This window comes from Coenobita brevimanus, chromosome 89, assembly GCF_032717465.1.
Source record: "Coenobita brevimanus isolate Jiangsu-jjx chromosome 89, ASM3271746v2, whole genome shotgun sequence".
Taxonomy (NCBI): domain Eukaryota; kingdom Metazoa; phylum Arthropoda; class Malacostraca; order Decapoda; family Coenobitidae; genus Coenobita; species Coenobita brevimanus.
This window is the reverse complement of record NC_137042.1, coordinates 3,845,016-3,917,104: the sequence shown is the minus strand read 5'-3', so window position 1 is coordinate 3,917,104 and position 72,089 is coordinate 3,845,016. Positions and strand designations below refer to the sequence as shown.

Sequence of the window (72,089 nt, the reverse complement as noted above, 5' to 3'; positions counted from 1 at the left end):
TTATTCCGTAACCATACCAACGCCACCTTTACCTAAGGGAATAGATTTTGTCAAAAGTTGAATTCAAAATATCAAACATCTAATCTTGTCCTTTCCCAGTCAGAAGCGTAGGAACAAGAGGATAAACTGTTTTCTCCTTGGTAAGTAAGGGCAGTGACTAATTGCCATCACTGGAGAGGTATTATTTGTGCGGTAAAACCGTATATCTCTTCCCCAGATTAGGTTCCTATTAAACTTCAGCCTGCCAGTGTCCAGCTATTACAGATCCATTTTTTATTTTTTCCATGACTGAAGGACATTGTAGTCGGATGTATGGTTTTATTTTTTATTTGCTTCTCCTACCTCTGTGTATCATTATATATATATATATAGAGAGAGAGAGAGAGAGAGAGAGAGAGAGAGAGAGTATACGTGTGCTTTACTAAGAAGCAGAAAGACCTAACCAGTTCACTTTGTAATCAAGTTTGTTTTTTTGTATTTTTCTGGTTATTTTCAGGGTGGTAAATGACCTTTCCCTTCTGAAAAATTTCCATCCTGATATTATCATCAAGTTCGCTATGCCAAACCTACGGTTGTTTCCTGCGTATTGGAGGAATCATACTCAAACATACTCAGTGGTTGATTTCGTTTCCCATTTCCCAACAGTTTAGGTTAGGTTAGGTTTTTAGATACAGTTAAGCTAGGTTAGGTTAGGTTTAGTTAAACTGTTAGGTTATGACAGTCCCTCCCGCCATTACGCTGACTAATCAGTTGTCACAACAGAATATAGCTTAAAAGAATGGGGAAACAGAATTAACGAGAATCTTTTATTTCCCACTCAAAAAATAATTTTTAAAAAATGCAAGAAAAATATAACAGACTGTCAGGAAGAAGAACCGATCTGGTAAGGTGTTTCTTCTCTATAAAGTAACGTGCATGTTTATGGGAAAAAAATGTATTTCACCTTAAAAATTTTCTTACTGGCCATGTACGGTTGGAGAATCTTACCCACTACATCAAGCTTCAATTTGGTTATGTGGCTACATTTAAGAGATCTAAATGGTTTCCTGGATTACAAGAATTAATTGGCCTAGACACTCAGTGTAGATGACCTGGATCACTACATCAAATAAGTGGATGTTGCGCAAGCTGTATTCAAGTTTATAACTGTGTCTCTCTTGTGTATTGTAGTTACTGGCGGAAAACTGACTCCCAGACAACAACATTAACCCATTGGATTTGATAGTATATATATATATATATATATATATATATATATATATATATATATATATATATATATATATATATATATATATATATATATATATATACTCCAGTCATGTTACTATTTTCTTTTGTTTTGGGAGACATTTCGCCCTGAGGATTTATTTGTAGCCTTCATTTGTGTCTTCTGTTCATAATACTTCCTAAACAACAATAATAATGTTAGGAGATAAAGAGAATAATAATTTGAAATAAGTTATCAGAATGAGCAGGTTTACTTTACGCTGAGTTCGTAAGAAATTGTTTTTCATCAAACTTATACTCTGTTCAGTTATGTAACAGATTCTGTCGGTTGAATAGACAAATGATACTTAATAACATTCACAAGTCCTACAATGATGCGGAACCATAGGGGGTTTAGCGGAAGTGAAGCACCATATGGGCTTCGTGAGAGTTTAATATCTTGCATATGAAAAACTTAGGCAAATAGTGCTGTGCCATAGGTGAGCCTGCCAGAGAAGGAAATTGCGTGTGAAAATACTTAGAGTGAGACTGACTAATCAGGCCTGTCGTAGAGGTACTCCAGCATCTAATGAAAAAAATAACAGCCACTCCACTCAGCCTTGCCCCCATGAGGTGTAGGGGCTCTAGTCTAGGCTGCTTTAAATCAGTTCATGTAAGGGTAGATGATCACCTTACATACCTTAGCGATATTGCTTGATCCAAATCCCTCTAGTTAGGTCTTGTGGATCATACCAAGGCCAGGCCATGACTTCGACAGGAACATTCTAACCACTACACCACTTATTGATTTGTGATTTTTCTCAGGATGTAGTAGTACCATAGGTCTTTAGCACTTTGAACTCCATGGCGTATTTCTTCTGCATATATTCTCGCCACTACCAGATTTATTAATTAATTAATTAATTTTTCTTGAGGGAGGGTGGCTTACGAAGAACCTCTCACAGTGAAGAGGTAAATAATTACACAATGACTTATTTCTTGATGTATATTTTGTATCATCTGATCATTTTATGTGGCTTAGGAGAGACTTTTCCAGATAGAGAGGTTAGATATATTCCTCTTTGATTCCTTCATTACTGGAGATCCTTCCTGTGTAAACTAAAATTGAGAATTCAGGAGGCTATTTCTCGCTTAACTTTGATTATAAATAAATACAGAAACAAATATTAATATGTCAAGATGGTTCCATTGTTCAGTCATAATGGCTCAATACGGGGTGGTGTAAAAGTTGGTTGACATTATTATGTGTTATTATGCTTGTAAAAGTCTTATGTTATGTAAAACTCGTATGTAAAAGTCTTATGTTATTTATATATCATTTATTCCAGAACATTTACCATTTATTCCAACACAAAAGATACACTAAAAGTGTGTCTTTTGTGTTGGAATAAATGGTAAATGTCAATGTATTTTTGCACCATCCTGTATTTACTAATAACCTTACGTGTAACTAATGAAAGAGACCAATTTCCACCATTTTATCAAAGTAACTGTAGCTCTGTCGCCACTAAGAATTAAAATTTGCTTGATTAAGCGATTTTCATCCAAAAATTAACCCAAAAATAACCTCATTAAATTTGTCACATATTCTGGAACTCCATTTATGTTTTTCCCTAGCAAGAGTAAATGTGGCGGGTGTATATAGGCTACAGGGTGGTTCATCAATAACGCTAAACTAGACACTCACCTGGGGGTATCTTGTGTGTTGCGAGAAGGGTTAAGTCTGTTGTCGGCGTGGGTGTGGAAGTGGGAAGAGGAAATAAGTGAATGATGCAGGTTAGACATTGATAACGTTAGGAGAGCCGTCCCTGGAGCACATTAATTATCGTCAGGTGGAATGACAGGGGGCCTTTACATATAGACCACCTTGTGTGTAGTACAGGTATGAGCATAAATTCGACGCCAATATTGTGTCAGCTCTATGTCCTGCCCTCTATATTTTTAATTGCTCCTCAACAGAGTAGCCCTCCTTCTCATTCTCCTTTGCTGTGTGCTTCATATTCCTATCACATAAGAAAACTAATTTAGCACCTTCAATACCTTCCATTACCTCAGCTGGAAAAGAAGGGTGAAAATCTTTTGTGTGTGACTGATCAAGCCGCCACTAGAGACTTCGGCGGGTAAAGACTGGCAGTCTCTCCTACCCAGCCAGCCTCCACCGGGTCCGTATTTTCGTGGGTTAAGGAAACTCCCCAATACCTCATCCTTACATACTTATTTTTGGATACGGGTGGCTAATATCGTCTTGTACGTATTTCTGCAAAGTATGGCGATATTAGAATAATATAGGTAACAGAAGTGGACAGCAAGGTGTAATAAGTAAAATAAATCTCCCTGGAAGATGTCTTTACATGAAAAGAATAGGAGCCCCACTGTTTGCCGTCCTCGAGGAACTCAGCGGAAAAAACTCACTTCCGTTGCGTTTAGTGGGAACAGCGTTGCCGTCGAGAATTTTTGGGAAATATGATGCTGGATGCCAAAAATTCTGTCGAAACCTGCAGGTTCCCCAAAGTGGCTATTCCTTTGAAACCATTATAACACAGACTGCAACATGGGGTGGGGATGGAGAACTTCAAGTTCTTCGGTTTTCACAGCTCCCCCTTGATCCCACTAAATAGTCACTGACTGACTAGTTACATACAGTGAGATGACAATGGAACTGTCCAGAAAATAATATCACTACGTATTGAGGGGGAAAAAAAATGTGATAGTGTGTATTTTTTAATTCGAAAAATATTCGACTCTGTTTATACACTTTGTCATCATTTGATGGACTGGGCCTCAAACAACTGTATTATATACAAAATAGTGGTTGCATGAAATTTGATGAGCCTTAATTATGAGGTAGGCATGAATCTCCTTGGTTGCAAGACATACTCTTTGCGGCATCTAGCAACTTCTCATCTACCCCATAAACTCTTAATACTTTCCACAATCCTTGTCTATCCACCCTGTCATATGCTTTCTCCAAATCCATGAAAGCCGCATAAAACTTCTTTCCCTTCTCTAGAAACGTTTCCACTAAAGATTTAAGAATGAATACCTGATCTACTTAACCTCTTCCCTTCCCAAAACCTCAGCGTTCCTCTCCAACTAATTCCTCTGTTATTTCCCTATCTCTGTCAGTAAGTATCCTACCATATACTTTTCCTATTACACTAAGAAGACAAATGTCGCTATGATTATCACACACTCCATGCTTAGTGTAATTAGAAAAGCAAAATCACCTTATACAGTTTTAACTCTCACCGTTTTCACACGCGTTTGATGTGTATGATCTACCTACCCCCCTTACGGTTTTCATACGCATTTAGACTCGTATGAACCACTGGATGAAAAACGCAGGAAAGAAAAGGCATATAATGTGTCATTTTGCCTTTTTATTTTCTTTCCTTTTCTTTTTCGAACATTCTGCTTTAAACTATAACTATTCAGCTTCAACATAACACCACAACCGGCATTTTACCAGGAAAAGTGTATTTACACAGAACGATCAAAGATAAAGAATATGCGGCCGAGAATCATACAAAAATTGTGCATCATTTTCCTTTCGCTGTACCGCTCAGTATAATGGAGAAATAATATAAACCACTTATCACTGCAAAGGCAATTCATCATCGTTTTGCATGGTTCGGTTTAGATTGATACAGCTTTATTATTTTTTTAGGGGGGAATATTTATCTAGGGGGACTCTATACAATACATTTATTGCTTTTTGTCTAACTTCACCTCGTCATTTTGACTTTATTTTCTGTCTTCTTTTTTTTAATATACTACAATAAACTACAACTACTCAGCTTCAAAATAACACCACAAACAGCATCCTATCATAAAAAAATTTATTTACACTGACCGATCAAAGAAAAAGATCGCGAAGCTTTTATGCGGCCGAGAATCATTAAAAAAAAAAAAATGCTTCTGTTTCCTTTCGCATTAACGCGCAATAAAATGCAGAAATAACCGTGATCTATATGTCATTGTAAAGATAATTTATGATAGTTTTGCAGGGTTTAAACCAGATATATATATATATATATATATATATATATATATATATATATATATATATATATATATATATATTTGATGAATATTTTTACATAGTAAGATGTAAAATTTTTGGTTTTAGCCAAACTTCAACTCGTCATTTTCACTTTATTTTCTTTGTTTTCCTTTTTTGAACATACTACGATAAAGTACAACTATTCAGCTTTAAAATGACACGAAAGCAAACATTCTATCAAGAAAAGTGTATTTACACAAAACGATCAAAGAAAGATGATGTGGGTCAGAGCGAGAGGGGCTGACACAGACATACATACACCTGTAATCTTGAAGCAGAGGACAGGGGTTACCCTTCCCTCACCCAGTTCGAAGTGGAAGCTCACACTTTCAACGTAAGTGGTAATCTTGAAAGGGTGAGAGCGCACCCCTACGTGTGGGTAGGCGCAGCAAACAGTTGGTAACACTGATTAATTTTAGAATTAACAATCTTAAGGAAAAACGAAAGAAACATAACAGTTCCTAAGACTGACATACAATATAATCTCTTATGTTAGCAATTCTTACCTCTTTTATTGTTAACGACTAGCATTTGCTCATGAATACTCTGTATAAGAGTATGCATACAGGATTTGGAGAAAGTGTATCGTAGGAAAAATTCGATGTCAAAATAGTTAGAAAGGTGTTCATGCGGGCAGTAATGACCTTACGAATATGCCTTGGCTGATCATACCGATTTTGACAATTTATGCCCCAAATGCTTGTTTTTGCCACTTTTAAACCCCAAAATGTAATTTGAAAAACAGTCACAAGCACCAAAAATAAATGCGAAATTCGTTCAGATCACAACAAAATACACAAGAAAACTATTTTGCCAAGCCAAAACAAAATATTCACAAATAAAATGGAAGTTGATACAATATTTCTTTGTTTTCGTCTCGTCGTAAATATAACCATCTCCGGAGAAGCGGTGCAGTCTTTTAAAAAGATTACTATATTAAACGCTTATTCTTTTTCTTTACACGATGGTTTTATCATTAAATTCACATCACACACACCACAGGGTTCTTCAAATTCTACAGTTTTCTTTGCACAAGGCTACTATACTGTAATATGTCGAAGGGGCCCACGAAAGGGTGCTATGAGACTCTCCGCGGATTCCAGTACCACGCTGTCCTAATCCTCTCCTGTTCACCGGGGAACGCTCTCCTCGTGCGCTAAGAATGCCATAAGACGTGGACAGGGCAAGGTGAATGCCTGCCCTCACTTTAAGACTAAGGCCCATAACCTGCCCTGCCCAGAAACATGAGAGGGTTAAGACTGGAGAGTGGGGATTGGCTGGTAGAGTGTTAAACAGGCGTTTCAGAGGGCATAAGATAAATCGCCGGCCGGTACGGGCTATACTTTAAGGATATAGATATAGTTAAAATAATTGAATGATTCTTCCAAAATACCAGCTAACATCTCCTAAAAATACCCCCACTAATAGGGCTACTGCTACACCAGTCCTTAATGAGTCAGTCAGAGTATGTGGAAATACTCATACAATCATTATGGGCGGTGAGTATTAGAGCTCACGTGGTGGCACGTAATGTTTTAAGCAAGTCAAGACTAAAATCAAAGTTATTGTATTACTGCACAAATAATACCATGTGTTATGAAGGGGGATTTGCCAGTTAAGTAGTCTTGTACCTTCGAGACGTTTCTGGTACCGTAAGTTTCGGTACGAGTCGTCAGAGTTGCCAGTTTGCCTGGTGTTTGTAAGCATAGTTATTTCGTAAGTTATGTATTAATTTTTATGCTCCTTTTCTCTACAATGTTTTATTAAAGTGATTGCTTGTTAAATCATGTAATTTAAGTTCGTATGGTTTATGATTTAGAGTGTATGTAATGTAAGACAACTCTAGAATGTTTTGATGTCTCGTAGTTGGTAACTGTTGTTGCTAGGGGCTGATGCAAGACAGTATGTCCTAGAATGCTGGAGAAGTGGACGTTTCTAGAACAATGCAAGCTTATATAAGGATGGGGAAGAGCTTAGTTAGTCAGTCAGGTTGGAGTTTAGTCGGGTTTCAGGTCAGTTTGTGTGAAGTGCAGTCGGTTTTGGTGAAGGTTGTATATTTTTGGTGCTTATGAAAACAGTGGAAAACAGTGACGGGTTATTGAAGTTTGTATATCACTGGAACTTGAGAAGACAGTGAAGTGTATTAAGTGTAATTACTGTCAGTGAAGATTATTTTCAGTACTTGAGTAATAAGTGAAGTGTTAGCAAGCATTAAGTGTACTAACTGTGAAGTTTTGTTAAACATTAAGTGTAACTACAATCAGTAAAGTGTGTATAGCTCCAGTGCTTGTGAGAACAGTGAAGTTGAAAAGCATTAAGTGGAATTATTTGGAAAATAAAGACGGTGAACTTTTAGGAGCCAGTGTTTATTTTCGCCTCAGCTGATCTTGTGTACTGCACACCTAAAGGCTGACCATAAGAAGAACAACTCACTGGGCAACGTCCTTCCTATACTGCTGTTGGAGCCTGTGGCAGTGTGGGGACGGGGACGTAACACTGGTGTCAGGAGTATGGATTTATTATTTCAGGGCTGCAGTGAGTCTAATCTTCGACATGGAACAAGAAGGTGTCCAGACAAGAGGCCAAGCAGGGGTGGAAGACAATGTGACATTGGTTGCAATCATGAAGCTATTAGAAGCACTAAGTGTCCAACTACTGGCAATGATGGAAGGAGAGAAAGAACTCAAGGAACTAATAGAGGCAGGAACTCTACTTGTGAAGGCACAAAGGGAATAATTAGAGGCACAATGTGAAGAACAAAAAGAATGATATGAGCAACTTCAAGAGGCATCAGAGGAACAACAGAAGAAAGTACAACCGAGGATGCAAGGGCAGCTAGATCTCTCTTGTATTTTGTTTTTCTCTTGGAGGGAACAGTTTTGCGGGCTCATTGCCTTTGGTTCCTTCTTCCTCATATAAAAAAAAAAAAAGGGGCAAATCAAGGAAGAACAGCAACAGCTTAAGGAGGAAGTAGATGCCGAGCTAGAGCAGCAGAAGTATGAGGTAAGCAAGAATGTGACAGAGTGTAAACAGCATGTAGATGAACAATTGAAGACAGTTAATGAGGAAATAGTGCCGGTGTGCAAACAGCATGTGGAAAACCAGCTGAAAATTAGCGAGGGAATAGCAACAGAGTGGAGACAGCATGTGGACAACCAGCTGAAGATTAGTGAGGGAATAGTGGCGGAGTGCAGACAGCATGTAGACGACCAGTTGAAGTCAATTAGTGAGGAAATAGTGATGGAGTGCAGACAGCATGTACTGTAGATAACCAGTTGAAGCATGTAGTCAATCATGAGAAGATAATTAGTGAGAAAATTGAGGCTGTAGAGAAATATTGCACTGCTGAACCTCAGGTTAGTGCACAGGGAGCATATGAAGGGAATGGACAGTGTATGGTGAATCTTGACGGATCCCGGGCATCTGAGGATGGCATTACAGGGCTGAATAATCAGAACGCAGGAGTTGTAAGTCCTGGACTTAATTATGATGCCTCAGTTATTAGGCCCCAAACCAGTGAATTGCATGGCTATAATGGGGATCTAGTTAAGAAGAAACCTCAAGAAAGTGATGGTAGTGTATCTTGGGAAGCTTACCGTGCACAGTTTGAGTTACTTGCGGATCAGAATGGTTGGGATAAGAAGACTGCAGAAGACCCACCACTGAAGAAATTAATGGTGAGCGAGAAGACAGAAGGACAGACGACATGCAGTGTAGTAGGAATGGGAATCACAGGAAGAAATGCTGCTGTACTCTAGTGACGGGGCCAGTGTCAGACGGAGAAGACCTGGGTAGGATGCAGATGGAGAGTGCAGATTTGCAACCGGTGTTGAAGTGGCTGCAGCAGAGTGCAGTGCGACCATCATGGGGAGGAGTTTCCATGTTGGGCCCTGCGACTGGGAGCTGCTGGAATCAGTGGAACCTTCTTTGTTGCAACAGACTACTGGAGCATCAGTGGGAGACGCCCAGTGGCCTCAAAGAATGTTGGCAACTGGTGGTTCTGAAGATGAGGTCTGAGATCTTGAATGAGTCCCAAAACCAGATCACTAGTGGGCATCTGGGAGTGAAGACAATTCTAAGCCGGCTGTGACACAAGTTCCACTGGATTGGCATGAGTCAGGATGTTGAACAGTGGTGTCGGACCTGTGATGTGTGCTGTGTCAGGAAAAGGACCAAGACCTTCCTGGAGGAGTGGACTATGTGGAGGAACAAAGACATCGTCGGAAGCGGCATAGAAGAAAACCCGATAAGTTGAAAGATTATTTTGTGTATAGTTAGATGTTTCATTAGAATTAGAATTTATGTTTATATTTGTGTATGTTGTGCAGTTTTGTCGGGACGACAAAGAACTAAGGAGGGGGTTGTGTTATGAAGGGGGATTTGCCAGTTAGGTAGTCTTGTACCTTCAAGACGTTTCTGGTACCGTAAGTTTCGATACGAGTCGTCAGAGTTGCCAGTTTGCCTGGTGTTTGTAAGCATAGTTATTTCGTAAGTTATGTATTAATTTTTATGCTCCTTTTCAATATAATGTTTTATTTAAGTGATTGCTTGTTAAATTATGTAATTTAAGTTCGTATGGTTAATGATTTAGAGTGTTATGTAATGTAAGACAACTCTAGAATGTTTTGATGTCTCGTAGTTGGTAACTGTTGTTGCTAGGGGCTGATGCAAGACAGTATGTCCTAGAATGCTGGAGAAGTGGACGTTTCTAGAACAATGCAAGCTTATATAAGGATGAGAAAGAGCTTAGTTAGTCAGTCAGGTTGGAGTTTAGTCGGGTTTCAGGTCAGTTTGTGTGAGGTGCAGTCGGTTTTGGTGAAGGTTGTATATTTTTGGTACTTGTGAAAACAGTGGAAAACAGTGACGGGTTATTGAAGTTTGTATATCATTGGAACTTGAGAAGACAGTGAAGTGTATTAAGTGTGATTACTGTCAGTGAAGATTATTTTCAGTACTTGTGTAATAAGTGAAGTGTTAGCAAGCATTAAGTGTACTAACTGTGAAGTTTTGTTAAACATTAAGTGTAACTACAATCAGTACAGTGTGTATAGATCCAGTGCTTGTGAGAACAGTGAAGCTGAAAAGCATTATGTGAAATTATTTGGAAAATAAAGACAGTGAACTTTAAGGAGCCAGTGTTTATTTTCGCCTCAGCTGATCTTGTGTACTGCACACCTAAAGGCTAACCATAAGAAGAACAACTCACTGGGCAACGTCCTTCCTATACTGTACTACTGTTGTTGGAGCCTGTGGCAGTGTGGGGACGCGGACGTAACACGTAAGTGAGAGGACATATGAAACCAGTATGTTAGTGTCCAAGTGACGGTATGAAAAGGCACAAATTAAAATGAAAGACTGGTATATTAGCTCCCAAAAAGTGGCATGTAAAGGTAAAAAGAAAATCAGAACTAAGGGATCGTCCTAGCCCCACCCAAGCCAAAGGAGTGTGGAGGCAGGCGGGCCTCTGGAATAAACAGACAGGTAAAGGACTCGACTCCACGCCTCAGATTGTACACCTGGAAATACCTTCTTACCTTTTTTGGTAATTTTAGTCTTTCAACAGACAGAGAGAGAGAAGCCTGTCTCCATTCTCTTTCTTTCTTTCTTTCTTTCTTTCTCTCTCTCTCTAATTACTCGTACGTTCCAACTCTTGGCCTGACAGTCTGTTCTCTGAGCACGAGGAGTCCTAGTTCGTGCCTCACACATTCACATGTCACCACCTTGACGCTAATGCCCACTGTCCATACTGAACACATGCTAGACCTGTCTCATTCAGGACTAGTGTGACAGTATGAGCGGGGGTGCCTTTAAGACAAATCGTTTCTAAGACTGATATTCCCTTTAAGACAAATCTTGTCCAAGGCTGATATTCCCTTCAAGACAGATCTTGTCCAAGGCTGAAATTCCCTTTAAGACAGATCTTGTCCAAGGCTGAAATTCCCTTTAAGACAGATCTTGTCCAAGGCTGATATTCCCTTTAAGACAGATCTTGTCCAAGGCTGATATTCCCTTTAAGACAGATCTTGTCCAAGGCTGATATTCCCTTTAAGATGATCTGTCCAAGGCTGATATTCCCTTTAAGACAAATCGTTTCTAAGACTGATATTCCCTTTAAGACAAATCTTGTCCAAGGCTGATATTCCCTTCAAGACAGATCTTGTCCAAGGCTGAAATTCCCTTTAAGACAGATCTTGTCCAAGGCTGATATTCCCTTTAAGACAGATCTTGTCCAAGGCTGATATTCCCTTTAAGACAGATCTTGTCCAAGGCTGATATTCCCTTTAAGACAGATCTTGTCCAAGGCTGATATTCCCTTTAAGACAGATCTTGTCCAAGGCTGATAGTCCCTTTAAGACAGATCTTGTCCAAGGCTGATAGTCCCTTTAAGACAGATCTTGTCCAAGGCTGATAGTCCCTTTAAGACAGATCTTGTCCAAGGCTGATAGTCCCTTTAAGCGTCCGACTCTGAGCATTTTTTTTCTTTTTTTAAGTATCCGACTTTGCGTATCTTTTTTTTTATGCGTCCGACTCTGGTCGTCTTTGTGTGTGTGTGTGTGTGTGTGTGTGTGTGTGTGTGTGTGTGTGTGACTCTGGCTGTTTTTATTTGTATGCGCCCGACTCTGGGCATCTTTTTTTTTTGGGGGGGGGATTTGTTTAACTGTTTTTATGCTTCCGACCCTGGTCGTCTTTTTTTTGTGTGTGTGTGCATCTGACTCTTGCCATTTTTATTTGTATGCGCCTCACTCTGTGCTTCATTTTTCTGGGCATTTTTTTTCTTCGCTTTTTTTTACGCTTCGGACTCCGGGCACTTTTTGTTCTCTTTCTTTTTATGCGTCCAACTTTGGGCATCTTTTTATTTCTTTTCTTAATGCATCCGACTCCTGGCAGCTTTTTTTTTTTTTTTTAATGTGTCCGACCGACTCTGGGCACCATTTTCGTTTTTTTTTTTTTTTTTTTTTTTTGGCGTCCATTTATGGGCATAGTCTTTCGTAGTCCGTTCCCTGAGGCCCAACAGTCCTCCTACATACAATACACCTCCACATGTCACCACTTCGGCACTAACACCCACCACCCATATCATATACATGCTAGGACTGTCTCATAGATGACTGGTGTATTTTCCAGTTTCTGTTTTTTATTTCCTGATTGTCCTTTTATTTATTTATTTATTTTTTTTAATCGGCGTGGGACTGGCTTTTCCAAATTTTGGAACAAATCTGAGTCTATTTCAACCCATTTATTACAAAAATATTTTTCATGTGAATAAAATCGCCTATTAACATGAAGTAACGGAAGTAAATAAATACATAAACAAATAAACAAAAGACGTCAACGGGAGTCAGTGGTTTTGTTCTCGTTATCACAGGAAAGGCTTTATGCTCCACTGCCCCATCCACTCCCACACCGGCAGACTGGGCCGTTCCTGACAAAATAGCATCAGGTGGGTCCTAGTAAAGAGCTATTTCCTGACCATCCTATATAATAGTCTTAATTAAATCCTTTACTAAAACTTTACTTATTAGTCTCTACTAATTCGTCTGGCAGTGGCAACAACAACAACAACAACAACAACAACAATAATAATAATAATAATAATAATAATAATAATAAAAACAACAGTAATAATTATAATACTATAGCTACTGCTGTACTACTTCAACTAATACCACTACTGCAACAACAACAACAGCAACATCCACTACTACTACTACTAACAACAACAACAAAACAACATGAACAACAACAAAAACAAGAACAAAAATAATAATAATAATAATAATAATAATAATAATAATAATAGTAATAATAATAATAATAATAATGACAATGCTACTACTACTACTACTACTACTGCTACTACTACTACTACTACTACTTTTTTTTTTTTTCAATAATCAAATCACCTCCATCCATTGGGGAATTATACTGTGAAGATCAAAACCAACCTTCCTAATACAGTTCACCATCTGGAGTAGTAATGTGAAGGTTAACACTAACCCTCATATTACAATCCGTTGGCCCCAAGCATGCCAACGGTTGTGGTTACCAGCCATCTACTATTACTATTATTATTTTATTTCATATTTAATGATATTACAGTGTAAATAAAGACATTAAACTATTGGAGTTGCTGGTCTATGCAACTCTCGACCACTGTAGCTTCGTAATCCTACCCGCCAGAGAGACAGGCCTGAGGGCTGATGATCTTGTGCCCCTGAGACATAGCAGAGCAGACCTCACGAGGGAGAATGACAGTCGACATCTCATCCAGGCCATAACAGAACTCTGCGGTTGACGTTTCTTCTCAGAAAGAACCTCTGCCAGTCTCGAGTAGAATCTCACTGCCTCTGGACCCATCCCACCTGATGTTGTGAACACAAGGAGAGTGAATCGACCGTGGTCCACATGTTGGATCCTTTCTTGATAATTTCTATTTTTTTCTTGTTCATTCCTTTTGTGTAAAGCTTCGAGAGACAGTTCGCGATGACATGCTGCCATGGGATCGAATATCCTGATGTCGAAGAACGCCCTCTGCTCACGTGTCCAGAAACCTCAAGCACTGACATCCACTCTTGCATCATTTGATGTGTTTGCTGTTCTGTGGATGAAGTGCTCGCCGTCCAGGGATAGCAAAGCTGGCTCACTCGTGACATCATGGCATATTTCCTGCAGCATCTTGGCAGTGAGATTGCGTACTTCATCGTGTCGGACGCAAACAAAGCCTCCCTTCTTACATACCATTGCATGGTTTGCATCAAAGGCAGTGCCACAGGGACAGTGTTGAGGTAGGTTCTCTATTGGCCACTCATATCTCAAGGCTATGGCGTCAATAAATTCTTGTTTGTTGAAGTGGAAGCCTCTTGCCTTGAGAGGCAGGGTTGTGAGCCAGTTCGATGCCTCAACCTCCTGTGCAATTTCAACTCTTCTGCACTGGTCTGGTGTTAGATGTTCGATTTTGTGCTACAGCTGGTCTTTTTGTCTTGTTTCACGCTCCTTGCTTATCTGTGTCTTTATGTCTTTCTGCCTTTGGTGGTCGATTTCACTCGTCTCAACCTGGGCGCAAATCTTCTGTGACAAGGATTCGGTGAGCCTGAGTGAATTTCTGTGTTCGTATCTTGCCACGGCTACTGGATTTATAATGCCAAGTCCTCCCATCCTGGGTGGTAGCGCAAGAAGGTACCTCTCTTCTGGTGTGGGGATGTTGCCATTGGTTAGAGATGGGAGGAATGAATCTCTGATTGCATCCTCCAGTGGTTGTAGCAGCAACTCGATATCTGGTATGTTCCTCATCACGAAGATCCACTTGTGCTTTACATCATAGGTAAATGCACTGTATGCTGCATGGGGTTCTGTTTTTGCGTGACTGGATAGTGTATGAATTTCTTCTACCCATGTCTTTACCTTATCACTCACATATTTGTCTTTGAATTCCTTAGTACCAATCACAGCCCCTAGATCTTGGTCACTATCACGTTTGTCCCTCTAAATGCTTCCTGTGCATCTTGATAGTAAGCTGTTTTTACGATCAAGACAGACTTACTTGCATTAGAGTAGTAACCTATTTCAGGGCCATGAGATGTTATGAGGTCCCACCATTTCCTCATATCCTCAACCTTAGATCATCTTCATAGGCTACCTGTTTTACATTGGTGGCCTCGTATTTGATCTGTTGTTGCAGCACTTTCATCGCCAAGGCGTACATAGCCATGGCAACGGGGTCCCCCTGGGTAGTTTCTTCTGTGGAGTGAATTACAGCGACATCATGAGCCGCTGTCTTACCCACAATGTAGAGGTCTGCTGGTTCTTTGTAGGTGTTTTCCATACATTGGGCAATTTTTTTTTTTTATGCGAGGAAGAAGGAACCAAAGGCCATGAGCCCGCAGTAACAGTTCCCTCCAAGAGAAGAACAAAATACAATAGAGAGCCAAATTCAAGATCCGATCATTTTGAGATGCCTGGACACACTGCGTTTGAAAGACTGGAGATCATAGGCAGCAGGGAATACAGACAGAGGGAGACAGTTCCACAGCTGACCTGTTGCATAAATGAAAGACTGAGAGTAACGGTTAACTCTTGCATTAGAGAGTTGGACAGAAAAGGGATGAGAGTTTGCTGCCAGACGGGTGCTACGCGCCCGTCGTAGAGGTGGAGGAATGCAAGCAGACAGTTCAGAGGAGCAGTGACCATTAAAGTAGCGATGGAAAAGAGATCAAGATGCAACAGTGCGGCGAAGAGACAGAGGTTAAAGGGAGTTAGTAAGAGGAGGAGAGTTAATGAGACGAAAAGCCTTTGACTCCACCCTATTGAGAAGAGCTGTATGTGGGGAGCCTCCCCACACATGAGAGTTGTACTCCACACAGGGGCGGATAAAACCCCTGTATAGAGTCAACAATTGTGCAGGGGTAAAGAAAGAGCGGAGTCGGCTTAGCACACCCAATCTCTTGGAAGCAAATTTTACAAGAAATGTAATATGATCTTTCCAAGATAAGTCCCGAGTAAATGAAACCCCAAGCATGTTCAAGGATGATGCAGGATTAAGCTGAATATTATTAAACATTAGTGGGTATACCTGTGAAAGATTTTGTCGGGTTGATAGGTGTAGGAACTGAGTCTTAGATGCATTAAAAACAACCATATTATTTTTACCCCAGTCAGAGATACGAGCCAAGTCAGACATTAGGTGTGCCATAGCCTCATCCCTTGTTTGTTGAAGTAACTGTTGAGATGGGCGTTGCGGGAACCGAATGGAAAGGAGAAGGGTGGAGCCATCAGCGTATGAGTGGATACGGTTAGATGTACAGCTTAGAAGATCATTGATGAATAAAAGGAAGAGAGTTGGTGATAGGACAGAGCCCTGAGGAACACCACTGTTGATAGATCTAGGAGAGGAACGATGGCCATCTACAACAGCGGCTATAGAACGACCAGAAAGGAAGCTAGCGATGAAGGCACAGATAGAAGGATAGAAGCAGTAGGAGGGCAGTTTGGAAATTAAAGATTTATGCCAGACTCGATCGAAAGCCTTTGAGATGTCAAGTGCAATGGCAAAGCTTTCGCCAAAGTCCCGAAAGGAGGATGACCAGGAGTCTGAAAGGTAGGTGAGAAGATCGCCAGTGGAGCATCCCTGACGGAATCCGTACTGACAATCGGAAAGAAGGTTGTGATAGGAAAGATGCCTTAAAATTTTTCTATTGAGAATTGACTCGAAAACTTTTGAAATACAGGACGTTAAAGCAATTGGACGATAGTTGGAGGGTTGGGAGTGGTCACCCTTCTTTGGGACTGGCTGAATGAGAGCAAACTTCCAGCAAGGAGGAAAGGTACAAGTTGACAGACAAAGGCGAAAGAGTTTGCCTAGGCAGGGTGTAAGCACAGAAGCACAGTTCTTGAGAACAACAGGAGGGACCCCATCAGGCCCATATGCCTTGTTAGTACTGAGGCCAGTGATGGCAGAAAATACATCAACTGAAGATATTTTAATGTCAGCCATGAGGAAGTCAGAGGGGGGAAGTGATGGAGGAACAGCACCGGAATCGTCTAAGGTGGAATTGGAGGAGAAAGTCTGTGCAAAGAGATCTGCTTTATCAGTAGAAGAAATAGCTACAGAACCATCAGAGTAGAAATGAGGAGGGAAGGATGATGAGGTAAAGTTGTTAGAAAGATTTTTGGCAAGGTGCCAGAAGGAGCGGTAAGAATTCGAGTTGGAGAGTTGAGAGCATTTAGTATGGATGAAATTATTTTTAGTAGAGCGAAGAACAGACTTAGCACGATTCCGGGCAGAAACGTAAAGATGATGTGATTCAGGGATGGGTTGGCTCCGGTACCTTTTGTAGGCCCTCTCCTTGTTGCGGACAGCATTAGAACAAGCGTGATTAAACCAAGGCTTTCTTGCGTTAGTCAAAGGATATGAGAAAGGAATGTATGCTTCCATGCCCGAGAGAATAACCTCCGTAATGCGCAAGGCACACTCAGATGGCTCCCGGCCATGGAAGCAATAATCATTCCAGGGAAAATCAAAGAAGTATTGCCTGAGGGCCTCCCAGTCTGCGGCTCCAAAATGCCACAGACGACGTTTCCCTGGAGGGTCCACAGGCCGTACCGGAGTGATAGGACAGGTTAAGGTAATAAGGTTGTGATCGGAGGAGCCCAACAGAGAGAAAAGATTAACAGAGTAAGCAGAAGGATTAGTTGTGAGGAAGAGGTCAAATATGTTGGAGCTCTCTCCAAGGTGGTCAGAGATATGGGTAGGGTGCTGTACAAGCTGCTCTAGGTCATTAAGGATAGAAAAGATGTAGGCTTGTTCACCAGGTGGATCCGTGAAAGGAGAGGAGAGCCAAAGGTGGTGGTGAACATTGAAATCTCCTAGAATGGAGATTTCAGAGAAAGGAGAAATGGATAGAATGTGTTCCATCGTAGAAGTAAGATAGTCGAAGAATTTTTGATAGTCAGTAGAATTAGGGGATAAGTAAACAGCACAGATATATTTAGTCAGAGAATGACAGGAAAGCCGAAGCCAGAGTGTAGAGAATTCAGAAGAATCGAGTTCAGGAACACGAGAGCAAGATAAGTCGTTGCGTATATATACACAACAACCACCTTTGGCTTTGAAATGAGTATAGAGAAAGTAGGAGGATACAGAAAAGGGTTTGCTGTCAGTTGCCTCAGACAGCTGAGTCTCAGTTAGAAAAAGAAGGTGAGGTTTAGAGGAGGAGAGGTGGTGCTCAACAGAGCGAAAGTTAGAGGAAAGGCCGCGAATGTTGCAGAAATGAAGAAGAAGTGGGTCAGACAGTGGTTCCAGGCACCTCGAGTCATCACCGGGAGAGGGGCGGATGGTGGGGGCATTTATGGTCCCCCCCCCCCGGGGACTCCGAGGCTTGGTAAAGAGACGCCATTTTGAGTTAAATTTTGAATAGGAAGTGTAGTGTGTACTGTGCATGTAGTTTGGTGTAGATAGTTAGAGAAATTTGTACTGGAGCGCATGCTGGCCTACTCTCTGTGTAACTGAGTCACTGAAAAAGTTCAGCAAAGGGGGATGGTCAGGAACTAGTCCTGAGGGCTGATGAAACGAGAGCTCCAGCACTCCTTGTCATCAGCTTTCCATCTACCTCGGGAGTACTGCCCTGCTCGACTGGTGCATTTAACCTTGATATTGTGCAGCATTGCCTCCCGGTTGATGGAATTAAATGCATTTGAGGCATCAACTAATAATACTGCCTGACAGTCCTCTTCCCCAGATATTGTCCTCATGGAGTGAACTGTTGCCTCACCTCCTGTCTGCTGGCCTGCACACACCTGGAGGTTGCCAACTGCCTGCTTCACATCATCTTTCACCACCTCCATGATGCATTTTCCAATAATCCGTCTTAAGACTTCACCCACGCCGATCGGCCTGCATCCAGGATTCTTATCACGGGGGATTAGTCTGCAAGCTGTCAGTGCTTCGATGTTACTGCACTGACTTGAAGCCAGGTTCCTCGCCAGTGAGGCAATGGTGTTACATAGGTCTGTTACTGCCTCCTCAAACTTGATGTTACTGAGAATTACTCGCCAAGATTTTGCATCCAAGCCTGACGGTCCTGCCCCTCTCTGTGTGTGCATTGCCTTCCGCCACACCATATCTCCAGTTATCCTGTCATATATGATGGGATTGGGAGGAGTGTAGTTGCTGTCAAGCTTTGACTGGGCACTTGCTTGTCGTGCAGTCGGGTGTTTTTCTTTTAGTTGTTGCATTGTTTCATGTCAGGTCAAGTACTCCGTTTGGTGATTCAGCTGACAGGGATCTTGTTGCCATCGAGACCTTCCCCTGTCTCATCTTGCTGCCAAAAATCCTTGCAACATCGTTGGCATTCTGATTTCTTCTGCCTCGGTTGTTTATTCTCATCTGCAGGCCCTTGCTTCCTACTGCTACTACTACCACTACTACTACTACTACTACTACTACTACTACTGCTACTACTGCTACTACGACTACTATAACTACTGCTTCTGCAACAACTAGTCTACTACTACTAACGTTTAACCTACACCTATGTGGGTATGCGTGACTTTCTTAGAGGAAAATTATTTTCTTGATAATAATGAAGAGAGGGGAAAGAGAATAATTATATGGCGTATCAGATAAATAATTCTCATAACAACGTCTATTTTCCTTCGTTATATTTCCTCAACCCCTTCATTCCAACGACGCATTACCTGTCCTCGCTAATTACAAACTATATCATTAAGCTCAGGGGAGAGGTCTTGATTGGAGCCTCCGTAACACCTCTTCCTTAGCGATTTATTAGTAATTATCTTGTAAAGCTCACATAAGTCCACTGAAATGTAGCTAAGATCGATTGGAGATGCAGACACGGAGTTTAGATTATCATGGGACCTGGTATGTCATGGGACCTGGTATATCATGTGACCTGGTATATCATGTGACCTGGTATATCATGGGACCTGGTATATCATGGGACCTGGTATATTATGGGATCTGGTATATCATGGGACCTGGTATATCATGGGACCTGGTATATCATGGGACCTGGTATATCATGGGACCTGGTATATTATGGGATCTGGTATATCATGGGACCTGGTATATCATGGGACCTGGTATATCAGGGACCTGGTATATCATGGCACCTGGTATATCATGGCACCTGGTATATCATGGCACCTGGTATATCATGGCACCTGGTATATCATGGCACCTGGCATATCATGGGAACTGGTATATCATGGGACCTGGTATATCGTGGGATCTGGTATATCATGTTGCCTGGTATAACATGGAACCTGGTATATCATGGGGCCTGGTATATCATGGGACCTGGTATATCATGGGACCTGGTATATCATGTTGCCTGGTATATCATGGGATCTGGTATACCCCTATAACTACTAAATAATATACATCTTCTGTCTCTTTAACTCCCCCATTGCTTTAATAATGATTTTGGAAGCTAGCAAGCAAAAAAACAACATGAGCACAGACAAACACAATAAGTATTTATTTTTGTTGCAGAGAAGAAAGAAACAAAGGCTTGAAATCACCTCCAAACTGTTCCCTCAAAACACGCACACGCACACACACACACACACACACACACACACACACACACACACACACACACACACACACACACACACACACCGCTTCCTGGTGCAGTGGTAACGTTCTCGCTTGCCATCTGGTAGACGGGAGTTCGCGCCTCGCTCAGGTTGTGAAAAGTTTCACTGACGAAGTGGGTGGTTACTGTCCCCCTTGAGCAAGGGGACGGGTGTGTGCGTGTGTGAAGGTCACAGCCTTGCCCTTAGATCGGACTATATGAGCTCTCAGCTCCCTTCCGGGAGGGCAAAAGCTGACGATCACGACCATCAAGTGATCCTGACCCACTCAGTGAATTACACACACACACACACACACACACACACACACACACGCGCGCGCGCGCAATAATCGTTCATTTTTAGATGCCTGGACACATTACTCTTAAAACAAAAACAAAAAGTAGGTCATAGACAAAGGGAAATACATGACCGTTCCAGAGCTGACCAGTGGCATTCATAAAGAAGTAAGAGTATCGGTTAACTCTTGCATTAGAGAGACGAACAGAAAAATGGTGAGAACACGTTGCCTTACGGATGCTACATACCCTGCTTACTGGAGGGGGGATACAAGCTAAGAGTTCAGAGAAACAGTGACCAATGAAGTAGCAACGATAAAGAGATAACGACACATCAGTACGGTGAAGAGAAAAAGGTTGAAGGGAGTCAGTAAGAGGAGGGAAGTTGATGAAACGAAAAGCCTTTGACTCCGCCCTGTTCAGAAGAGCTGTGAGTAAGGAGCCCCCCCCCCTACCACCACCATAAATGCGAGGCGTAATCCATACATAGCCGAATAAAACCCTTGTACAAAATCAACAGCTGCTCAGGGGTTAAAGACGGAACGTTGTCAGCTTAGCACACCTAATTGCTTGGAAGCAAATTTTGCAAGTTAGCTAATATGATCTTTCTGTGAAAGGCTACGAGAAAATGAAATGCCAAGGATAATGAGAGAAAATGAAGGATCGAGTTGTATATTATTGATTACTGAAGGATACTCCTGTATAAGATGTTGGCTGGTCGATAAGTGCGAGAACTAAGATTCTGATGCATTAAAACAGGTTATATTTACTCCAATCAAAATTATGAGCCAAGTCAGAAATTACGTTTGTCACAGCTTCATCCCTTGTCTGCTGAAGTAACTGTTGTGATGGACGCTGACAAAAGACGATGGAAGGTAAAAGGTGGAATCATCAACGTATTACTTAATGGAGATGTGCAACTCAGAAGATCACTGAGGAAAAAGAAGGAAGAGAGTTGATGACAGGACAGAGCCCTGAGGAACACCACTATTGATAGCTCTAGGAGAAGAACGTTGGCCGTCTATAACAGCAGCAAAAGAACGACCAGAAAGGAAGCTAGAGATGAAGGCACAGAGAGAAGGATAGAAACCGTAAGAGAGCGGTTTGGAAATTAAAGATTTATGCCACATTCGGTTGAAGCCTTTGAAATGTCAGGTGTAATAACAATGCTTTCGCCAAAGTCCAGAAAGAAGGATGGCTCACTGTTTTATGTATTTCATATATTATTATTTACAGAAAAAGGCTTAACAAAAATACAGATTTTTCGAAATTCTGTAGGTTGTCTCTCGTGGATGACTAAAAAGAGTGTCTATCTCATTCTTTAAGCTTTGAGATATTCCTGCTGTCGAGAAAAACTCTTTGAAGTTAGCAAGAGTAAAATAATAATGTCGGTTTGCTGGGCACTTGTTAATAAAATTTATGGGGAAACAGAGCAGCATCGAATCATTTAAAGAGGCGTTCCCGAAACGCCTCAAACTTGGGGCTAAGAGTTTCACGCAACGTATGTGGATCTTAAAACTGTATATATAGCTCCCGGGAGAAAATCAGACTGGGATATGCATAAGTAAATTGGTGAGGAGAAGATGGTAAGAGCACTGGAGATGGTAGGAGCCTTGGAGAGCGAAGGAGAGTGCCAGAGTGTGTTATTGGTGTAGGAGGAGAGCAAATATTTAGCTCATTAGGGCGGGGGTTGAGACGGGCTAGGGAAGGTTGCCGTCTCCTTCACGGCCCACTGCTCTCACACTAGTTCCCATTTCTTCCCCCCCCCCCTCTCTCTCTCTCTGAATCTCCGACTGTCTGTGCATTAGCCTGTCTATCTATCCGTCTTTGTGTCACTTTGTGTTTATGTCTGTCTCTGTGTCAATTCCTGTGTATCTTTATCTGTATGTGCCTGTCCTTTCCATCTACTGATCTGTCTTCTTTGTCTGTCTATGTATCATCAGTCTATCTGTCTACCTACCTTCCTACCTGCCTACCTACCCATCTATCTGTCTTTTTCTTTATATATTTGTCTATCTATCTATCTATCTATTTATCTATCTCCATGGAAGGTTAGTCTCTCTTTCACACTTCTCTGCATCTCATCTCACGCCCGCCCAACCCCAGTCCCACCCACCGATGCAGCCCTAACCAATCACATTTATCTGTTTGTATATGAATCAGAGAGAGAGAGAGAGGGTTTATAGTGGCATACCTGCACTTCGTATATAAACTAGGTACCGTTAATCTATCTACTAATCCATCTATAGCCAGAAGCCTTAATCCTGTACGGGGTGGCTACCAAAAAATCGCCTCCATGTCTCCCTGTCCTCTGTCATTTCGCTACCCTCCCCCAGCTCACATGCCCCTTTCTCAAATACCTCTCCACTCCATCCCTCCATCTCATCCTCTTAGACAAAGTTTGTTTCTTCCTTGTCCCTACCAACTGAGAATACACTTTGGGACCTTACTGCACATTCGATGGTTGCGTGTAATATTGTATGAAGAATCAATTGTTACTAAGTTTTATTGTTTACCGTAATGAATTTCGTGCAATAGGTAATAATCCAAATTCGTCATCATCATCATCATTAACATCATCATCATCATCATCATCATCATCATCATCAACATCATTATCATCATAATTTTCTTCTTCTCCCCCATTTCCTCCTCCTCCTCCTCTTCTTCTTCTTCTTCTTCTTCTTCTTCTTCTTCTTCTACTACTACTTCTTCTCCTCCTCCTCCTCCTCCTTCTCCTCCTCTTTCTTCTTCTTCTTCTTCTTCTTTTCTTCTTCTTTTTCTTCTTCTTTTTCTTCTTCTTCTTTTTCTTCTTCTTCTTCTTCTTCTTCTTCTCCTCCTCCTCCTCCTCCTCCTACTCCTCTTTCTTCTTCTTCTTCTTCTTCTTCTTCTTCTTCTTCTTCTTCACCTCCTCCTCCTCCTCCTCCTCCTCCTCTTCTTCTTCCTCTTCCCCCTCCTCCTCCTCCTCCTCAGAGTCTCATACACCAAACCTTGCTATGAGTGGGCTACGCGTCTGTGTACAAGCTGCATATTACATGAGAGAGAGAAGAGAGGGCAACAATGTACTAAGGATGTACTAAGAATGAAGGAATTACGGAAGGAGGGGGAGTTACTGGAAGAGGAGAAAGAGGAAAGCGAGAGGTGATGCCAACAGAGGAAGCTGTATAAGGAAACAAATTTAGGTCTCTCTCTCTCTCTCTCTCCCCTGCTCAATCTCTGTCTACCTCTCCCTCTCTCTTTATCCACCCCAACCTCGGTCTCATTCTCCCTCTCTCTTCCTGCGCCTCAGTCTCGGTCTTCCTGTCCCTCTCTGCTCCTCCACCTTATTCACACACACTCTCCTTGTCATTCTCTCACTCTCCATTCTCTCCATACCACCAAACCATCTCAAGGGACCTTCAACAACTTTGCCTCCTCAGTTATATATATATTTCAAGTGTATGTCAAGTCCTTCACTGCGATAATATTTCTCTTTTATTATTGATACACACATGGACGGAGAAGCACGTAGTTTGTGATTTCCTGTGTGTGTGTGTGTGTGTGTGTGTGTGTGTGTGTGTGTGTGTGTGTGCTTTCTTATGTGTCATACTGTGCATAAACCTGGCAGATTGTTTCTTGAGACACATACTTCTTGCTACATGTCAATCACCTTTACATGTCACCACTTCGGCACTGGTACCCACCGTCCATACTGAATACATGTTTGGATTGTCTCATTTAGGACTGGTGTGATGGTATTAGCAGAGGTGGTATATCACTGGGATATGGATGTTCAATAGTTTGGTTTTATGAAGTTCAGATAAACATACTGGTTCTTCGCTTAATCTGGGATCGAACTCACAGACATTCAAACAGCAGACCACTTTTTTTTTTTTTTTCCGAGGGGTAGTGGAAGCAGACTCCCTTCCAGATTGTAGAGTTTAAGGTCGGTATTCTGGTGCGGCTAGGAAGGTTGCTAACCCCTCTTCCTTACCGGTTTATTTCTGAATCTCCTCCGATACTATATTCTTGTGTGTTATTCATGCACTCTGTGCCTATGTTAAAAAGATATGAGGCAAAAAGCAGGACATTAATGGGTAGTTTGGAAAATAAATCATTAAGGAAGAGGTGATAGGGGGCCTCCTTACCCGACGAGAAAGCCAGCCAAAGCCGTAGTAGTGACAGGTCTCTCCCTCTCACCCCACCAGCAACCCCGCCGCCACACGTCTGTTTTCAACGCGAGACCCGTTTTCTTCCCTTCCCCCTCCTGCGTATAAACACCACACAGGGTTATATTTCTGGCGGTCTGAGGCCATCCGTACGTGACACCTTCCTATTCCTAACTTTATAAAGCCTGTCTCGTTGCAAGGGTGTTATTGGGCGACATAAACTGCACTCTTGAGTGGGGTACAAAGTATGGCGGTGATGTGGGAAGTGTAAAAAGACTTCTCGTGTGTCTAAGGTGGTGCTGGGGTGCACACACCAGCTGGCTCTTGTTTAAAAAGACGGGATATCGATACCAGCTGGGGTAGGGAGCAGTTGCATTTGAATTTCCTTAAAACAAACTTTCCTTAACTTCCACGAGACCCACTTACTTGTTCATAAGACCACCACTGCCAATACCATCACAGCAGTTCTGAAGGAGGGTGTTGGAGAGGGACGCCTTCACGTGGTGGCACCGATATAACTGGGTGGCTCCATTGCCCGGTTATACAAACGTCCCTCAGTTCCCTCCCTATCCCCCGAAAGGAGGATGATGGCCTGTAGGAGGACAACTTCAGCCTGCAGTCCACTGGGTTCTAGTTTTAGATGAACCTGGGGCCACAACGACAACGATAACAATAACTACTACTACTGCTACTACTACTACTACTACTACTACTACTCCTGAATGAGGCAGAACTAGCAAATATATAGTAAGGTCAGTGTGTATTAGTGCCGCAGCGGTGACATGTGAAGGCATGTGCAGGGTGAAGGACAACTGGGCCTCAGGTAACGGGCTGCCTAGTCATGTAAGAATAGGATACTAGAGTTGTTTGATCATGAAAGGGCTGACGATCAGAGAATAATTTCGTTTAATATGATGACGCTCTATAATTCTTCTACCGTAAATTGGCCCAGATTTTTTTCCTGTTGGAGCTTATTTCACGTAACTCTAATAGTATGGTGCTACGGCTCTGCGTCTTTTCCATAGCACTTCTTCGTTCCTAGCATCAGATTCTACCCTAACTCTATGGCAGAATAATAAAATACTGTGGCTTTACATCTCTTCCATAGCACTTCTTCGTGACTATCATCATATTCTAGTGTTAATCTATTGCTACAGCTCAGTGTTCAAGATGGAGAGAAGGCAATGTTAGACCTGGCTAGAGTAAAAAGGGTATAGGTTATAGAAATCTCGCTACTGTTAGGCGAATCAACCACAGTAAAGATAAATCAATGAAGAATTAATCTCGCTCCTTCAATTCAGTCTTTCTTAAGGTGAATAGAATCGATAGGATATATGAAGAAAAAATATAATACATCTTAGAAGTGGAGTAGTTCTTTCCTTACTGTATGCCCACCAGCTAAGGACTTTCTCTGGCCAGTATTCTCTTCGGGCAAGGAGACTCATTAGCACTTCTTCCTTAGCCATTTATTTTTGGATATGGGTGGTTAACAGCCTTTTGTGCGTTATTTATACAGAGTATGGCGATATTGGAAGAATTTATAAATTACAAAAGAGAGCTGTACGCTGGCATAAGCAAAATAAGTCGTTTAGGAAAAGGCGTTGGGGAATTTCCTTAACTGACGAGAATATGGGTCCAAGTCTGAGGACTCACTAGACTGGTTCCCAAAAAAATTCAGGGGAGAGAACCAAGAGAGGCGATAGTACTTTTGGTGTCGACTCTACAATCTTCGTTGACACTTCCCTTCGGGCTCCTACGCTCCTCATGGGGCAACATTAGATGATGAATGAATTTTTTATTATTATTATTATTATTATTATTATTATTATTATTATTATTATTATTGATGTTATTATTATTATTATTATTATTATTATTATTATTATTATTATCATTATTATTACTGATGTTGTTGTTATTATTATTATTATTATTATTATTAGTAGTAGTAGTAGTAGTAGTAGTGGTGGTGGTGGTAGGCTAGTAGTAGTGGTATCATTATCATTATCCGTCTTCCTCTCCTCCCTCGCCACCCCGTCGCCCTTTAAAGCACTTTATATGAGGCTAACCTTTCCCTCCCCTCTCTTATTTTGGGCCACTAATTCACCTTTGCTCTCTCTCTCTCTCTCTCTCTCTCTCTCTCTCTCTCCCTCTCATTCAGTTACCTTCATACACCTAATTCCCTAGTTTTCATCCTTCGCCTCTCACATATTCACCCCTTCCTCCTGTTACATATTACCCCATCAATTTTCCTTGCACCTCTATCCCATATATATATATATATATATATATATATATATATATATATATATATATATATATATATATATATGTTAAGGTCATGATAGCAAATAAAAAAAAACGCATTATAATTGGATGGAAAGCTGTCGGTAAACATAAAGACACTGTGAAATGAAGCTTGCCGATATGTATGAAACGAGAAGTGTATAACGAATGTACGTCGTATGACGTACGGTTGTGAAACCTAGAAAATAACAAAATCGATGGAAAATCAACTACTCTGTTCACAAAGAGCAATGTAAAGTTCAGTGTTGGGAATATCTTTAAGAGACATGAAGTCAACTTGAGTGAGAGAGCAGACTAAAGTCAAAGACATTACAAAAGTTATAAAGTAACAGAAATGGAGGCGGGCAGGTAATCTGTCTATAAACCTTGGCTGCTTCCCCCAAGGAAAGGGAGGTAGCCGAAACAGGACGACACACTCCCAATTTACTCATCCACACACATACATTAATTCGCATCTTAGCCCCAAGGGGAGAGGGGACAGATCCTCGCCACAACGCACAGCACGTGGATCAACTGCGCAGTGCAATTAGTGACATCTGCAGCAGGGCCCGACAGCAGAGCTGGTTTACCCGTGCCATATCATACTGGACCTGATCAGCTGATCAGACCAAATGCAAGACAGTATCCCCTCAGGGCTGCGTCATAATTTATTCATTCACAATTTCTCTCCTTTGCTCAACAGACATCCCTCTCGCATCCAACGTTCTCTTCACACTGTCCATCCATTCTATTCTGTGTCTTCGTCTCAGCCTTACACCTCTAACATCAGATCTAGTTATCTTTTTCACCAATCGCTCATTATTCATTCTCTCCATATGCCCAAACCATCGCAACACCCTGTACTCAAGTCGATCGGCCATCTCCCACACAACTCCAGTTCTCCTTCGCACTTCATCATTTCTCACTCGATCCATACGCGTCACTCCACACATACTCCTCAGACACATCTCCATTACATTCAAACTTTTCATCTCTGCTACACCCCATGTCCATGTTTCAGCCCCATATAATGCAGTTGGTACCACAACATCCTCATACAGCCTTCTCTTTACATCCATTCTAAGCAAACGACATCTAAACACTTTTTCATTCCTCCCAGCACCTTTGCTACTTCATTCATTCTAAACTTCACTTCTGCATCTATTCTTCCATCCACATCAACATGTGACCCTAAATACTTAAAACACTCTACCTCCTCAAGCAACTCACCATTCAAAACTATATTCATCCCCCTACCATCTACCAACCTCGTACACTTCATCACTTTACTCTTATTCTCATTTACTTTCAATTTCCTCATTCCACACACCTTTCTAAACTCCTGTACCAACTGTCTCAATCTCTCCTCTGAATCAGCCACCAGTGCAGTGTCATCCGCAAACAGCAGCTGCTTCAGATTCCACTCTCTACCCTCAACATTCACCAGACTCAAACCTCCACCTAACACTATTGCATTCACCTCCCTTACAACACCATCCATATAAATATTAAACAACCAAGGCGACATCACACATCCCTGCCGCAGCCCCACTCTCACGGGAAAGAAATCACTCACAGTCTTTCCCACTCTTAAACACGCTCGCTCTACTATTTACATAAAAACTTTTCTTTCCTTTTAGCAACCTACCATCAAGTCCATACAATCTTAAAACAGTCCACAAAGCCTCCTCATCAATTCTATCATACGCTTTCTTTAAATCCATGAAAGCCCAAAACACATCCTTACCTTTGGCTAAATACTTTTCACACACCTATCTCACAGTAAACACCTATTCCACGCATCTCCTTCCTCTCCTAAAGCCACACTGCTCATCACCAATCACTCCCTCTGTACCCTGTCTAACTCTTAACACTTTGCCATACACCTTACGTACAACACTCAACAGACTTATACCCCGAAAGGTAGTACATTCATACTTACCACCCTTACTTTTATACAACGGAACCACACAAGCACTTGCTCAGTCAATTGGCAATATACCTTTCATAAAACACACATTCAACAATCTTACTAACCAGTCAACAATAGTCGCTCCACCACCTTTCAAGCATTCCACACCACACCCATCCATACCTGCAGCTTTCCCTGTTTTCATCTCCTTTACTGCCTTCTGCACTTCCTCCATCGTGATCAAAGAATCCTTCAATTCTCCCAACACATTTATTCCTTGCACCCTTCCATCCGCCACAATCTCAGCCTCCCTTTCCTCCTTTACATTTAACAATCTTTCAAAATACTCAGCCCATCTCTTCCTTACTACATCCATCTCAATTAACATCCTTCCATCCTCTGTTTTTACTCGCTCTTCCTTCCCAGACTCTCGCTTTCGCACCCTTTTCACCTCCTTCTAAAACATTTTCTTATTGTGTTGAGAATTCTCTGTCAACCGCCTACCCCACCTCTCATCTGCTGCCACTTGAGCATCACCCACAGCCCTTCTCGCCTAGTTCCTCTTTTCCTTTTACCTCTCATATGACACCTCACCCTTCCTCTGCAGCCACACTTCATATGCACGTCTCTTCTCAGCCACAGCGATACTTACTTCCTCGCATCACCTTTCTTACACTACCACCCACTCGTATCACACCACACATCTCTTCCGCATGCCCCGCAACAGCACTCATAAACAACTGCCATTTCTTCTGCACAGTCATTCTCCTGATCTGTCACTGCATTCCACTAATCTTTCAATTTCTCCTGATACTATATAATTTTCTCTCTTTTATCCAACTCACTCACTTTCAAAACCTCCCTGCCACACCTAACTCTCTCAGCTCTCACCTATCTCTTACCAACTCTCAACTTTCCCACCACCCTTCCCTCTCAGAACTCTCACATCCAACAATCTTCCTATTACATTCCTGGACACAGCCAAATAGTCCATCAATGCTCTATTAACAACCCTTCCACCCACCTGTCTCACCCATGTACACTCATATATATCTTTCTTCTCCAACAACGTATTTCCAATCACTATCTCCCGCTCAACATACATCTCTGTCATTCGTTCCCCATTTTCATTTCTTCCAGGCACACCATGCATACCAACTACACCTTCAACTGCTACATTTCCCACTCTAGCATTAAGATCTTCCATCATTACCACATTCACATTTGCTCCTAAACACTACAGACACTCACCAGCATCGTTCAGAAAGACTCCCTCTCTTGTTCATCCCTTTCGCTACCAGGCCCATATGCTCTCACAAATACCCACAACTGACGTTCAAATTTTGCTTTCACCCACATCAGTCTCGATGACACCTCCTTCCATTCAATCACTGCTGTACTGTGCTTCCGGACTCACTAACAAGGCCACACGTTCTCTTGCCCTTCCTCTACCAACACCTTAGAATCTTCCATTCACACTTCCCAGCTTAGACTCACCTTTCCCTTTCGTCTTTGTTTCACTCAGAGCTAACACATCCAACTTTCTTTTCACAATCAGTCTTCCAATCTCCTCCCTTTTAGCCTCAATCGTACTGTACTATATCCACGCACATTCATAGACCAAATCTTCACGGTACAGGGACAACTCAATCCTCGATCCCTTTCTAATCCCTGTCTTATTGTAGGAACAAAAAAACGGAGAAGAGGGCCCTAGTCCCCTCACCTTGCTCCTTTTAGTCGCCTTTTATGACACGCAGGGAATACGGTGGCAGAATTCTTCCTAACAACCTGACCGCAGAGTAGTAGTACCACCCCATAGTGCGGCCAGATTGTGCTCCCCCCGCCCGCCACAGGAGAGGGGGAAATAAGTGATAAATAATTGCTTGTGAGGCCATAACAGATCATACGTCCGTTAAAGTGAACGACACAGCCAATATCATACATGTCAGTATACCTAGAAACTTTGGCTATACTATGGAAAACAAATTTTCAGATGTACATGAAGATTTTAAATTTAGTTTTGATCATTTAATCACGACTGAATAACGAATACTTGCACAGGCCCATATCAGAATTTGGATGGGAAAATAATAGATGCCATTTCATACAGCAGACTATTAAAAGGCATTTGTGTGTTTAGCAGACCAGTGTTGTGTGGAGAAACTTGAAATCAGTCCATATAGAAGAAAATCAATACGGATTAAAAGCTGTTGACTATTGACTGATTTTTTATTTTAAGGCCGTGGACGAACAACAAGTATAAACTGTATAGATTCTGCCTCGTACAATAGGTCAGTAATCATGCAATTAGATTTTATTTCTCATATTACATTCTCAAAACTGTCTTTTAACTTTTGGGTTTTCTCGTTTTCCCATCCTCCTTTTCATGCAGAGCTTTAGATTACAGTACATGGAACAACACATACCTTTTTTTTTCTTCCTTTTTCTCAAGTAAGAGCTGGCGAGTCTCTCTCTCTCTCTCTCTCTCTCTCTCTCTCTCTCCATTGTTTTATTCAATAACCACACTCTGATCCTCCGATACTTTCACTCTAACTCCCAGCTTCTAACTGAGACGAGTATTGGATAAAGTTGACTGAGGTTCAGTGAAGTATTCGCATCATATTTTGCTTCACTAGACTGCTGTGACAAGAATGATGGCAGTCATTACTTGAGTATCGTCTTTTATTGCTTAAACTTTCCAGTCTTCTTTCTTAATGCTTATCAGTTGCTACAAATTGTCCACGTTTAGGCAAATGTAAGTATAGAACAACTACTGTCAGCTCTGTGTTGGGTTAATGCTTCGTAGTTTCAGCAAATTGCCTGCCTGGTTGTTTTCTGTTTGCATAATACACACGTCTACCGAGGTGTTTGCGCCCTAATTGAAGCTCCCACTTCTGTCATCCGCTTTAGGATGTTGGTTCTTTCACCTTAACACCCCACGCAGTCAAATCTCGGAGCCCGGACTCAGTCCCTGGAGTCATTTTTCCATCCTTCCCTCTCGTCCCTTCTCCTCCTTTCCGGCTCCATGCTTCTCCATCCATCTCTTTCCCAATTTCTCTTCTTTTCCCGTGTTGAGCCCGCAACTTCTCCAGCCTGTCCCTCACCTCACAGAAATCTTGTTTATAATTCTGTTATTACCTCCGCCAAGGAGGTTATGTTTTACCCCACTTTGGTTTGTTTGTTTGTTTATCTGTTTTTCTGTCTGTCTGTTAGAAGGATTACTAAAAAAAAGTTATGAACGGATTTTGTGGAAGGGTGGGCCATGGGCCAAGAAAGAAATGGTTAAAAATTTGGCCTGATCGGGATCCGGATACGGAGGATCCAGCACATTATCTCCAAACATTCTTAATGAATTTCAATGAAATTTTGTGGAAAGGTGGGCCATGGACCAAGGAAGAATTGATTAAATTTTGGGTTGGATCCGGGTCCAGATCATACTCTCACGGATCCGGATCCGGGATGGCTCAAAAAGTTAGGAAAGAATATTGATGAAATTTTGTGGAAGGATGGGCCATAGGCCAAGGAAGATATTATTATATTTGGGAGCGGATCCGGCACAATATCTCCAGAAGTTCGCTATGAATTTCAATGAAATTTTGTGGAAACGTGGAAGATGGACCGAGAAAGACTTATTTAATTTTGGGGTGGTTCCGGATCCGGATCTTATATCCACGGATCCGGTTCCGGATCTTTTTTACTGGCAATGGGATTGGAGGAGGAATGAGCTCTCTGAGTGCTTTCTTGTTTTGACACGCAATTATTCATTTGAATCTTAGACCACATGAGCGTTAGTTTCCTGGAGTAACATAAAATATTACCACAGCGGGATTTTTCTTTTTTCTTCATTCTTTATTGCCTCGGTGCGCCCTCCTGCCGTGTTTACATTTACGTAGCGTTATTAATCTCACATCGGCAGCAAACAGGACGCTCTCCTGATTATGTTCACCTTATCACAATGGGTATTATGTAATTTATAGCTTCTCTGTAGCACATATTCATGACCTTGAAAAAGGTAGGAATTTAGCATTTATTGTCTATAAAAAACAGCACTTTCTTAAAATGAAATTCTATCTTAACTGCAGCCAAAGCTTTCCACGCTGCACTGGTTAACAAAGCATAGATCGAACCAGCAGTGAACAGGTTGAAGATCAGATGATAACTACGCCTAAGCAATTGTACGGGTCGTTTGATCACATAATTATATAAAATCCTTGCATTTATACGCCATGAACCGTGTGACCGGATATAACGATGCAGGGTTTCACTGTAGTTGCACCAAACAAATATACAGGTATGTAGCTCAGGCAAAACGGCAACTACAGTGTGTTTCAGAAGGAAAATGTATAACTTTGGGAAAAGATAGATGAACGAATTCCAAGCAACAAGTGCTCTATCAATATGTATCCAAATCTGAACCATTACACAGCTGCAATTACTGATGACCTTATGCTGATAATGGTTTCCCCTCCTTATTACCTCCTCCAAGGAGGTTATGTTTTACTCCGCGTTGGTTGATTTGTTTGTTTGTCTGTCTGTTAGCTGGATTAATCAAAAAGATATGAATGGATTTTGATGAAATTTGTGGAAGAGTGGGCCATGGGCTAAGGAAGAAATGGTTAATTTTGGTGCCGGATCTGGATCCGGATCTGGAATGTCCCGCTCAATATCTCCAAAAGTTCTCAATGAATTTCAATGAATTTTTTTATTGGAAAGGTGGGCCATGGACCAAGAAAGAATTTATTAAATTTGGGGGCATATCCGGATCTAGATCCGGATCCTATTTCCACGGATTCGAATCAGCATCCTTTTCAATGGCAATGGCATTGGCGGAGGTATGGGCTCTCAGTGCGCTTTCTAGTTCATCCAGAAGGTCATCATACGTTTACAGTTTTACATTGTTATCATTTTTAGTCATTTGTCTAAGTCACATAATGAGCATAGGGACGTGGGGCTACTCATTAAACCTTGAATGCCAGTAGTAGTAGGGGATTTTGGAATTCCCTCAGATTTAAACTTCTTTAGGACAGCTAGACCATCAGGCGTCCAATTGCAGATTATGAATGCCAGCCGGGGTGTTCAATTGCTCCTGTATTTATAGGAACGCAGACTCTTATTTTATTAGCTTTTTCCAAGTGAAGATAACACTAACGAAAAGAGTGGCACCTTATCCTAGAGTTGACCTGAATCTAACAAGGTAAGTAAAGGTGTTCACTGGGGAACTAGGAAGGTGGTGTGGGTGTTGTGTACATTCGGCACCTCACCTCCAATGACACACTTTACCTTATGTTTACATTCACACTCACTCTACCATTATTTTTCGTTTCTCCTTCTAACCAGGATATATTGTGCTCTGTGATGCCAGCCCCTGCAGGTAAGGTATTCAACCCTCCTTGAAAACAAAACAAAAACACAAAATATCGAATAAACGTTAATCCGAAAGGTGTTAAGGTTACTACCTCTGATTTTAAAAATTGGAAATGTAAAAAAAAACGAATAAAAGTGAAATGCCGGGAAAAAAAAAAGAGAAAATTAGTGGAATTTCGTGAATACAGGCAAAAAATACGCAGCGAGAGAGAGAGAGAGAGAGAGAGAGAGAGAGAGTGTATAGCAATAACAATTGGACAGCTGCAAAAGGTGGGGTGAATATAAAGGACCAAGAAGGCCAGTGATAGGAGACGTGGAGCAAAGGGAGGAGACGGTGGCTGAGTTGTTTTGTCCTCATTGGAAAGATAATAGCACACTGGAGATGTCAAGGTGGGCAAGACTTTCTCTGACGAGTGACGTAAGACATGGCAAGAAGTTTAGGTAAAGAAAAAAATTAAAGTCCCAGTTTTCTTTATATAATTGAGGGGAAAACTTGTTCCTATATAAAGCCAACAGAACTGCAAAATATTACATCCGTATCATGTCAGTAATAGGAGGCGCCTGGGCACTTTATTATGCAGCCCTTAGCTACCTCACTGTGACTGTGCACTACCCAGAACTCTCCATGAGAAGGTGGCTGTAAATGGAGTTCCGCACCTAACCCATCCTATCCACCCTTCCATTAAACTGGGCCAGATTTACTCAGCTTTGAAATCCTTCTTTGATTCGAATGCTGGCATTATTATTCTTGATTTGAGTATGTTTCTTATATACCCATCTCTGCTTCTGTCATCATAAACTTTTGCAGATGCTGCAGTCACCAGCTTTACTGTGTGTTCAGCTGAATGAGTATGGCAAGGATACTTTGGACACAGCTTTTCCACAAGTTCAGGACATTCAACCAAACCATGTAGTTCAACATCAGTCAAATTCTTGAGGAGTGGTGGTTCTGTAATATCCGCCACATCCCAGCTGATCATTTGAGTATAATGATCTGCCCACAAATTTATCTCTAGTACTTTGAATTGTCTTCTTTCTTGTCTCGGGTTGTTTCTTTCTGCTAGAATTTTCTTCACAGCATCTCATCTGATGACACTATCTTCATCAAATGTCATGCCCAAAAGCATGTTTTCCGGATGGGCATAGAAAGCATTTGTTTGTATAGCCTGGGTAGCAGCCTTATATGCTCCCAAGCATTCATCCTTCACATATTTAATCTTGGTAACAGCACTGAATAGATGTTTTGGGCCAATGGAACAGGAAGGATTTTTCTTACTCTCAAACCATGTCAGAATGTATACTGTACAGTCATCAAATGTGTGGCTAATGTTTTCAGTGGTTTGGAAGGAAGAGGTACTGAGCAATACAGTCTCGAAATTCTTGCACATGCTGTTAGCCTTCTTGAATGTGCTATTGGGCTTGGTTCAGCTGAAGAGAAATTTGCAGGAAAGTTTCCAGATGACACTGCATACCATAGTCAGAATATATTTTGGATCCTTATTAAAATCTAGCTCTGAATAGGTCTCATGAAACTTCTTCACATCATCTACTGGGATTGGTTCAAAATTTACCACTGGGAGGTTACTAACTGTTTCTCCTATCTTCATCCCAATCTTTCCCTTAAATGCTGTGGGCCTTGAGGTTTTACCTTCCAAATGTTTAAAGATATGCCGAAATGAAAGCTCATCGAAGTGTAACAACCGTATAAGCTACTGCCAAGGACGGTTAAGAAAGTCTTCAGTCAATTTTATTGCTCCGCCCGTTGTCCCTGTGTTAACAGGTGTACCATCACACCCTACTGCAACAAGCACCTCAGTCTTCAGCCCACAGTTCATCAACCACTCTGAAATAGCAGCTGGGGTTCCCCCATCAGGAGTGACATGGTCAAGGTATTCAGAGCCTGGCTTTTTAACTAATGAAATGTGTTCCTCAATTCTGCTTACTTGGTGAGTGGATAGACAACCATTTTCATCTTTTCTCTCTTCCTGTGTTAATGTTTTGTCTTTTTCTCAATCAAAATACAGTGCTGTTATTTCTTCCTTTTCTATATGCTGAAGTCTTTCTCTGCCTGATTTTCTGGCACATCTTACTTTTGACTTGTCTATAAGTAATTCTTGTTTTCGGGTGAAACAAGTCCAGCACCCACCAGAGTGCAAGTGGCAATTGAAGCGGCACCTCTATCACTCACACCAAATCGATCAGCTTCTCTTGCAACCAGTTCACAGTTGATTCGCATCCGTGATATCTTAAATTTTTCCTTTTTTTTTCTACACTCTGACAATATGTTTCATCTGTATCATCATTTTCCAAACTGTCATCAGTATCACTTATTTCCTCCATCCCACTTTGACCTTTCTGATAAATAGAATCGCAAGTTTTCACTTTGTAGTTCTCTGCATCCCTTTTTCTTTTTGCTCGTTGTAGCGGGATTTTTTCTTTTTCTTTTTTTTTTTTTTTGCACCCACTTTCCAACGTACATCTGTCTATTTTCTCTTTGATCTGAAAGGAACTCTTTTTTACTTACGGGCACCTATCTTTCCTTTGAACACTTACACTCTTCGAAGGATTTACATTTGCAACAGGAGATATTAAATAGCTCTATCTGCATATGAGTTTTATAGTTTTCAAGCTGTTTGTTGTAGCAGTCTCTCTCCTTGTTTTTCACTAGGGTCTTGTACTTAGAATGGTTGTCCAAAACCAACTATGTAATTCTTGTTAGGTGAACCCAAGGAACTGAAGCTTTTTCCCAAAGACACTGAAGTTCTGATCCAAGATCCTTCGCTATTTCCTTCATTGACACTTTTGATTTCTCTGTTTCAGGAAAAAGTAAGTGTCTCTCCACATTCCACTTCATTGGAAGCTGCTTGTCACCAATAGTCCTTAAAGTGCCAAAAATATCATGAGTTAAGACAGACCGAGTAGTGTGAGCCATATCTGTAGTTCTCCTAGATATTTAGCTATTAAGCATGAATACTTAAAAAAAATAAATTGATTAAAAAAAAATGACACGAAATACAAGGTCTGACCTATCAAACTCCTACGAGGGCACTGATGTGCCAGATTCAGCTAATGGAGAGATATTGACGTGGCGGGCGCCACCTCTATATGAATATAGATTACACCAAAATTTTGCATACATGGTACTTTCATTATGGATGAACTTTTTTTTGGTATTACAATTTAAAATTCACAAGCCGGATTTTTCGACCCAGTCTCATATATATATATATATATATATATATATATATATATATATATATATATATATTGTTACATAGCCTATGATTTCATCATCCTTTGTGTAATTCTAACGTACAGTATGCTGCATGCTTGATCACGAGCGTGTTCTACCTCACTCCCCCCCTCCCTTATAGTAGAATAAGTCGTTCTTTCTGTTGTTCAGTGCAGGATTGTCAACTCTTTGTCCCCTATGGCTTCATTTGCGCGTCCTTCTTACAAGTTGTATCAAGCTCTGCCGGCCCCTATATAATGAGCTCAGTCTCTACATTAATTGCCACTTAGATCTACTCCTCATTTTGTTCACATCTCTGTCCTCCCCTGTACAGTTGTTATTATTGTGAGTGCTCAGGAAGTCTCCAACCATCTAGCAGCTGTGTAATTTGAGTATAACTGTTATTGCATTTTTTCTTGTACTGTGTAGCGTAAGGTGTTAATTCTTAGGCCTAATAAGGTTTTTGTGATTCATGTGCTTTTATGTCAGTCATTTTTGATAATATTTTGTATCTGAAATAATATATCTTGCCTTCACTGAGTATTATCCGGTACTATCATTTTATCAGGGCTGACTTAGATAAATTTACTCTTGCTAATTTCGTGTTAATAGAGGCTATTGCAGTTAGTCATATATTTAACCTGTTTTTTGCCATTACATTATCCTTATGAGTCCTGAATGCTTTGTTGTTAGTTTGAGCATTAAACTTTAACTTGTAATTTTACCTAACTCTTTTGTTTTGAATCTGGAACTTTACGGGACAGTAGTGATTTTTAGTATTCACACTTAAAGTGTACATTATCTTTCTCTGTTCCGTAACATAAATTTGGCGACCTCTTATCAGGATATTCAGGATATTATCATAAGGATATTGCTTGATATTTTGTGACTGTGATTTATTCATGATGTCTACTACTAAGCTTGATGAAGCCAAAGATTTTTTGTCAAATGTGCAAACAGTGTGTGATGTAGAAAACAGAACAAAGAATGAACTTAAGCTTGTTGCTCAACAATTGGGAATTGCTGTTCGCTCTCATCATTCTAAAGATCAAATTGTTGACATGATTAATGAAAGCTTGTTTAATGTAACTCCTCCAAATGAGCAAACGCAGATTAAATTAGCTTAGTTACAGCTAGCCCTGCAGGAGGCTCGTGCTAAGGAGGCTGAATTTCAGGCAAATGCTAAGGAGGCTGAGTTTCAGGCACAAGTTGAACTTGCTACGATTCAAGCAGACCATGAGTATCGCATGAAACAAGGTGGAACTGGATCATCTAGCTCTGATGATTTTGATGCGGCTAAAAATGTTAAACTTGTCCCTCCTTTTAATGAATCTGATTTAACAAAGTATTTTCAGCTGTTTGAGAGGGTAGCTACAGGTTTTAATGGGACCAAAGAGTATTGGCCAGTACTCCTTCAAACTGTTCTCACCGGTAAAGCTCAAGTAACTTATGCATCTTTGCCTCAGGATCAATCTGATAATTATGATGTAATTAAGAGCTTAATTCTTAAGGCCTATGAGCTTGTTCCTGAAGCCTATAGAGTAAAATTTAGGACAACTTATAAGCAAGATAAGCACTCCCATGTTGAGTATGCAAAAATCAAAGAAGATCTGTTAGAGCAGTGGTTAAATTCTAAGAATGTGGATTCTGATTTCGGTAAATTTAAGCAGATGATTTTGCTGGAGGACTTCAAAAGGTGTGTTAATAAAGATGTAAGCCTATATCTTGATGAGAAAAGAATAGATAATTTGTCTGATGCTGCAGTTTTAGCTGATGAATATGTTCCTACTCACAAGAGATATTCTAATGAAAAAGGGAAAGCTGAGAGTAAGTACGTTGCCTCTACTCAGAGTACAGGTAACAAGAAAGGGAATAAAGATGATGTTTCTCAGGAAGTAAATACCAGCTTCACCTCTAGATTTCAGAAAAGTAAATGTACTTATTGTAGTAAGCTTGGTCATACTACGGAGAAATGTTTCAGGAGACAGCGTGATGTGAACAAAAAGGAGTCATTAAATATTCAGTCAATTGGTCTAGTGTCCACCCTTGAGAGTTCCCAGAATTCTTTAACTGAGTTAACTGAACCTGCTTTGAGGGGTAAATTAAATCCTCATGATGAAGCTCCTCTTTTGAGCAGTAACGTGGGTGACACTCTCAAGAGTTCATGTGCTAATTTCCTGTCTGATGGTTTTGTCAGTCCTCTGGACAGTAATGACAGGAAATCAGTTAAAATATATCGTGATACAGGTGCTTGCCAATCACTTATGCTGACCAGTGTTCTAGGCTCTAATGTTAATTCCTCTGATGAAACTGTAATCTTACAAGGTGTAGGGAATAATTACTTCTCTGTCCCTCTGTGCAGAGTGAATTTAGAGTCTGCTTTTGTTAATGGTTCCGTTATGGTTGGGTTGGTTGAGACACTCCCAATGTCAGGTGTAACTTTCTTACTTGGAAATGATATTAGTGGAAGTCAAGTGTGTCCAGCTCCTCAGTTGTCTAGTGAGCCAGGGGCTGCGGCCCAGGATTGTGGTGTCCCTGATGTGTTCCCTGCATGTGCTGTCACTAGGGCTAAGTCTAAAGTTACTGGTGACTTAGAGGATAATGATGATGATGTTATCCTAGCTGACACTTTCCTTGCTAATTTGGACCACTCACCAGATGAGGTAGTACCCCGTAGTGTTGATAATTTGTCTCGTCAAGAGTTGGTTGAGTTGCAGGTTGCTGACCCTGAGTTGAAAGGTCTAGCTAACTCTGCTTGCAGTGAGGAAGAGTCAGCTGGTGCTTCTACTTGTTATTATATAAAGTCAGGAGTACTTACGAGGAAGTGGAGACCCCCAACAGCATCAGCCGACTGTGAATGGAAGGTTGTACATCAAGTTGTCATCCCTCGTGTTTGTAGGCAGGATATCATTAGAGTGGCTCATGATTCTAGTTTGGCAGGACACCTTTGAGTAAGGAAGACTGTGGCACGCATTTTGAAACACTTCTACTGGCCAGGTATCTTCTGGGATGTTTCCTGGTATTGTAAGTCTTGTCACACCTGTCAAGTTGTGGGGAAGTGTAATCAGACCAAAAAGGTTGCACCTCTAGTTCCCATTCCTCCTTTTGAGGCGCCGTTCACCCGTGTGTTGGTGGATATTGTGGGCCCTCTTCCTAAGACTTCTTCAGGATTTTCTTATGTGTTGACCCTGATTGATATGGCTACTCGTTATCCTGAAGCCATTCCACTTAGAAATATCTCAGCAAAGAACGTGGTTAAGGAAATGCTAGGGTTCTTCACAAAGTTTGGTCTGCAAAAGGAGGTACAGTCAGACCGGGGAAGTAATTTCATGTCAAATGTTTTCAAGCAGTCTCTGAAAGAGTTGGGCATCACCCAGATCACGTCTTCAGCTTACCATCCCCAGACCCAAGGAGCGTTGGAGAGATATCATCAAACACTCAAATCGATGCTCAAGAAATACTGTTCGGAACATCAGAAAGACTGGGATAAAGGTCTTCCATTTGTTGTATTTGCCGCAAGAGAATCCCCAAATGAATCACTGGGCTTCTCACCTTTTGAACTACTGTTTGGCCATGAAGTAAGAGGACCCCTTAAGTTACTCAAGGAATGCTGGCTGTCGGAGGAAGATGACGTCAACCTGCTGGAATATGTGATGAAGTTCAAAGAACGGCTGTCCACTGCTTTACAGCTGGCGAGAGAGAATTTAGGAGCTGCTCAGGAGAAGATAAAGACTTGGTATGATAAGAAGTCCAGGTTACGCCACTTTCAGCCTGGAGAACAGGTTTTGATTCTGCTACCGGTGCATGGGCAACCTCTTCAAGCCAAGTTTAGTGGTCCTTATTTCGTGGAGAAGAAACTCAGTGATGTCAACTATGTCATCGCCACACCAGATCGTAGAAAGAACAAGCAACTTTGTCACATCAACATGCTAAAGTTATATCACAGGCGGGACGAAAATAACCCAGTCTGCACTGTAGCTGTTCCACCCGAGTCTGCAAGTGAAGTTCTCCCATGCAGCATGAGCCTGAGTGATAGTTTGGGGAAGAATCCTGATATCATGAATGATCTCCAGACTAAGCTTTCTCATCTACCTCCCGAGGAAAGGCAGGAGTTTTCGGCATTACTGCAGGAGTACCCGCAAGTGTTCCGTGCCACTCCAGGAAGAACCACTGTGTTGATGCATGATGTCGATGTTGGAGACGCAAAGCCAATTAAACTGCCTCCTTACCGTGTGAACCCAGTGAAAGTTCCTCTCATCCAGAAGGAGCTTGGCTACCTGTTGGACCACAAGATGATTGAGCCCTGTCAGAGCGAGTGGAGTTCTCCTGTCACACTGGTCCCTAAGCCAGGGGGGTCACAGCGGCTTTGCATCGACTACAGACGTGTTAATCAGATAACCAAAACAGACACTTACCCTCTCCCTTGCGTGGAAGATTGCATAGACAAGATCGGAAAGGCTAGGTACGTAAGTTTGATTTATTAAAGGGATACTGGCAAGTACCTACGACTGAACGTGCCAGGGAGATCTCATGTTTTGTAACATTAGGAAAGACTTTTGCATGTTCTGTAATGCCATATGGTATGAAGAATGCACCAGCCACATTTCAGAAGCTCATGAATGTTGTAACAGAGGGTTTAGCGGGGTGTGTTGTTTATATTGATGATGTATTAATCTTCAGTGACAACTGGAAAGATCACCTATGCCTTGTCAGTAAATTTCTTGAGCGTTTGGTTCAGGCTAATCTTGTAGCTAATTTATCAAAATGTGAGTTTGGTCAAGCTAAAGTTCAGTACCTTGGGTACGAAATTGGTGATGGACATGTTGCACCACCAGGAGCTAAGGTTCAGGTTATAAGTGATCTTCCCAGACCTAAAAGTAGGAAAGAGCTACAAAGATTTTTGGGAATGGTAGGTTATTACAGGAGATTTGTTCTTAACTTTTCAATTCTTGTATCACCACTTACAGACCTACTGAAAAAGGGAGTTAAATTTGTCTGGACCGATAACTGTGAATCCTCTTTTAACAAACTTAAAGCTATCCTATTAAGACAGCCAGTGCTTGCTACTCCAAATTTTGCTAAGCCTTTTAAGATAGCTGTTGACGCAAGTGATACAGGAGCTGGGGCTGTTTTGCTGCAAGAGGATGATCAGAGTATTGAACACCCTGTATCTTATTACAGTAAGAAGTTCACTCCACCTCAAAAGAACTACTCAACTATTGAGAAAGAGCTTTTGGCCTTGATTTTGGGTTTACAGCATTTTTCATTTTATTTGTGTTCTGGTTTTGACCCCATAGTCATTTATACCGATCATAACCTACTGAAATTCCTTAGTAAGTTTAAAGATAAAAATCAGAGATTGACAAGATGGAGTCTACTTCTTCAGGAGTATTCATTAGACATACAACATGTCAAGGGGAAAGAAAATGTTATTGCAGATTGCTTATCTAGACTTTAGACAGATTGTTTTAGAGTAATAAGAAATTTCCTTTGTAAATTTCTTTTTCTTTGTGGGGAGGTGTTACATAGCCTATGATTTCATCATCCTTTGTGTAATTCTAACGTACAGTATGCTGCATGTTTGATCACGAGTGTTCTACCTCACTCCCCCCCTCCTCCCTTATTGTAGAGTAAGTCGTTCTTTCTGTTGTTCAGTGCAGGATTGTCAACTCTTTGTCCCTTATGGCTTCATTTGCGTGTCCTTCTTACAAGTTGTATCAAGCTCTGCCGGCCCTATATAATGAGCTCAGTCTCTACATTAATTGCCACTTAGATCTACTCCTCATTTTGTTCACATCTCTGTCCTCCCCTGTACACTTGTTATTATTGTGAGTGCTCAGGAAGTCTCCAACCATCTAGCAGCTGTGTAATTTGAGTATAACTGTTATTGCATTTTTTCTTGTACTGTGTAGCGTAAGGTGTCAATTCTTAGGCCTAGTAAGGTTTTTGTGATTCATGTGTTTTTATGTCAGTCATTTTTGATAATATTTTGTATCTGTAATAATATATCTTGCATTCACTGAGCATTATCCGGTACTATCATTTTATCAGGGCTGACTTAGATAAATTTACTCTTGCTAATTTCGTGTTAATAGAGGCTATTGCAGTTAGTCATATATTTAACCTGTTTTTTGCCATTACATTATCCTTATGAGTCCTGAATGTTTTGTTGTTAGTTTGAGCATTAAACTTTAACTTGTAATTTTACCTAACTCTTTTGTTTTGAACCTGGAACTTTACGGGACAGTAGTGATTTTTAGTATTCACATTTAAAGTGTACATTATCTTTCTCTGTTCCGTAACATATATATATATATATATATATATATATATATATATATATATATATATATATATATATATATATATATATATATATATATATATATAGTGAGAATATGATGGAGTTGTATATAGATAGATAGATAGATAGATATATGTGGTAGGTGGAGGCGCTCACCATCCACTCACTCGATGTAGTGCTGCTCTCGGGTGTCTGCCCTTTCCTCTCCATCCTTCTTTCATTCCATTCTCCTCTGTCTTTCTTTCCTTCATTCTTTCCTTGTCCTTCTGTCTACGGGTGACTTTACACTTCCTCTTCTGTCTTTCTTTCCTTCATTCTTTCCTCTTCCTTCAGCCTGTGGGTGACTGTACACTGAGTGACAAGCCAAATGATTTCCTGTGCATCAGGAAACCATTTACTATACTGGGTGGTAACCATATAACCAAATTTTGGCGCCTGGTGGTTTAGTAGGTAATTATTGCGCTCCAATCGGATTGAGCCGGTGAAGGTTTATATCCAAGGGGTAGTTGGGGTTGATTGCTCATGTAATGCCACTCAGGGATGAGTGAGGCTGGTCACTCTCATCTTAAATGTCGGGACCAACTGCATGGTCCCGGGCTCCTGCACTCCTCATGGGACAATGTAGGATTGGATGATGGATATATATATATATATATATATATATATATATATATATATATATATATATATATATACATTACACAGTAGCAGGAGATGCGTCGTCTATCAGTGCTCGTAAGTTATCCTCTCCAGCAGTGGGCAGGCTTACTTATTTACCTACTTTAGAGTTTTACCCCTAATGAATAGAGGACCGGGCCCTATGTTAGCCCGGTCGGAGGTTCTGGTCTTTTATGAAGGTGTTCATTTTTTTTTTTTTTTTTGTATCGGTGAATTTGATCCGTTTACAATATCGAGCAGTATTTGTGTTGATGTTGAAGATATGACAGAGGTTGCTGCTTCTCTCAGGGTCTGAAGGTCAACAGCTGAAAGGAGGTCTTGGATAGTGTCTGGGTTGGGGTAGGTGCGACCTGCTCTTGTGAGGAGTCTGTTTGGTGTACTTGCAGCGGTTATAAGTGATTCGTACTGGGTTGCTGCTGCATACCACCTGGCAGAAGCAGACCCATTTGATGTACAAGGTTTGTGTTCCTCCTTGGTGAGGAACATAATTTTCATTTTTATCTCTAGTTTGATCTGGGAGAGGGAGGTGGAAATCTTGACTTCTATTTCAGGGTGGTTCGTGGCTGATTCAGCTGCTCTATCAGCTTCTTCATTCCCAGAGATGTTGGCGTGGCTGGGTATCCAGTGGATGGTTATGGACTTGCCAGACTTAGCTATTTGGGAGGTAGTGTGTATGATTTCTTGTATGAGTTTCCTGTTGTCACAGTGGTTTGGTTTGGGGAGGGTGTGGATGGCTGATAGTGAGTCTGTGTGGATAATGATGGAGGTTACTGTTGTGGTGTTGTGGGCATGTTCAAGGCCTTTGGAGATCGCCGCTAGTTCTGTCTGAAGAGTGGAGGCTCCATCACTGACTCTGGCTTTGTATGTGCCCTCTTTGGACACAAAGGTAGTACCGGCTCTGTGCTGATTCACCGAACCGTCAGTATAGTAAGAAGTCGAGTCTGGGTTGGTAAGGGAGGCTATTCTTTCCAGGGCCTCCTGGCGTAGAAGTTGGGGTGGGGTGTGGTTTTTGCCGGTAATCTGGGGGACTGCAAATTTGAAGGGGGACGGGATCCAGGGAGCGTGGCTTTTGTTGTTATTGGGTACGTCCGGTTCATGTGTGATATGCTGGGTAGTGTCGAGGGTTCTGATGGCTTTGACGGTGCAGTGGACCCAGCTTTTTGTGAGTGTGTCTTCGTGTCTGTTTATTGAGGCCTTGATTTGTTGAAGAGGGGAGAACAGGGATGAGTTGTTTGCCCGCTTAGCTGCGAGTACTGAGACTCTCGCCAGTATGCAGTGTTGCAGGGACTCAACTTGACACTTCAGGCAGAGGTTCCAGAGGCGTGTCCATCGGGGGGACCCTGTTATTGTGCGCAGGGCGTCGTTCTGTACTACCTCCAGTTTATTGCTGAGTTTGGTGTCAATTGTAGGTAGTGCTGATGCGGAGTAATCTATGATGGAGTGGATGGCTTGGATGTAGAAGAGCCTTAGCACCTTACATGTGGCTCCATTCCCTTTTCCTGCTAAGGCTCGTAGGGCGCTGAGGCGGAGTCTCGTTTTTTCTCTTAGGTGATTCACCTCTTTCTGGAAGGAGAGTCTTGTATCGAACCATACTCCCAGGTATTGGTGGGAGCTCACGTATTCGACAGGAGTGTCTCCAAGGTAGAGATGTTGGGCAGGAGTGGTAGTACCGAGGGTGAAAGCTTTGGTTTTCTGGGCGTTTACTTTGAGCCCCAGATTGATGCTCTCATGGTGCAGGAGTGATAGTGATCTTTGTGCACAGCAGTAGTATGGCCCTCTGTTGATTATCAGAGTTAAGTCATCAGCGTAGCATAGAAGTTTTACGCCCGCTCCAAGGTCTATGTGTAGAAGGCTCTCGACGAGGGTGTTGAAAAGCATTGGGCTAATGATGCTGCCCTGTTGGTGCCATTTGCATGTTTGTAGAAGGCGGATGTCTGCCCCTGAAAGTGGACTAGTGCTTCCCGGTCCTTGAAAAAGTCCTAGAGCAAGCAGAGGAGGCATCCATTTACTCATTTGTGGGACAAGGCGGTGAGAATGGCTTCTGGGCAAGCCAGCTCGAAGGCTTTTTCAAGTTCCAGGAAGACGGCCAGTCCACGTCCTCCTCTGAGCTCTGTTAGGAAGGTGGCGGGGCACTCTGCAGTACCTCCTCCCTTTATGCAGGCAAAGAAGTGACTCTGGTGTTCTTCTGTGGCCCATTGGAGGCGATGTAGGACCATTCTTTCTGCCTTTTTTCCAAGGCAGCTTAGAAGGGAGATTGGCCGGAAGGTGTTCTTATCCTTGGGTTTAGGGACAGGCTGGATGGCTGCCTTTTTCCATGAAGAGGGGAGTCGGCTTGAGCTCCAGGAGTGGTTAATCAGACCGAGAATAGCTTTTCGTGCTGTGGGGCCAGTGTTGTTTAGCATGGAGTAAGTGATCTTGTCTAAGCCTGGTGCTGTGTCTGAGCTTGTTTTCAGTGATTCTTCGAGTTCGTGGGTGGTGAAAGGATGGTCTCTTGTGCTGGGCTGGGTTTTTGCTGTAGTGATGAGCTGTGAGCATCTCGTATGTAGGACGTTCTGTCGTGCTCTGGTGATCTGTGGGAGTTGTTCTGGGGATGTGTGTGAGGCGAATGCTGCTGCAGACCTTTATGCTTCCCCTTGTGGGTCCGGTTGGGAGGGGATCCTGATTGACGGAGGGCCTGAAACTGCTCTTAATTTTTTCCAGAGTGTGCCTAGGTTTGTGTGTGCTCCTAGGGAGCAGCACCACTTGAGCCATTTGTTCTCTTTGATTTTGCTTTTTTCCGTGGTGGATAGGTGGATGACTGCTTGGAGATATTGTCTCCCTTCGGGGGCGGGGTTGGATCTGTAAATTTTTTTTGGCTCTGTTGAGGTTGTGGTTTAGTTCTTTCACTCGGTTGCAGTAGAACCAGTGATCTTTATAGTAGCGGTGGTAGGAGGAGGTTAGTGGTATGGCTATGTCTGCTGCAGTTTGGATGGCTGAGGTTATTTGTTTTTCGTGTTCATCTAGGTTTTGTGGGGACTGCAGTCCGGTTAGAATTGTTTCAAGTGAGGAGCGGAAGAGGTTCCAGTCAGCCTTTTTTGTATTGTGTCTGGGGGGGGGGTCCGGTGGGTCTTGGTAGAGGGGCGTAATCAAGCGTGATAAGAATGGCATGGTGGTCAGATGTCAAGGTTGGTGTATGTTCCACTGTGTGGTTGTGGAGGCGAATGTTAGGTCCAGCCGTCCTCCCTGTAGGTGAGTTGGTAGGATAGGGTCGTTTAGGATGGCTATGTCATTTGTTTCGTCTAAGAGTTCATTTATGTGTTGGCCGGCCCGGTTTGTATATGCTGGGGAACCAAGTCGCGTGTGATGTGCATTAAAATCGCCTCCAATGAGGGTTGGTCGGTTTAGGGCAGCTGTGAATAGTTCGGCGAGGTTTAGTTCTGCCAATGGCCTGCAGCAGATGTTAATGATCTGCAGGGTACCATCTTTTAATGTTACCTAGATCCCCTGTATTTCTGTTCCTTCCCCACACTGGGGGTGGCATGAATAGGTGTGCTGTGTATGTGGTTTCTTATAAGTATGGCACAGCCTCTAGGACCGTTTCGGGTGTGTGGGAGGATGTGAGAGGTGAAACCTTTGAGTCTAATGGTGTGGTGAGCTGGGATAAGTGTTTCTTGTAGAAGGAAAATGTCTATTTTGTGTCTGTGTGCAGTCTCTTCCAGAAGAGCTCGTTTGTTTTTGGCTCCCCAAGAATTCCACTGAGCGATGTTTAGGGTGTTAGGAGGGGTGTATTGTGTTGGAGGTGGTGGAGGTCTGGCTTGTGGGTGAGTGTTTGGGACGGCAGGGCCATTGGTGATAGGGGTTCTTTGGTCTCCAGTGGTGACCATGAGTGTGGGCGAGATCCCCTTTTGTCTTCTAGGGAGGCTGTTCTCCTCCTGTGGTCTTTTGTTTTTCGTGATTGAGAGTGTGGCACTGGGGTCGTGTGGGGAGTTGCGTTCTTGGGGGCTGCTAAAGCTGGGGGAGGGCGTGTGATTTCTTCTGGGGGGGTAATCGCCTTTGTTGCAGAGGTATGGGTCCTCCACCCAACTTGTTTATTACCTCGTTTAGTGTTGTGCGATCTAGGGGATGACCCAGTAGCATCCCCATAACTGTCATTATTGCCTTCCCAAGTTGCCGGCCGGGAATGAGGAGAGCTTCCTGATCCACTAGTATCTTTCCTGGTTGTGCTGTGCTCTCGGTTTGTGTTGATGAGGTTGCTGTCATTAGTGAGGGGGGGGGTTTGGGGGGAAGTCCTGGGTTGTACTGATGAGGTCTCCGTGGGGGGGTCGGCTGGGGTGGATGGGAGGATGGTTGTGGTTTGTGGAGTTTGGTTGACAGGGGCTGGATTTGGTTGTAGAGGGTTGAGAGTGTTTGGTTGCTGTTTGCTTGCAGGGAAGGGAGGAAATTCGGCTTGGGTCAAGGGAGGGGGGTGTTGTTGTTTTGCTGGCCCCAGACAAATGTTCCTGGAGGGGCAGGGGAGGTCTGAAGCTTCTCCTGCACCCATTTTGTCTGTCCTTCTATGCTCCTCCTTACTCTTTCCAGGCGGGCTGGGCATAACCTGTTCCAGGCGTGATGGTGTCCACAGCAGTTGGGGCATTTTGTCATTATTGGCTGCTTGGCTTTGAATTTGGTCAAGCATTGCTCGGTTTTGTGTTTCCCGCTGCAGATGGCGCATATTGGAGGGCGCGTGCAGTTCGACTGGTGGTGCCCGAACTGTTGGCAGTTGAAGCATCTGAGCAGTTCTGGAGAGTAAGGTCTTAGGTAGAACGTGCCCCAGTTTCCCAGTTCGAGTTTTTGCGGAGTGATGCCTCTTAGGGTGACTAAGACCTGTTTGGTGGCTATCCCATTTGTCTGGTATCATACAGCTTCTTCCACCTGTGGGTGTTTTAGGATGGGGATTAGGGGTAGCCATAGGTTGTAACCCATAAGGATGACCTTCCGTGTGGCCTGGTTCAGATCTATTTGGGTTATAGTGACAGGCTTCCCTGCCACTGTGTTGCAGGACTGGAGGATTTTCAGGAATGTGTCGTCTAGAGGGTGTAGCACCAGGCTGTAGTCTCTTCTCATTGATGTGGTGAATTTGAGGTGGGGGCATTCTTCTTCCAGTGTCATTACCAGTTCGATTGTAGTTGGGAAGGAGTCTTGTTTTGGGACTAGGAAGGCTGGGTAGGGTGTGTGAGGACGGGGCTGTGATCTCATGGATACTGCCGGGTTTCTCCTAGTGGAAGCGTCTCGGCTGGGGTGGGTTGGTCGTGTGGCTGAGCTGTTGCCCTTTCCTGTGTTCTGAGAGGTTGGTGGAGTGGAGGGGTCATTGGTTTGTTGAGGTACAGTTGGGTTTGCCCTCTTCGTTTCGTAGTTACCACCGTGAAGTCATCTTCTGTGCTGGAGTTAGCTTGGGGGAGAGAGGTTTGGTCTTGGTGAGGAGGGGGGGGGGGCTGTTCCTCGGTTCCTGAGTTGTTCTCGCTGTCTGAGTCGGTCGGGGGTGGAGAGGAGGTGTCCATATCGATGACGAGGTCTAGGCTCTCTGGGGAAGGACAGAAGAAATCATCTAGGTTGCTTGCTGCAGAGGTTGTTTTACCAGGGGCATGAGTATCTCCTTACTTCTTTGACTCCTCTGATGTTGTTTCCGGGGTTCTTGGTCGCTTGGTCTCTGCCGGAGGTTTAGGGTCTTGAGATTTCGTGCTTGTCAGTGTTGTCAGAGCCGGTGGTTTGGATCTGCCACTCTTCAGCTGCTTAGGTGGAGGACCTTTTGGGATGGCTCTTTTCAAGGTGTTGGACACTGGTTGGCTTTTCTTCATAGTGCTGACAGAGGTGAGAGGGAAAGAGGTTTTCCCCAGGCCTTCCTATGCCGGTGGTCCTCAGTGCTGGGTTTTGACTTCCCCCACTCTCTGAAGAGCGCCGTAGGGAGGGATCCCCTGCACCTACACTGGACTGTTTCTATAGGGGAACCTAAACCCTAACAGCTTGGTGCCTCCCTACCACTCCCTGGCTCCCAGTCACCTAGTGACCCCCTTCGTCGTGGCCCTAAACGGCCTTCCCTCAGGGTTCGGTTTGCCAGTAGTGGAGTGGCAGGAAATCCTACGGCTGGGTGGGCATAGAATTCAAGGGCCATGGGTGATAGTGTGTAATGTGTTGGATGTGTGTGTGAGTGTTTGTGGTGGGGGAGTAGTAGGAGGGGGTGGAAGTTAGGAAAGGAAAATGTAGGAAGCAGGATCAGTCCTGCTTGGCAGTATACTGCTGCCTGCTGACGTACGCAGTATATCTGTAGCACAAAGAGTCATAGTCGGTATGCAGTCTTCAGAAGCAAGGTGCTGAAAAAGTCTAGGGGACTGGCTACCCGAGTTTCACTAAGTTGGCGCACGAGATGCTGCCTGTTCAGAAGTTGGTCATGGAGTGGTGGGCAGGCGAGGTGCGCGCTATTTAATTCGTGTCCTGGATCGGACACCTTCGTGTACTCGATCCTGATTAGTTATTATAATTGAGGTGTGGCCCACCGTAAGCTAGGGAGGGTTTGGTGATCTTCCACTTGCATATTGAGTTAGGGTTAGTTAAGCTCTTTGATATACAGTGCTTCAAGTATGGAGAGGCGTCGCACATCTTCACATGTAGTTAGAATTTCTGTTATTTCTTCCAATATTTTCCATGTAAGGGAAGCACTGTGTTCCTATTTAAGGTATCCTTTTAGATGCTCCTGGTGTTAGGTGGTAACTCAGGCGTCGAGACAATTTCATGGTCGTCATGCCTACACAGGCAGAAAGGAGAGCTTGGTAGTTGCCTCGTTGACACGTAAATCTGAATACACCATGCGACCTCTGAGGTATGTCTCTCTCCCGGTGGGGCTGTTCCTTAGTAGCAGGCAACTGATCTTTTTACTATTGTAGTATATTACTAGATTAAGTCTCTTTTCAGGGTTTAATGGTTTCTCATTTCAGTTCATTGTTTGTTTTATAATTCTTTCTTTTTCCTTGTAGGCTGTTGAGGAGATGGCTCTGGAATAAAGTTGATGCCATCCTCCTACTTATGGTTTCTGTCGCTATTCTTGTTATACGGTACCAGTTATCGATGATATTCCTTGTTTGTCTGTTGATGTTCTTATTAGAGAAGCCATTATTGATTAATACTTGTATAGAGCGTTCCATTTCTTTGTGTACTTGTTGCCAACAGCTGCAGTGAGTGAGTGCTCTTCGGATGTAAGCATCTACAGTATCGTTCAGTCCTTATATCTCTGTGGACACTCACTACACTCGAGTAGGCAGTGGCAAGAGTTCGTTGTCTTCACGTAAACATCCGTGTTGAAGGAGTATTCATCTTGATTCACGAGGACATCGAGAAATGGCATCGTTCCATACACATCATTTTATATGGTGAAGGTAAGGCCGGAGTTCTCTTGTATCAGTCTTGTAATTGATTATATAGTAGTTGTAGCCGAGTAAATAAGTGAGGAAGTAGCTTCCGTTCACTTGTAGTCGGTGACAGAAGTTAAATATGGATACTGGGGCTTGACTGTAGTTTTATTGTCTTCAAAGGGAAAGCTCAAGATGAACACTGCGTGTATTACACAAGAGCGTTTATATGCTAGCTAACTTCTCACAGCCCACCGTGCCATTCTCTCGCTAGACCCCTCTTCTCGCTGTCTCTTCTCCAACCTCCTAATTCCTTCAGACTTTTCCTCCTCTTTCTCTCCGTATGTAAGAACTTCCATCACGTGGGCTACACTGTCGTTGAAATGTTTTAGAAGCCTCTGTTTGTATGTGTGTGTGTGTGTGTGTGTGTGTGTGTGTGTGTGTGTGTGTGTGTGTGTGTGTGTGTGTGTGTGTGTATGGTCACGAGGCACTGCTTGTGGGCTGTTGTACTGTGTGAGACATTCCGGAGAGGAGCCAACGTCATTTCCTTTGGGCCCTAAGTTGACACACCTAACCTCTCGACTTTCTATGAATGTTGCTAGCTACTATGTATTAAGATATTTTAGAGTCCTGACACTTGTAGGCGTAGCACCTTCACTCGGTAGTTGATGACAGAAGTCTGATAATTAACCAAAAAATAATCAGGAAAGCCGTGTTTTAATGTTAAGCCAACCAATACCAAACTACTGTAACATAGGCCAAAAATTAACTTAGCAAAATGCCTTTTTTTGCCTGGGGAGTATGACTAAGGTGCAACACTGGCGAGTCTTTTCTCAAGTCAATCGATCCGACGCTGACAATTTGACTGGATGACCATGAATACCAGGTTTTTTTTTTTTCTCCCCAGACCCTCGGTTGTAAAACTGGGTGTTACATTACAAGGTCTAATGGTACTTGGCCATTATTCCTCAGCGTACCGCGACAACAATAAACGTTTCAGCAAATATTACGCCACAGTTTTATGTCTTGTCGTGAATCAGGGCTAATGGCCTCATCTCGCTCATTATCACACAATAACTGTTCTCAGTAATTACTGGAAAATTGGGTATAATGGCGAGAGCTATATATTCTGAATAGGTTGGCTATTTATGGTATGATTATAATACAAAACTGTCATTTACTGTGATGAGAGAGAGAGAGAGAGAGAGAGAGAGAGAGAGAATAGATCCCTTGTACTTGTAAGGTACCGAGGACAGGCAACGTAGTCCAGGACATATTATCTTAGTGACAGGAAAATAAGAGTAAAAGTAGATGATGTATATTCCAATTTCCATTCAATTAACGCCGGCTTGCCGCATGGATCAGTTCTGGCGCCAACCCTATTTCTGGTTCATATCAATGATCTCTTCTCTGTCACCCACAATCCCATTCGCTCATATGCAGATGACTCAACACTACATAGTTCATTCACACTCAGACATCCATTTACAAAGTCTAATATCTCTACCTCTCAACTCAGTACAGCTATCTCCAAAATTAACTAAATATATACAGTTTACTAATAGACAGATATTGCCAGATTCGTTCATTGCCTTCAGTGCTACTAATATTTCCATCTCCAAAAGTATTGAAATTTTTGGACCTCTCATGTCAGATCACTTGCTAAAACCGCCTCAAAGAAACTTGGATTATTGTACAGAGTCCGGAACTTCTTCACTGATGAGCAGTTAGCTATAATTTATAACAGTCATGTGCACTCTCGGCTTGAATATTGTGGAATGGTTGTGGAGAGGTTGCATTAAGACAACTAGACAAAATTCAGAATAAAGCTGTTAGAATCATTAACAACCCTACCATTACAAATAAACTACCTCCCCTGCAAGTAAGAAGGAATGTTGCCTCCCTTGCATTATTTTACAGATATTTTTTTGGCAAATGCTCATATGAAGTTGCGTCCATGGTGCCACCTCTCCATGCCTTCCTTTGTGCAACACGGGCATCTGGTAGCGCTCATGACTGGAATGTCACTCAGCCATATTGCAGAACTTCTGCCTATCAGAATTCTTTCATTCCCCGAACTGCATCTCTCTGGAACTCGCTTCCCCAGAGTTGTTTTCCTCCAAATTTCAACCCACAACTGTTCAAGTCTAACTGTTACAGATATTTTATGAACGGAGGACACCAGTAATCTGGTGTATGGATTATTTTTTTTTTACTCATTTGTTTTTCCTTCCTCCGTTCTGTTATTTATAAAAAAAAAAAAAAAAAAAAAAGCGACCATTGACGATACTGCATGTTCAAAGAAATTCCGTGGGGAGGCGGGAGGGTCTTCGGTCATAGAATGCCTATTGCATTTAGGGTCAATACTGTACATCGGAAAACAAGCAATATGGGAATGGCTTGTGTGTGTGTGTGTGTGTGTGTGTGTGTGTGTGTGTGTGTGAGAGAGAGAGAGAGAGAGAGAGAGAGAGAGATCACTGAGTAGTGCAGGGAGACAATCCAATGGCTGTGGGTGTTGTGTATGTAACAGTGAAGTGTGTCCACTAATACCACCTACAATAAAACCGCGTCCATCATGATACCAAACCAGTACTTTTCAGCATCGTTCAAGGGCACTCTCAGAGATGACATAAACTAAAAACGGAGTATGAAAATTTATTTGACATTATTTTAATGCATAAGCAAAGTGAAATATGTTATACTCTTACCTTGTCGTTGAAATATGTTAAGCCGAGCTAGAATGATGATGATATTGATAATGTCGTGGAGAAGAAGGACATTCTTTTTTTTTCTTCTTCTTTTTTTTTTTTTTTTTTTTTGCACAGCTGCTTTTTAAGTGGTTTTTATTTGCATCTTCACTCCGCCTAGCTGAATGACAAAAAACAAGAGAAAGCATGACCGGTTTTTACCAGCAATCCAAAAGACTGGGAAGATCATGGACAAAGTGTGTGGACAAGCAGTAATGTGTCGGACTGCTTCTCGAGAGGACGCTAGATCGATCCGTGGCTGAGGTAAGGAACTGTTTGTGATTTTGAGTATTATAAAAAAAAAACTAACAGTGATCAGGGTAAGCTTTATCTTTCAAGGAACAATTGGTAATGATATGATCAATCAGCTTTTACCTGTGTTTCAATGGAAGACAACCAACAACAGAATGCCAGTATGGTGGGCACGGAGTTCTCAGACAGCATCCTATTACATCCTGGATAACTTGCCAGATTTTGGTTGATCAGACTTGCTACGTCTGTATGTAAAAGTGTGGGAGGATTATATATTTGGTTTACTTTGTCTGTCTTCCTGTCTGTCATTCTGTCTGTTAGCAATATTATGGAAAACTTTAATGACTAAGAAACATCAGAGGAATTGGTGTTTAATTTTTGGTCAAGGAAGTCGCAGCCCATTAGACAATAACAAGATCATCTCACACAGTTTTGATCCAATTTTGACCAAACTGGATATAAGGGTTGAGGAAGTGGAAAAAGTGAACTGACTCAGTTTTTATTTTAATATCTCTGAAATAAACGACACAGGGTAAAATTATTGGCCAGGTCCTTTTCCTCAAATAATTATATAATTTAGGTCACTCTGGGTGCAAGAGTTTAAAACTAGTTTAGGATAAATCATCCTACTCTGAGAACAACAGTCAAGGTTATAGAGCAAGATTGGAGGTTCGTCCTCTTTACTCCAACAGTTACCTCGCCCGGACGGAGTCCGACGAGGTATTGTTTTTGGTCGAGTATGTTTACTTGTTTGTTTGTATGTGTCTTTGTTTGTTAGCCAAATTACGGAAAAACGGCGGAATTAATTTACATGAAACTTTCAGGATATGTGGGCACTGTTTCCCAAAGAAAGTTATTATATTTTGGAGGTAATCGAAATACTTGAAAGGTCAAGCTCAAGGTCACGGATTTGCAGATGGCTATAAAATGAAAACTGTTGAAGATAGAGTTATTTACTGTTAGGAACATACAGGAACTCGCAATATGAGCATTCATTTAGCACCAAGACCTCTGACCTTGAATGACTCTGAAAGGTCAAACTCAAGGTCACGGATATTCAGGGGGCTATAACTCGAAACTCGTTAATATAGAGATATATTTACTATTATCAACATATAGGAAATCCCATATGGGCTTTCATTTGGCAGCATGACCTTTGACCCTGAGGGACCTTGAAAGGTCAAACGCAAGATCACGGATTTTCAGAGGGTGTAACTTGAAAACGTTTGCGCCATTACCTTAGACTTTAACCCATTAACTCCCACGGTTCCTTCTCCAACGTTCTGAGATGTTCTGGTAACTGCTCCTAGCAACAGCAAAAAATTCTGTTTCCAAAGTTCTTACACTATGTAGTACTCTAGATGCTTTATCACTGAAAGTGGAATGAAATTACACACTTTAACAAACACCCAAATAAAATATCATGCAGAAAAAGAGAATAAAAATTATTGCATAACTTTACAAAATACCTCCGTTCACAACAGCAGGCTAACTGGCAACTCTGACCCGTAACATAAAATGAGAGAATTGTCATGAATATTCCAGCACTACCTGACCAGAAAATCCCACTTCTCAACAATACAGCAATCTGCAAATGAAATGGCTTCCAACGCATATGAGATTTTTAAAATACAGTGGCAGAAAACTACATTTTGCTGTGAGTAACTGACAGGTTGATGAGCGGGTATAAAAAACATGAAGCCTGTGTTAACAACGTTGGATGGTAGAAGGGCACTCAGAGTTATAGCAGTTGTTGCAAGTGTGGCGCGGTGAACGAACCCACCAACACCACATCACCTTACACCAAACCAGACATCAAGCTACATCACACCGCACCACAGCACACCACAACATACCACACCACTCCACACTCTAGCACACCACCTCAGTTAAAAACATGGTAAATTAAGATTAATTCCAATCCATTATGCGAGGGTTATCGAAGCCAGCATTCTATCCTTGCTGACACCCAGTTACCCCGCAGACCACCACCCGCTGCACTCATTTTTCACCCAGGTACTAAATCTACTGTACTGCCCAGTGATTAGGGATACAGGAGTAAGAGACACCTTGTTTGTGGGTATAGAGACGCTAGTGTTCATAATTACGCAGTGGAAGCTCTCTCTCTCTCTCTCTCCTGCTTTCAGGTTGGCCTAATAGATAGTACGTGTCTTACCCCTTTTTTCTTTTACTCTTTATGGGTACAGTCCCTTTGTCTTCATCCCAAGTCACAGTTCTTTCTCTCTCTCTCTCTCTCTCTCTCTCTCTCTCTCTCTCTCTCTCTCTCTCTCTCTTACTCAGTTTTTCTCTTGGTATTAATTTTTCACTTCCTCTTCTTTTACTTCCTTTCATGATTTGTTTTCACACATGCAATATCATAGTTTTGGATGTACCGTACTTAATTATCATTAAGACTTTTTTTTCTTCCTGCTTCATGAAGGTTACCTGACTGTTTTTGTACATCGTATTGCTATTTCCTGTGACCAGTTTTTCTTCATTCTTTTCCCTTTCGTTCATACCTTTTACGCTTTCTGATTATTTATCAATTTTAGGATGATGGCTTCTCTTTAGACATATTCCTGCTACAACGTTGTGATATTATTTAACGTAGCAGATATTATTCAAACTAAATTTTTCAAACTAGATGTGTTAGTCTCATTAACATATTCAATACAAGCTGTTTCCCTGAAGTCGATTAAAATTATTCGTTACTGTGATATTGTGTCATCATATTAAGTGGAATATGATAATATCGTTTCCTCTTCTTTTCTCCTTATTTCCTTTTCCCATAATTTAGATTTACTTTGTGCTATATTTTCTGCTGTGCTGTTTTCGGTAAGATAACTTTTCTTCTTTTTTTAGTCAGCTGCTGCCCCATGATGGTATTGCTTATACTTTGGAGGAGATATTTTTTATACAGAATAATGAAGGATATGCTTAATTTCTCACATTCGAAAATCTTCCTCTTGTTGCGAGTGAAATGGTCCTGTTTGTAGGGGAAAAATGTCACTGATCAAAAATGGTTAAGGTTCCCATCATACATTTCACGTTGCGTTCTCACCTCATTGAACGCTGCTTTTAATACCGTGTTATTAATAGTTTGAATCTCACTTTATTATTTATTGAATTATATCTTATATTTTCTGGCAACGTACGTTTCTCTTACATATTCGTTTTCTCTGTGTCCTGCATATGTAGTACGATGTCTTTTTCCTTTCTTTTTCCATTTACTTCTTTCATTTTTTTGCTTACAGTATTTCACACTTTCTGATATTCGGTTTTGTTTTGTAACCTACAGTACGTTCTTAAACCTTTCTTATCTCCTCCTCACTACTAATCTCCCGAACCACACCATTTACTGATCTGCTTAACCGATCTTCCATAAAACCCACAGACATGTCGTAAAAACTCTCCCGCTAATCCCGATAAATCAGCCCTGTGTGAGACAGCTTTAGCAAGTATTCAATAAAGACGGTGGGCGTTAGAGCCGAAGTGGTGGCATGTGAGGATGAACTACGTAGGAGGACTGCTGGCCTCAGGGAATGAACTGTTAAGCCTAAGCCCAGAGTCGGACACATAAAAAAAAAATATCCATTAACCTTAACCTTTTACGATTGCTCTCACACTTTAAACCCTTCATTCTTACATTACCCTCAGTCTTTCCTCCAGATTTGGTCTAAACTACATAAAAACTGGTTAAGCTGACTTTGCTGGTTAAAACTTTAATGCTACAAACGTGACAACTTTTACTCCATTTTATATATATATATATATATATATATATATATATATATATATATATATATATATATATATATCTGTGTGTGTGTGTGTGTGTGTGTGTGTGTGTATTTTAACAACCCATTCCCCACCCGACCCCAGATTCACTTCCATTCCCTCCCCCGCTAATGTTTTTCCTTCTTCCATTTTTTTTCTTCGGCCTAATAACTTCCCTTTCATCCTGTTTTCTCATTCACCCACGCCAGTCTCCTTCCATTATCCTCCAGGTCACTGATTACACGCACCAGCCTCTCCAGTCTCACTTTTCAACATCTTTAATTAACTTGTGAGCCTTTTGATGTTTGTTCGTCCTTATGATTAAGGCCATGGCCTAATTCCTGTTTTTCTTTTGTGTTTGTGTAAGATGGGTTTTTCTTCTTGACACTGAGTATGATATTTATATCCTGTTATAATGTTGGAAGATTGTGTTTCCCCAGTTGAAAGAGTTTACTTAAACTGTAGACGGCCGTAGTCTTAACAAGAACAGTTTAATCCCCTGGCTCTGGTTTCCGTTTTTAGCATATTATATTCCAATTAATGACCACTTTTCTCAACTTAATATGGATGTTTATCAGCCAGGGTATTAGTTGTAGTCCCCTGCTACAAAAAGTCTATTGTAACTGACTAACGATGGCGTATAGAACAGTACACAGATATTTACACCGTGATAATAACTCAGTAGTGACAATGAAGTGAGAGAAATAACGGCATTGCCTATTTATGGAATTTTGTTTTTTATTTTCAATATCATTTTTGGCGATACAAAAATGAAGATAATTAAATTAAAGGAATACACAGCTACTTTCCTTTCAGTATTTGTGGCCTTTTGATAAAATGCAGTGGTTATAACAGTGTAACAACAATCTTTAGGTAAATTAATTTGTAACTGCTTACCATTCAGTTATGGAAGCTTGGGATAACTTAAAATGCTGACAAAAAATAATCAACAATACTACATAAATCTAGTGAATTTCATATATTTACTTGAAACTGAAGAGTAGCTTTACAAAGCTTCCCAAACTGGTCTCTGAAGACTGGCAGATTCTTACAGTAAAGCAATAATTATATATTATAAGTAAGAGATGCAAGGAAATAGTGAAAATAATTTTTCTACCCATCTTGATATAGGCTACACACTACAACATGATAGGTAGCTGCAGAAGCAATAAGAAACTTGTTGATTTCTCCCCACCACCATCTTCACGTCAGCACATGATGAGATGTCCCACCACAAAGCAATAGCCTACTCAGACTCCTTCAAACATTTTATTGTGGAACTGTCATAATTTAATGGAAGGGACTAACAGCAAAGTAAAGTGGAAAGTGAATGTTTCTGAACATGTAAGAAAAAATGATTTATACCAGCACATAAGCACATCTCCGGTTCTGCGTCCAAGGAGTCAACCCCCACTTTTTTTCTTTTTTTTTCAGGGTCCAGTCGCCAAACTGCCCAATATTTTCCCATGAAACTAATAACCCTGTTGAACGCAAGTTACCTAGATTTCCTTGCAAGGCACTTTTTCTTTCCCTGTGTACCTATATACTCATGGACCCAATTTTCTAATGGACCTCTTTTCTCCCATGGTTGTCTTTTCACTATGGACCTATTTTCCCTTTATAGACCTGCCGTCCCTGGTGGACCCATTTTACCAACAGACCTGCTTCCCCTCATGAAATTATTTTCTCCCATCATTTCTCACTCGATCCATACGCGTCACTCCACACATACTCCACAGACACCTCATCTCCATTACATTCAAACTTTTCCACTCTGCTACATTCATATTCCACGTTTCAGCCCCATATAACGCAGTCGGTACCACAACACCCTCATACAGCCTACTCTTTATATCCATTCTAAGCAAATGACATCTAAAAATTTTTTCATTTCTCCCAGCACTTTTCCTATTTCATTCATTCTAAACTTCACATCTGCATCAATTCTTCCATCCACAGCAACATGTGACCCTAAATACTTAAAACATTCTACCTCCTCATGCAACTCACCATTCAAAACTATATTCATCTTCATACCATCTACCAGCCTCGTACACTTCGTCACTTTACTCTTATTCTCATTTACTTTCAATTTCCTCCTTTCACACACCCTTCCAAACTCCTCTACCAACTGTCTCAATCTCTCCTCTGAATCGGCCACCAGTGCAGTATCATCTGCAAACAGCACCTGATTCAGATGTCACAAAATGACTAAATGTCATAAAAGACTTTGTATTTACTTGTAGAGAAGTTATATATATTATGAGACTTGTGGACGAGCGGTTTTATATCTTGGAGTAGCTTCCCGTTTGTCATGTAGTGACAGGAGAGGTAAAGAATAGTATGGGACTATTTTTTTTTGTCTTGGAAATATTAACAAGTCTCTCTCTCAAAGTTACCAAGCCCTTCTCACTGCGACCTGCCTCTTGTATGGCTTGTCTCCTTCTGAGCTCTCTTTCCTAAATTCTGGTGTAGCAGGGGTGTGGCACGTGTGTTCCTTGTGAGTGGAAAATTCTAGCAGCCTGTGTGTGAGTATGTGTGTATGTGTGTGTGTATGGTCACTAGGCCTTTGTTCACGGATGGACTGCTGACAACTAACTGCATCATCTCCTTACTGGTCACTGTCGTCAGCTTTTCCTCAGTGTAACTTGCAAGCTCATTTCCTTTTCCCAGGCTCGCATAGGGCTGTCTATCTATCTATTTATCTATCTATCTATTATGATTTGTAATGGAACACATTGCTCGGCCGCGCGAAAATGGCGTACCATCGACAGTTAATAGTCCTAACACACTAGTGTGTTAGGACTCCATATTATAATTATGTAACGACAAACGATTACATTATGTTACACTTGCTACAATTATGTAACTACAAACAATATGTACCAATTTATGTGACAGTTGCATTAACAAGATGTAACTTTTATGTAACTTTAACTACAATTATGTAACTACAAACAATACTACAAACAATATGTACCATTTCTGTGACAGTTGCATTAACAAGATGTAACTTTTATGTAACTTTAACTACAATAATGTAACTAAAAACGATATGTAACAATTATGTAACGACAAACGATTGCATTATGTTACACTTTGCCAATTAACAGTTGCATTAACATGATGTAACTTTTATGTAACTTTAACTACAATTATAAGGCCAAGACACTTATATAAGGCCAACACAATTATGCATTAACACAATATAAGTCATACAATTATAGCACAATTCTGTATTGCCAGTATCATCATACAAGTTAGGTGAAATATTAGACATTACTAAAGTGATAACTCTATGTAATGTATAACCTAGCAGTATTACCATTGCACAATTATATGCGTACGTCTGTTGTACATGCACGTCTTACGAAGTGTTATACAACAACCATTGCATTTATTCAAATATGTATACAACTTGTTTAAAATGTAATATTACTGAATAATCACTATTTACTATATTATATGTATTCAATATTCATACAATTATGTTACTTTTACAATATTATGTATTTCACTTAATTAGCTTATAAGTTCATTATAATGTGTATATAATATATATTAATATGTTATGACTATTAACTGTCGATGGTACGCCATTTTCGCGCGGCCGAGCAGTGTGTTAGGACTCCATATTATAATTGCAAATCATAATAGATAGATAGATAAATAGATAGATAGAGAGACAGATAGAAGCAGGGAGTCAGATGATGAGAAGGTATTGTGTCTGCGAGAATCGAGCAGTGCTAAACATGCTTACACACTCTTAACTCGAGGAATGCTTATTAGGCACACGACAGCGCCTAGTGACCATACACACACATACACACATACTCACACACAGGCTGCTAGAACTTTCCATCCATGAGGAACACACGTGACACACCCCTGCTACACCAGAATTTAGGAAAGAGAGCTCAGAGGGAGGTTAGCCACAGAACAGGCAGGAGAGAAGGAGACAAGCCATACAAGAGGCAGGTCGCAGTGAGAAGGGCTTGGTAACTTTGAGAGAGAGACTTGTTAATATTTCCAAGACAAAAAAAAATAGTCCCATACTATTCTTTACCTCTCCTGTCACTACATGACAAACGGGAAGCTACTCCAAGATATAAAACCGCTCGTCCACAAGTCTCATAATATATATAACTTCTCTGCAAGTAAATACAAAGTCTTTTATGACATTTAGTCATTTTATGACATTTATCCCACCGCTGCCACCAAATGTCATAAAATGACTAAATGTCATAAAAGACTTTGTATTTACTTGCAGAGAAGTTATATATATTATGAGACTTGTGGACGAGCGGTTTTATATCTTGGAGTAGCTTCCCGTTTGTCATGTAGTGACAGGAGAGGTAAAGAATAGTATGGGACTATTTTTTTTTGTCTTGGAAATATTAACAAGTCTCTCTCTCAAAGTTACCAAGCCCTTCTCACTGCGACCTGCCTCTTGTATGGCTTGTCTCCTTCTGAGCTCTCTTTCCTAAATTCTGGTGTAGCAGGGGTGTGGCACGTGTGTTCCTTGTGAGTGGAAAATTCTAGCAGCCTGTGTGTGAGTATGTGTGTATGTGTGTGTGTATGGTCACTAGGCCTTTGTTCACGGATGGACTGCTGACAACTAACTGCATCATCTCCTTACTGGTCACTGTCGTCAGCTTTTCCTCAGTGTAACTTGCAAGCTCATTTCCTTTTCCCAGGCTCGCATAGGGCTGTCTATCTATCTATTTATCTATCTATCTATTATGATTTGTAATGGAACACATTGCTCGGCCGCGCGAAAATGGCGTACCATCGACAGTTAATAGTCCTAACACACTAGTGTGTTAGGACTCCATATTATAATTATGTAACGACAAACGATTACATTATGATACACTTGCTACAATTATGTATCTACAAACAATATGTACCAATTTATGTGACAGTTGCATTAACAAGATGTAACTTTTATGTAACTTTAACTACAATTATGTAACTACAAACAATACTACAAACAATATGTACCATTTCTGTGACAGTTGCATTAACAAGATGTAACTTTTATGTAACTTTAACTACAATAATGTAACTAAAAACGATATGTAACAATTATGTAACGACAAACGATTGCATTATGTTACACTTTGCCAATTAACAGTTGCATTAACATGATGTAACTTTTATGTAACTTTAACTACAATTATAAGGCCAAGACACTTATATAAGGCCAACACAATTATGCATTAACACAATATAAGTCATACAATTATAGCACAATTCTGTATTGCCAGTATCATCATACAAGTTAGGTGAAATATTAGACATTACTAAAGTGATAACTCTATGTAATGTATAACCTAGCAGTATTACCATTGCACAATTATATGCGTACGTCTGTTGTACATGCACGTCTTACGAAGTGTTATACAACAACCATTGCATTTATTCAAATATGTATACAACTTGTTTAAAATGTAATATTACTGAATAATCACTATTTACTATATTATATGTATTCAATATTCATACAATTATGTTACTTTTACAATATTATGTATTTCACTTAATTAGCTTATAAGTTCATTATAATGTGTATATAATATATATTAATATGTTATGACTATTAACTGTCGATGGTATGCCATTTTCGCGCGGCCGAGCAGTGTGTTAGGACTCCATATTATAATTGCAAATCATAATAGATAGATAGATAAATAGATAGATAGAGAGACAGATAGAAGCAGGGAGTCAGATGATGAGAAGGTATTGTGTCTGCGAGAATCGAGCAGTGCTAAACATGCTTACACACTCTTAACTCGAGGAATGCTTATTAGGCACACGACAGCGCCTAGTGACCATACACACACATACACACATACTCACACACAGGCTGCTAGAACTTTCCATCCATGAGGAACACACGTGACACACCTGCTACACCAGAATTTAGGAAAGAGAGCTCAGAGGGAGGTTAGCCACAGAACAGGCAGGAGAGAAGGAGACAAGCCATACAAGAGGCAGGTCGCAGTGAGAAGGGCTTGGTAACTTTGAGAGAGAGACTTGTTAATATTTCCAAGACAAAAAAAAATAGTCCCATACTATTCTTTACCTCTCCTGTCACTACATGACAAACGGGAAGCTACTCCAAGATATAAAACCGCTCGTCCACAAGTCTCATAATATATATAACTTCTCTGCAAGTAAATACAAAGTCTTTTATGACATTTAGTCATTTTATGACATTTATCCCACCGCTGCCACCAAATGTCATAAAATGACTAAATGTCATAAAAGACTTTGTATTTACTTGCAGAGAAGTTATATATATTATGAGACTTGTGGACGAGCGGTTTTATATCTTGGAGTAGCTTCCCGTTTGTCATGTAGTGACAGGAGAGGTAAAGAATAGTATGGGACTATTTTTTTTTGTCTTGGAAATATTAACAAGTCTCTCTCTCAAAGTTACCAAGCCCTTCTCACTGCGACCTGCCTCTTGTATGGCTTGTCTCCTTCTCTCCTGCCTGTTCTGTGGCTAACCTCCCTCTGAGCTCTCTTTCCTAAATTCTGGTGTAGCAGGGGTGTGTCACGTGTGTTCCTCGTGGATGGAAAGTTCTAGCAGCCTGTGTGTGAGTATGTGTGTATGTGTGTGTATGGTCACTAGGCGCTGTCGTGTGCCTAATAAGCATTCCTCGAGTTAAGAGTGTGTAAGCATGTTTAGCACTGCTCGATTCTCGCAGACACAATACCTTTTCATCATCTGACTCCCTGCTTCTATCTGTCTCTCTATCTATCTATTTATCTATCTATCTATTATGATTTGCAATTATAATATGGAGTCCTAACACACAGATTCTACTCTCCACCTTCAGCATTCACCAGACGCAAACCTCCACCTGACACTCTTGCATTCACCTCCCTTACAACACCATCCATAATAATATTAAACAACTAAGGCAACATCACACATCCCTGTCGCAGCCCCACTCTCATGGGAAACCAATCACTCACAATATTTCCCACTCTTACACACACTCTACAATTTACATGAAAACTTTTCACCCCTTTCAGCAACCTACCATCAAGTCCATACAATCTTAAAACAGTCCACAAAGCCTCCTTATCAGTTGCATCATACGCTTTCTCTAAATCCATAAACGCCCAAAACGCATCCTTCCCTTTCGCTAAATACTTTTCACACACCTGTCTCACAACAAACACCTGATCCACGCATCTGCTCCCTCTCCTAAAACCACACTGCTCATCAGTAATCACTCCTTCTGTACCCTCTCTAACTCTCTTAATTAACACTCTACCATACACCTTACCTACAACTTTCAACAGACTTATACCCCAAAAGCTAGTACATTCATACTTATCACCCTTACCTTTATACAACGGGACCACACAAGCACTTGCCCAGTCAACTGGCACCATACCTTGCACAAGGCACACATTCAACAATCTTACTAACCAGTCAACAATAGTCACTCCACCACTTTTCAGGCATTCCACAGCACACCCATTCATACCTGCAGCTTTCCCTGTTTTCATCTCCTTTACTGCCTCCTGCACTTCCTCCATCGTCATCAAAGAATCCTTCAATTCTCCCAACACATATATTCCTTGCACCCTTCCATTTGCCACAATCTCAGCCTCCCTTTCTTCCTTTACATTTAATAATCTTTCAAAATACTCCGCTCATCTTTTCCGTACTGCATCTAACTCAGTTAACATCCTTCCATCCTCTGCCTTTACCCGCTCTTCCTTCCCAGACTCCCCCTTTCACATCCTTTTCACCACTCTCCAAAACATTTTCTTACTCTTTTGAAAATTCTCAATCAACCGCCAACCCCACCTCTCATCTCCTGCCCCTTTAGCATCACGCACAGCCCTTCTCGCCATATTCCTCTTTTCCTTATACCTCTCATATGATGCCTAATCCTTCCTCTGCAGCCACACTTCATATGCATGTCTCTTCTCAGCCACAGCCATACTTCCTCGCACCACCATTCACTTCCCTTTCTTACACCACCGCCCACTCGTCTCACACCACACACCTCTTCTGCATGCCCCACCACAGCACTCTTAAACAACTGCCATTCCTCCTCCACACTGCCATTCTCCTAATCTTTCACCGCTTTCCACTCATTTTTCAATTTCTCCTGATACTCTATCATTATCTCCATTTTATCCAACTCACTCATTTTCAAAACCTCCTAGCCACTTAACTCTCCTAGCTCTCACCCATCTCTTACTTACTCTCAACTTCTCCGTCTGGTAGTTGTCAGACATACCTCCACCCTCCCCTCTCAGAACTCTCACATCCAACAACCTTCCTATTACATTCCTGGACACAGCCAAATAGTCCATCAATGTTCTGTTAACAACCCTTCCACCCACCTGTCTCACCCATGTACACTCATATATATCTTTCTTCTCCAACAACGTATTTCCAATCACCATCTCCTGCTCAACACACATCTCTGTCATTCGTTCCCCATTTTCATTTCTTCCAGGCACACCATGCATACCAACTACACCTTCAACTGCTACATTTCCCACTCTAGTATTAAGATCTCCCATCAATACCACATTCACATTCGCTCCAAAACTCTGCAGACACTCACCAGCATCGTTCAGAAAGACTCCCTCTCTTCATCCCTTTCACTACCAGGCCCATATGCACTCACAAATACCCACAATTCACGTTCAAATTTCGCTTTCACCCACATCAGTCTCGATGACACCTCCTTCCATTCAGTCACACACTGCTGTACTTCCGGACTGCCCACCGTCCATACTGAATACATTCTAGGCAACTCTAGTTGTAACAGTTAAACTGTTCTCTTTCCTAAACTGGGATCGAAATCGCGTCCTTTCCAACACAATACCAGTTCTTTTACTAACTAACACTTCTTTTGACGCATGCCATCCACTCACTTGATGTAGCGCTGCCTTCAGTTCACACTGCACTGAAAATCCAAATGATCTAACATAGGAAACTACTGCGCTGGGTGGTAACCATGTCGCCAAAAATATGTGCCTGACTGTCTAGTGGGTTCAGACACTCTAGCTGGATGTGGCCTGATTAAGGCTAAATTTATGAATAGTAGTAGTAGTAGTAATAGCAGTAGTACCGTAGAAGCAGTAGCTGGTAGTAATAGCATTAGTAGAAGTAGTAATAGCAGTAGTAGTAGTTTTAGTACCTGTGATAATAGTTGCAACCTCAGGCTCATCTAAACGTGAATCCAGTGGAGTGCAGGCTGAAATTACCCTTCTCCTGCATTCCACCATTCTTTTTGGGTGGATAGGGAGGTAAATGAGGGACGTTTGTTTAACCAGGAAGTGGAACCACTCAGTCATATCTGTGCCATCACATGGAGGCGTCCCTCTCCAGTACCTAGACATACAGTAGCCTCATGTATTCCTAACCACTTCCTTAAACGAAAAACTATCTATCTATCTTTATATCTATTGCCAGACGCCATGTGACTTTGAGTTATTTGTTTTACGGGGAGGAGCACTAACCCTCCACCAACCACTTGTTGACACGTAGGGAGCACGTATGGTTTGGTTAAATGGTTACCACCCAGTGCTGTAAATGGTTTCTTGGCTTACAGGAAACCGTTTGGCTTATCACCCAATGTAAAGTCACCTGTAAAGGAAAGAAAAACATAAAGAAGTGACAGGAAAGATGAGAGAAATAGGAAAAAAGGAGGACAGGCACAGATAAAGGCTAAGGAAGAAATAGAAGGCAGCACTACATCAAGTGCGTGGATGATGGTCGCCACCACCTAATCTTGTTTGATACCACCTCATCATATAAAAGGTGATTTCCTGAACACCAGACGGCGTTTTCTTGGCCCCTCTCCCGCACCTCAAACAGGATGAAGGAACCAGGCAAGATGGTCCAAGACTTCAGGCATAGCGGGTAGGCCTAAGTGGGTGTACGCTTTACCAGTGCGGTAGTATATTTCAATTTTCTGTCTATTTTTTGGGCTGGTGATTCGAGATGGTAGCAGAACTTGTGGTTTTTAAGAGCTGCAGAATAGTGGTAGATTTTCCCTCTCATGCACAGGTCAGAAAAAAAAAAAAAGGCAAAATATGTCAGTGGACTGAAGGTGTTTGAGTTGCAATACTAAGGTGTGATTTGAGTAGCTGGAAAATGAATAGATGCAAAGTTGGAGAAAAAAAAAATAGAGGCCCTCGCAAGGGGGGAATTACACCAGCAGGGAGCCAACACATATCTAGCGCGGTTCGGAATATGACCTTGACCTTGACCTACTTTCACCAATTTCGAACTCTTCCGAGATTTTCATCCCAACCACACACCTGTAAAATTCTGTGATGATATCTTGAGCTGTTGTGAAGTTATCGTGCTAACAGACACACAAACACAGACAGACAGACAGACAAACTGGAAACAGTACCAGCATCGCTATCGCGACTGGTTAAAAAGCTAAGTTCCAGTTCGTCGACTTTTCACTTAAGGAATTTCTGTCACTTTCTTTCCATATGTCAGAGAGAATCATCTAATGAATGGGCAAAAAAAAAAAAAAAAAAAAGAGGCCTCGCAGCGTAGAAATGTTACCTGGCGGACAAAAAATGGAACTAAAAGACGTGAAATAGTAGGCGAAATTTTATGTGACATGAGAAAGAAAAGAAAGCTATAGAGATGAGGTTATTGAGAAATGTATGTGCAATGTGAAGAGTAGTAGTAGTAGTAGTAGTAGTAGTAGTAGTAGCAGTAGTAGTAGTAGTAGTAGTAGTAGCAGCACAGCCGTTGGCGTGCTTGGGGCCAACGGATTGTAATATGAGGGGTTAGTGTTAACCTTCACATTACAACTCCTAATGGTGAACTGTATTAGCAAGGTTGGTGCAGATCTTCACAATATAATTCACCAATGGATAGAGGTAGTAGTAATAGTGGTAGTAAAAAAAAAAATAGTAGTAGTAGTTGTAGTAGTAGTAGTAGTACCGGTAGTAATAGTGGTAGCAGTAGTAGTAGTGGTACTAATGGTGATGGGATTGGTGAAAGATGTAGAGTATGGAAGTCTGTGGGGAAGAGAGCTGAAGCGAGTGTGTGCTTAGATAGTGTAGTTAAATAGAGAGAATGGATATAAACAGAAGGAAAAGAGAATATAATAATGAGCTTGAAGTTGGGAGGAGGCGTGGCAGACAAAGAAGAACGTGGTTCCTAAGAGAGAGAGAGAGAGAGAGGGGTTGGATATTAGGGTGGTTTACTGAGAAAGTGAAAAGTTAGTTTAATGAACTTTGTACGAAGGAGGGCATGATAAGGATTTGACACTCCTTTTTTCGTTTTCCTTTTTCTTTTTTCTTTTTCTTTTTTCTTTTTTTTTTTTTTGTTTGCTTGATAGTCGACGTGTTAACTTGATCTGATAGGCAATATGAAGAGCACGGATGTGGATATTTATGCATGTAAGGAGTAGTCAGGATTCCGCGGGCTTGAATGGTGTGTGAATGAGTGTGTGGCCCATTCTAATAGGACTTGGTGTTGATTAGTTCTCCTTCTGCCTTGCCTTTCTTTTTCCTTATTCTCTGGATCCTACCTTAGGTAGAATGATGATGATGATGACAGTAATCTGTTGTATATTATAATGATCCGATTTCTGTATGTTTGTTGGTTGGGTTGTTACCGAAACACAACAAAAACGGCGCAAAATAGCGCAATTTTTGTTATTGCAAGGAACCGTTAAAATGTTTTAATTTGAAGAATAATACAATTTCCAGTCCACTCGGACTACCGGTTCCCGAGTTATGACTCATTTCTGGCCTTTTGACGTCAAGCGGAGGCCGCCTAAGGCAGCCTTTATCACTTAAATAATAAAAAAATAAGCAGATAGTTCCCGATAGTAGTAGTAGTAGTAGCAGTAGTAGTAGTAGTAATGATCATCATCATCATCATCATCATCATCATGTTTCAATAGCCTCGTGCTCCCCACTCAGGTTTATTCCAAAGATCTGAGGTGATGTATAATGGAGGTTTATTCCGGAGAGAACTTCTATACCTGTGCTCTGTTAGATGTCTAGCCCCATACTGACTCACAGCCAGCAGCGGGCGTGGGAACCTTAGCTTAAGTCAGCAGTTTAGAGAAGTGTGCTGATTTCATCAATGGTACTGGTTACATATACATATATATATAGGTTTTAGGTGTACATAGTATGGGTACAATACTCCCCCGGTAAAAATGGAATTGGTGTCTCCTGACACAATGAAGGTAGGAATGCAGTGGAAATCCAATAATTGTGAAAAAAAAAGTGTGGGGGGTGTTTAGTATGTATATAAGTAAATGGGTTAATTATTATTGGTTGATATTAAACAATCCATAGGAATTGTAGTAAGGTACAGGAATATAGTATATACAATACATGGCCATGTGAAAGAAGAAGAAGAAAAAAAAATGTAAATACATAGGAATAATATAGGAATAATATAGATGTCTAGCCCCATACTGACTCACAGCCAGCAGCGGGCGTGGGAACCTTAGCTTAAGTCAGCAGTTTAGAGAAGTGTGCTGATTTCATCAACGGTACTGGTTACATATACATGTATATATAGGTTTTAGGTGTACATAGTATGGGTACAATTCATTATAATAATTATAATTATAATTATAATAACACTAATAATAATAATAATAATAATAATAATAATAATAATGATAATAATAACACTAATAATAATAATAATAATAATAATAATAATAATAATAATAATAATAATAATAACAGCGTAGTACAATTTGTCAGAAGAAAAAATGTGCTTATCTAAGACTAATTTTAAAGACGTCAGGGACAATTTAAGATTTCACCTTGTCTTAGGGGAGTCATATCAGGCTTACTCCTTGAGCTTTTTGTTCTTTCCTCTATTGTTTTTCAGCTTTTTTTTTTTTTAAGTTACGGGTTAGCAGAGTCTATATCTAACCCTTACAGCTCTTAAGTATTTTTCGTGTGCTGAAAAAAATCATTTGGAAATAGAAAATAAAGCATAAATATGCCACGAGCCCTCAGGTGTTAACAGTACAAGCCCCCCTGATGCTGCCTTCCGAGAAAATGAAATAATATTCGTGTTTGCAGGTTCCCAGAAAATGTATTACCGGTAGCTTTTGTTATAGCCAGGATAATATCAGTCTCACAACAGTGCACTACATATTAATCCTTTCAGTCCTGTGATATATACTGTATTTTTTTCTATCATTATTCACGAAGCCATTCTTACACCATAATATTCAGCTTTAGAAGGGATGTCAGTACCGCTTTTCCTCTAACTTGGCCCAGATTTTTGTCCCTCGTAGCTTATTTCACGTGACTCATTGGCATAATAAGACAGTACTATAGTCTACATC

General features: G+C 41.4%; 2 protein-coding genes across 2 annotated transcripts; both read right to left on the bottom strand.

Annotated features, from left to right (window-relative positions):
* Nucleotides 1-21,367: 21,367 nt before the first annotated feature.
* On the bottom strand, nt 21,368-46,487 carry LOC145411346 (uncharacterized). Its single transcript, XM_080281373.1, has 2 exons — nt 44,838-46,487; nt 21,368-21,427 (listed from the first exon to the last, which is right to left on the bottom strand). The coding sequence occupies exons 1-2, from the start codon at nt 46,485-46,487 to the stop codon at nt 21,368-21,370; spliced, it is 1,710 nt and encodes a 569-aa protein (XP_080137499.1).
* A 131-nt stretch (nt 46,488-46,618) lies between these two features.
* On the bottom strand, nt 46,619-47,011 carry LOC145411345 (uncharacterized). The gene has a single exon (XM_080281372.1). It carries the CDS (start codon nt 47,009-47,011, stop codon nt 46,619-46,621), a length of 393 nt encoding a protein of 130 aa, XP_080137498.1.
* Nucleotides 47,012-72,089: the final 25,078 nt, after the last annotated feature.

Excerpts from the sequence above, each read along its gene's own strand:
- LOC145411346 (XM_080281373.1), bottom strand. The coding sequence starts at position 46,487 with ATGCTTTTCAACACCCTCGTCGAGAGCCTTCTACACATAGACCTTGGA. Across the intron at positions 21,428-44,837 it reads CACAAATACTGCTCGATATT|AATCTTAGTTCTCGCACTTA; the intron begins GTAAACGGATCA and ends TTAATGCATCAG.
- LOC145411345 (XM_080281372.1), bottom strand. The coding sequence starts at position 47,011 with ATGCTAAACAACACTGGCCCCACAGCACGAAAAGCTATTCTCGGTCTG.